Genomic DNA, 72,089 nt, shown 5'->3' with positions numbered 1-72,089 from the left:
GCAAAAAGTGAGCATCCTGGTGGCCCAGCTAATCAGGGCAGCCCAAAGGGAGGTAAAGTCCTGGTCACCTGGGAAGAAGAGGACTGTCAGAGAAATACTAGCCCGGCTGAAAGACACATTTGACACCCGCACCTCAGCCGAAATAAAGCTCAGATTTTACGGGTGCAAACAACGGGCACATGAAAGTATAAGAGACTATGCTCTAAACCTACAAGAGGCCCTGAGAGCCATTAAGCAGGCAGACTCTGACAGCGTGGGAAATGAAGACAAGCTGTTGACCGAACAATTTATTGAGGGTCTACTGTGCAATGCCCACCGAACCCAGTTGCGGGCAATGGCCTTACAGGACCCTGACCTGGACTTTGCACAGTTCAAGGACAGAGCCATCCGGGTGCTCCGAGTACCAGCACCAGGTGGCGCTGTGACCCACAGGCGCCCTGCTATCACTTATCACCAGGACGCGGCGCCCTTGTCTGCAGGGCCTGTGGGAGCTGATGCGCAGAATTTGAACAATAACTCGGCTACAGACCTGCACCATCAGGTCCAAGAGCTGACTAAGAGCGTTGCCGCGCTAACCAGAACTGTGCAGTCTTTACAGGTCTCTTCTCCAGGAAAGATCCAGCTGGCATCCGGACCGGAGGACGTCCCGTGGCGCCGACTGAGGAGGACCCCACCGGCCAGAGGAAGACCCAGCGACAGATACAACGAGGACGGACGACCCATCTGCCGCCGCTGCAATCAACCCGGACATATGGCAAGGTACTGTCATTTAAACGGGCACAACCTGGGGTAGAGGGCCAACCCCCAGGCTTAAGATCATCAGGCCCATCAAACTGGCCTGACAAATACATAGGGGAACGTCTGGTTTTGCCTGTGGTACTGGAGGCATTCCTATGAGTGCCCTACTAGACACCGGGTCACAGGTCACCACCATCCCATACGTGCTCTTCAAGCGGTACTGAAATGACTCGGACATAACCCGCTACCCAGATGACGACCTGAGCATTATAGCCAGCAATGGTCAGCCCGTGCCCCAGATAGGATTTAAAGAGGTGACCATCAAGGTCGGTAAAGTTGAACTGCCGGCACAAGGACTGATCATTGTGGACTTTGACCGTCGCGAGAGTCACCCAAAAATAACCCTAGGTACTAACGTAATTGAAAACTGTCTTGCAGAGGTGATTCTTATTTTGCAACAGGTTGCCAAGAACGCCAGTTCCAGCCAGCATTGTGTCCTCCTAAAAGAGATCCGGGCACTGATGAAACGGCAACAGGTGGAACTATCTGGTGGTGAGATAGGTAGCGTGAGAATATGTGACCCGTTCCCTATTGCCATGCCCCCAAAAAGTGAGATGATGATTTGGTGCCGGACAGCTATTGGTCTAAGAGGTAGAGACTACCAAGCAATGGTAGAACCCGTCTACTCAGACAGTAGGCCCACCATTTTGACAGCACGGGGGGTGGTCGATGTACGCCATGGGAGGGTGCCCGTCCGCATCATAAATATCGGGGAGAGAGAAGTATACCTGCCCCGGTATGCCACACTAGCCAAATTGTTCACCATCAACCAGAACTCTGTACAGGCCGTGGAACCCTTGCCTCCATCTCAACCAGAGGAAGGTAACGGCTCTAAGAAACCAATGGAGGACTGGTGTCAGCAACTGCATTTGGGTACTGACTCCACTCCCTCACACCAAAAACAGGGAGTCTATCAGGTGGTTCAAGAGTATGAGAGAGTGTTTAGTAAACACCCGCTGGACTTCGGGCGAGTAAAGGGGGTAGAACATCACATCTCCACGGGAGACCATCCTCCCATAAAGGAGAGATACCGACCCGTACCCCCTGCACACTATCAACACGCCAAGGGGAAGCTAAAAGACATGAAGGAGGCTGGGGTAATTAGGGACAGCTGTAGCCCCTGGGCAGCTCCACTAGTCTTAGTGAAAAAGAAAGACAACACCATGAGAATGTGTGTAGACTACAGGAAGGTCAACCGTATCACACACAAAGATGCGTACCCGTTACCAAGGATAGAAGAGTCTTTAGCTGCATTAAAATCTGCTAACTTCTTCTCTACTTTGGATCTCACTAGCGGGTACTGGCGGGTTCCTGTAGCAGAGGCGGACCGGGAGAAAACCGCATTCACCACCCCAATGGGACTCAGCGAAATTAACTGTATGCCGTTCGGGCTCTGCAACGCACCAGGAACCTTCCAACGGTTGATGGAATGCTATCTGGGACACCGGAACTTCGAGACTGTCCTATTATACCTGGACGACGTCATCGTCTATTCCAAGACCTATGAGGACCATCTGGAACACCTGGCAGAAGTGTTTGAAGCCCTGGCAAACTATGGCCTAAAGGTAAAACCCTCAAAGTGTCATCTACTGAAGCCAAAGGTACAGTACCTGGGACACGTGGTGAGTGCTGACGGAGTAGCCCCCGACCCTGACAAGATCACCGTGATTAAGGACTGGCCAAGACCATCCAGCATAAAGGAAGTGCGGCAGTTCCTCGGGTTGGTAGGCTACTACCGAAGATTCATTCCCGGTTTTACCAAGAAGGCAGCTCCTATGCAGGACCTCCTGATAGGCCAGTCCAGGAAGGCCAAAAACCATAAGCCACCCTTCAAATGGGAAAAGCTGGAAGAGGAGTCCTTCCGCCAGCTGAAGATGGCCCTCACGGGGGATGAAATCCTGGCGTACCCTGATTACAGCCAGCCCTTTATCCTCCACACGGACGCAAGCAACATCGGGCTAGGAGCCGTACTGTCCCAGATCCAGCAGGGGAGAGAATGGGTAATTGCTTACGCCAGCCGAAAACTGCCACCCACGGAAAGAAACCCTGAGAATTACAGCTCGTTCAAGCTAGAGTTCCTGGCAGTGGTGTGGGCAGTAACCGAACATTTCAAGCATTACCTTGCCTCTTCCAGGTTCACCGTGTACACGGACAACAACCCGTTGACACACCTGGACACTGCAAGACTGGGTGCCCTGGAGCAGAGATGGATGACCGCCTGTCCAATTATGAGTTCACAATCAAATACCGGGCAGGACGCTCCAATACCAACGTGGACGCCCTGTCCAGGATGCCAAACCTACCGGACGAAGGGGAGGATCCAGAAGAATTGGAAGAGATCGAACTCCCTGCGTTTCACCGTCATGGGATTACCAAGTATTCCCACCGTGTGAGGGGCCAGCGATCCGCTACATTCAACCCCTTACCCCACTACAACTGGGCGGAGACGCAAGACAGTGACCCCGCATTCCGTCTGGTGAAGGAGATGCTGACCCAGGCTGACGTCCGCCTGGACCCGGATGCTCAGGAAGAGACCAAGCATGTGTGGACGGAGAAGAGCAGACTGTTTCTCTACAAGGAGAAGTGCCGCAGAATGGTCAATTCCCGGACACATGAACTGATCTGGCAGGTTGTGGTACCGAGACGGGATGCAGCTATGGTGCTGGAGGCCTACCACAATGGGGCAGGGCACTTCGGATGGAAGAAGCTGGAGTTCCTGCTGCGTGAACGGTTCTACTGGATAGGCATGAGAGGAGCCATTGAGAGGTGGTGTAGAGACTGTGGCCCGTGCAATCTAAGAAGAAGGGATCATGCCAGCCAGAGGACTCCCCTGCAGCCCATCATCACCAGGCAGCCGCTGGAACTGGACCATGTTAAACTGGCTCCAAGCAGAAGCGGGTATGTCTACGCCCTAACCATCGTAGATCACTACTCCCGGTTCCTGGTGGTGGTCCCTGTCAAAGACTTAACGGCTCAGACGGCAGCCAGAGCCTTCCAGCTGCACTTCTGCCGCCCCCACGGGTACCCGGACCAAGTGCTGATGGACCAAGGACCAGCCTTCGAAGCGGAGGTCTTCCAGGAGTTCTGCAACCTGTATGGCTGCAAGAAGATAAGAACAACTCCCTATCACCCCCAAACCAATGGACTCTACGAGAAGATGAACCAGGTGGTGATAGATCTGCTAAAAACATTGCCCCTGGAAGAACGCAGCCTGTGGCCTGAGAAACTGCCCGATCTGGTGGACCTGTATAACCACATCCCGGTAGGTTCCACCAACTGTACCCCGGCTTACCTAATGCGAGCAAGACCTGGTAAGCTGCCTGTTGACCTGGATATGGGAGTTAAAGAACTAAAGCTTCTTGTAAATATGTTATTGTATTATTGATTATACCCTTGTATTTATGTTTCTTTAAAAAAATGTGTTTAGTCCCGGAGTACTAAAATTTACTAGGGGGGAATGTGGCACCCCAGGGGTCTGGTTACCACAGTAATAGAAACATTATGTCTGAGAGCAAGTGGGAGGTTTCTCTGGTCAGGAGCCCTAAGCATGCAACACGGCCCACCCAGACCTGGGAGGGGAGGAATCTGCCCTTATAAACTGGGTCTGGGGCGGGATTAGTGAGTGAAGTCCCAGACAGAGACGCAGTCAGGTTTGGAGGACAGCAGACAGAGGGAAAGCAAGAACTAGGAGCTCTGTAGGAGCAGGAGCGTGTGCCAGAGGCTGGAAGCTAGAAAGCTCGCCTTGGCTGAAGACACTAAACCCGGACACGGAGTCCGAGACTGTGGGGACATCCAGGTCCAGCAGCAGAATCCAACCGGCAGGGGATTCCATGTCCTCTGGCTTTAGAAGCCCGGAGGCACGGTCACAAGCAAGGGACCAGCACCGCCATCGTGAAGCAGAGGCTAACGGAAGGCCCCAAGTCACCGGCCATACGGGTGAGCACCACACGGTATACTCAGGGATGTGGGCTACTTCTACCCGCATAGAGCAAGGTAGCCAGGAAAGAGTGCAGATAGTCGGGGAGGCCTACAACTCCACCTGGCCAGGGGAGATCCTACTTGCTTACAGACTGACCAGGCCCCTACTGCTAACCAGTACTCCCAGGAGGGTCTGCGTTATACCATCAGTAAAGACCGTGAACTGCACCACACGTCTCTGTGTTTCATCGCCGCACCAGCACCATTAGTACTGGGATGCTCACACCATCACTCCCATCATCCACACTAGCTGCCCTGAGGCAATACTTCTCCCGTGGGGAGTTATTCCATACTCGGCTGCGCAAATTACATCAGCCTCAGCGGTCTGCAGCGCAGCGGCGGTCTCCACTGACCGCAATCCACGGGTGGCGTAGTCGGACATTGTTATTACCTAAGACTGCCACTGGTTTGACCGCCCTGGGCACGGACCGGGTCACCGCCACACTGAGACTACAACCCCCAGCGATCCAGCTCCGGGTATCCCCTGCACCGCACAGGCCCAGGGGGCGCGTCATATATCCATCATGCAATAACATCATGGAGGTGTCTGATTGTCTCTAAATGTATTCTGCAGCAGGACAACTACAGTAAACCCAGAGCCAATGTCATTAACAACTATATTCAACATAAAGAAGAATACGGAGCCCAGTAGGCGATGATATGACTCCCACAGAGCCCAGCTCTAAACATCATCAAGTCAGTTTGGGATACCATAAAGAGACAGAAGAATTTGCAGAAGCCTACATCCACAGATGATCAGTGGTTAGTTCTTCAAGTGTTTGTAACAGCCTCCCTGTCAAGTTATTTAAAAACTGTATGCAAGTCTACCTAAAAGATTTGATGCTGTCCTTGCTTCATGAGTGCTCTAGGTTTGCGGGGAGCTATATTTAATTTATTGGTATCATGAATTCACAGCTGTACTGCTCTATACTGAAATAGAAGATGCTACGATCACTCTGTGCCCTCGGTAGACATGCACTTTTCCAACATGACAATGATTACAAAAAAAAAAAACATCTGTTGCATTTCCGAAGAAGAACAGGGTGAAAGTCATTCAGTGGCCAAGTATGTCTCCTGATCTGAACCCAAAGGGAATACCTATGGGGAATTTTGAAGAGACAAGTTTTCATCACTCTGGTTCCAGCATCCAGGCTCTAAAAGTGGTCGTTCTTGAAGAATTGAAAAAGATAGATGTCACAATATGTCACCAATTTGTTGATTCCATGCCTAGAAGAATTAGTGCTATCCTCAAAAAATGTAGGTTATGCAAAATATTAGATGTAGTTGTTTTTGACGTGGTGTGTATCCATTTTTTCATCAATTAATTTGAGTAAAACTGAAGACTATTTAATGAAAGTTATATTATTAACCTTACCTTCATCTTAACAATTAAAAAGATGTTTTATGATACTCAGTCTTGTCAAAATGTTAGAAATTTTTCTTGTTTTCTGTGACTATATTGATTAAAATATTGCATCTCAAAGGGAGTGTATTCATTCATGTTGAGCAGTGTGTGTGCAGGGCAGGCGTCAGCACCCGCCGTACCCGGGCATGTGCCGAGGCCCTGAACCACCAGAGGGGCCCACTTGCTGTCGGGGCTCGGGCCGCTTCCCCGACATCTGTGCAGCCAAGACCGCCGGCGTTGTTTGATTACTGGCACTTCATCAGACATGGCCGCGCGCAGTGCGCTGTATGGCTGTGTCTGGTAGTAATGACACGGCAGGTGCGACACTGCACCTTTAATTTTGCTTGTGTGTCGCCCCTGTCGTGTCATTGCTAGCAGACACAGCTGAACAGCACACTGCACACTGCGCGCCGCCATGTTTGAAGTGCCGGCAATCAAACACCGCTGGAGGTCCTGCACAGATTCAGGGGAGCGGCCCGGGCTCCGACGGCGAGTGGGCCCCTCTGATGGTCCAGGGCCCCATATCTGTGACACGCCGGCGTCCCTGCACAGATGAGGGGGAGCAGCCCGGTCCCTGACAGCGAGTGGGCCCCCTTGATGGTCCAGGGCCTCATGTCTGTGACACGCCGGCGGCCCTGAACAGCCACATGGCAGAGGAGCTCGACTGGAGACCGGACCGGGGGCAGGTGAGTGAGGCTTGTTGCCAGCTTCCCCAATCCCCATATTAAAAATATTTCTCATGTGTGTGTGTGCATGTATGATGTAAATGTCTGTGTATGTCAGTGTGTATGACTGTGTATATATATTTATGTCCGTTTTATATGTGTTCAAATATGTATGTATGTCTGTATGTGTACCTATTTGTGTATGTGCGTGTCTGCGTATTGTATGTGCGCATATCTGTGTACTATGTGCATGTGTGTATGTGTGTGCATGTCTGTGTACCGTGTGAATGTTTGCATACTGTGTGTGCATGCGTGTCTGCGTACTGTGTGCATGTCTGCGTACTGTGTGTGTGTGTGTGCATGTCTGCATATGTGAAGGATGAGGGGACAGCCTGGGCCCTGTGTTGTATACCTATATTTCACCGCCGTATCTGTGCATCATGAATCATGTATGTGTTAAAGGGGCCCACTGAGACTCTTGCGCCCGGGGCCCACGAAAACCTGGAGCTGGCCCTGTGTGTAATATTATTCGGCCCCTTTACTTTCAGTGCTGCAAACTCACTCCAGAAGTTCAGTGAGGATCTCTGAATGATCCAATGTTGTCCTAAATGACTGGTAATGATAAATAAAATCCACCTGTGTGTAATCAAGTCTCCGTATAAATGCACCTGCTCTGTGATAGTCTCAGGGTTCTGTTTCAAGTGCAGAGAGCATCATGAAGACCAAGGAACACACCAGGCAGGTCCAAGATACTGTTGTGGCAAAGTTTAAAGCTGGATTTGAATACAAAAAGATTTCCTAAGTTTTAAATATCTCAAGGAGCACTGTGCAAGCAATCATATTGAAATGGAAGGAGTATCAGACCACAGCAAATCTACCAAGACTTGGCCATCCCTCTAAACTTTCATCTCGAACAAGGATAAGACTGATCAGAGGTGCAGCCAAAAGGCCCATGATCACTCTGGGTGAACTGCATAAATCTACAGCTGAGGTGGGAGAGTCTGTCCATAGGACAACAATCAGTCGTACACTGCACAAATCTGGCCATTATGGAAGAGTGGCAAGAAGAAAGCCATTTCTCAAAGATATCCATAAAAAGTCTCGTTTGAAGTTTGCCACAAGCCACCTGGGAGACACACCAAACTTGTGGAATAAGGTGCTCTGGTCAGATGAAACCAAAATCGAACTTTTTGGCCACAATGCAAAACGATATGTTTGGCGTAAAAGCTGCACAGCTCATCACCCTCAAAACACCATCCCCAATGTCAAACATAGTGGTGGCAGCATCATGGTTTGGGCCTGCTTTTCTTCAGCAGGGACAGGGAAGATGGTTAAAATTGATGGGAAGATGGACGGAGCCAAATACAGGACCATTCTGGAAGAAAACCTGTTGGAGTCTGCAAAAGACCTGAGACTGGGACGGAGATTTATCTTCCAACAAGACAATGATCCCAAACTTAAAACAAAATCTACAATGGAATGATTCAAAAACAAATGTATCCAGGTGTTAGAATGGCCAAGTCAAAGTCCAGACCTGAATCCAATCGAGAATCTGTGGAAAGAGCTGAAAACTGCTGTTCACAAACGCCCTCCATCCAACCTCAATGAGCTCGAGCTGTTTTGCAAGGAAGAATGGGCAAGAATTTCAGCCTCACGATGTGCAAAACTGATAGAGACATACCCCAAGCGACTTGCAGCTGTAATCGCAGCAAAAGGTGGCGCTACAAAGTATTAACTCAAGGGGGCCGAATAATATTGCACGCCCCACTTTTCAGTTTTTAATTTGTTAAAAAAGTTTAAACTATCCAATAAATTTCGTTCCACTTCATGATTGTGTCCCACTTGTTGTTGATTCTTCCCAAAAAGCTTAGAATTTTTTATCTTTATGTTTGAAGCCAGAAATGTGGCAAAAGATAGAAAAGTTCAAAGGGGCCAAATACTTTCACAATGCACTGTACAAGGGCATGCTTTACAGGTGGATGACTAAGTGCTGGGAGAGAGTCATCCACCCTATTTCCTCTCCAGGGCGTGGTTTGGGGGCTATAAAGAGCCAGCCTGTGGACTCAGGAGGTGTTCAGTACCTGGAGGCCAGCTCCAGGGAGAGGAGCTTGTGTTATTGTGCAGAGCTGAACTGTGTGGTTTGTTTTTGCTAAACCAGAGTGGCCGGACCCCGGCCAGAGCAAGGACTTTGCTGGACAATTTCAAATTTTGTTTTGCCGTTCTGCCAGATGAACTATGTTTATTTTTATGAACTTTGCATTGGTTTATGCCGCTGAATAAACCAACTGAAATTTAAAGAGACAGTGTTCCGCGCTTACCTCCATGTGCAGCCAAGTGAATGGATCTACCACAATAATAATAATAATAATAATACCACTATATATATATATAAATATACACACAGTCATCTCTCTGGATATAAGAATGTTGAAAATCTAACCCAGTTGCGTATTCTTGCTATAAATGATTTCTAAAAATCCTATGTTATAGAGGTGTTGAACTGCAGTACTTGTCAGACAAGCTTAACTCCTATTCAATTTCACTTGGTATTGCTTGAGCATTTTCCATGAGGGAAACTTGCCAATTTTCACACCTTGGAGCTCAGTACCTCTTTTTCAGTTCTCTTAGTTAAATTCCAGTGCAACTTCCAACTATATACCTTTCTCTGGAGATTGTTCCATATAACTGAATGTAAACCCTGCATGTGATTGTTTCACAAGTCCTTCGGAAAGGGTATGAGATCTTTTCATCTCTTCCACAAATCCTGCTACTGAATCATGTAGGAAGAATAACACCAACTCTTTTTTTTCCTCAGAATGCATGATTTAGATGTTTAGGAAAAACAGTTTTGATTTTCATCATGGAGATGTTTAAGTCTGCTGCTCTATACTGATACAGAGAAAGGAATTGCGTAAAAGAAATTTAAAAAACATGTGAAACTAAATAAAAGATGTGTATTAAAGCAGCCATTAAAAGTCTAAATAATGTAGTGTACTTCTAGGTGAAATTGTTGAATTGTTATGCAAAAGAATACCGGAACACTGCAGATGTGGATTCCCAACTTCTAGCTTGTGAGCTATATGTGAAATTAAGATCGTGTTCTACAAAACTTTTTTTGGCTTATAGCGATGGCGCCTCTTGATTGGCCAACAATGGGAAGAATACTGTCCAGACAGTTCAGTCTGTATGTTATATTCAAGTGTCACTTGCAGCTCTTTACTCCCTATAGATTTGATAAGTGTAACACATCATATTTGTAGAGAAAAAGGGTAACTTTGATTCCACACAGTGTCTGAACAGTCTTATAGTCTAATATTATTAAAAATCATTCTTAGTCATAGATCAAAGATACCACCTGTCTTATAGTCCAAAGCTGTATTCACAATTTTGCTGGCATGAAATTAATACTTAAATCTTCCAAGTTTCCTTTGTAGTTTAATATCTGCCTTGTAGATTTGCTTTGCGGAAAATGTCATTTTTATACCAGGCATTGTACAGAAATGTACTACTTCTTTTCTCTTGTGGTAGTGTGAGGGGGTGTTTGAAGATTTCCACTTCACTCCCCTCTAAAGCTGTTTTAGTAGATAAGTATTACATGTATAAACACAAAAGATGTTATTGGTGTTTTGGCCATTAGATGGCAGCAGTTGGCACATTCATACTACTGTCACCTGTATGTCAGTTGGAATGCCGGTCGTTAACCATTTTGGGCCAGCCCCAGTGACAGAGACTGAAGGATTACTGGGAGTTTGGGCAGCCATCTTAGAGTCAGTTAGTAAGAGAGTCTCAGGGAAGAGAGACATGTGAGAAGTAGTGGAGAGAAGAAGAGGATGGGTGTTTGGTGTATATTTAGGACCAGGAGCAACGGGGACAGTTCAGGACAGTCTGTACTCAACAGGTCAATCTGCGGATTCTAACCTTTTTCAGCTGACAGGCAGAATTGGACGTGCTGGGACTAGGAGAGTCTTATCAGCAAGGTGGATCCTGAAAGAGTCAGGCAATGGGAACAGCAGGGTGAAGCAGGAGCTCCCCTACTTCGAAATTCCAGAGGTAGTTTCCTTTAGGGCCGAGGCATACTGTAAAAGCTCATTGTGTGGGGACTGTATCTGTGACCAGAACACCATAAAGTGCCGTTGCCTTCGATATCAATTGTACCTGCAATCCTCTGTATCCCAAGGTGTATCAAGTAAACTGGACTCTGTTGTTTTTAGGAGCTGTGTCATCTCTCATTCAAAGGACCGGAAAACTGAATCTGCCTAAGTAAAGAGTGACAGTGAGTAAATACATCCACAGAGTACAGCACCCCACACACCCTCAGGGACCCAAAGGTCCCCATACTTCTGTAGCGGACCCGGGTGTTGAAGAACTAGCTCCCCTCACCACTGACTACCACCCAGCCCCCCGTTACAGTAGCAAATGTAGGAGAATACAATTTTGTTTTTACCCTTTAAATCTATTTTTCTTGAAGGCATTTTACTTTCAGTCAAGGCTAAAGCATCTCGCAAAGCCAGAAAGAATGGATCACAAACATATGAAATCAAACTAATATTCAGCAATATGAAGGAAGTGGGGAAGAAAAGAAAAAGAAGGACAAACTTGTACATTAGGGAAACAATTTAGATAAATAATCCAGTATCTTAGATTTAGTGCAAAAATTTTGCTTGATGTTTTTATGCAAATTTTCCTCTTCATGGTTAAAAAATGGTTCTACTCAAACTATAGTAGAACCTTAGTTTGTCCTAATATTGGCAGCTTTCACTTATTTTGAGCAAAGTTCTGTAGTGATAACACTCTGTAGTCTTTTGGAAGAAATACATTGAAAAATAAAATTAAATAAGGTTCTGAACCACTAACATGTCACTATTATAAAAAGTGAAAATAACGCGAGGTCCCTCCGTGGCACTGAAAAGTGACTATACAACTGTCATGGACAGTGATCCTGGTACTGATGCCCTCGAATTGAATTTAACCGTTTGCCCCCTTTACTAAAACAAGTGTTCTGGTCATCCTGCATCCAAATCGACTGCCACAGTAACATTGAGACCATAGTGGTAAGTCTGAATTATGGCTCACCTACCTTTTCGGTGCTCTAGAGACATGTTACAGACTTACTACTGCTCCCTGTGCTACTGCAGTGGTCATCTTGAATTCTGGAGGATTGAACACCGAATGAGGTTGCAAGAAAAAATAAAGGACACCAGGTAGGTTGACTATACGTAACCAATGTAATATCATATATGACTGTTCAGTTCAAGAATGGAGGTTTGCTATAACAGATATTGATTATATAGTGAGGTCCACTCTAAATTTTGCTATGAAGCCAAATAATTTTTGCATGCTGCACATACGTGTTTTTCCATTTGTTTCACAGATGTACCCATTATAATATATGCTGCTGTTCACATGTCCGTGTTTTTCACTAACCGTGTGTCTGTGCAAAACACACAGAGACATGTCTGTTTTTTAGCACGGATGAAACGGGCCAATACAAGTTAATCGGTCTGTGAAAAACACATACAGCACACAGAGGGCATCTGTCATGTTTAACATTGAAAGTATAGGAGAAGCTTTGTAATTTATTTATTTGTTCATGTGTGAAAAAGACGCATCACACACTGATGGTAAAAACAGACACACTGATGGAAAATGCTAATGACACTGGTAACAATTTTTTACATATGTTTTTAAACACAGACGTGTGAATGAGGCCTTAAAGAAAGGAGACCTTGCTTAGGTAATATCAGTCTTCTATATGGGTCCCATAGCATTTGCTCAAATAGTCAAGCCTTTGGTTTCACTCCAGTCTCCCATGCTTGGCCATGTGATGAACTCCCCTTTTCGCATTCTAAATAAGCTTAACCCTTGAACGCATACCTGTGGCCTAGCAGGCCTGCTAGGTTACTTGTTTTCTATTTTCTGCAAGATTACTTTAGTTAGAATTTTGAAACTCTAGGTATTCCTCAGGTATATAGTTGTTAGTAATTTCCAGTTGTTCATATATTTTTATGTTATAGGCATTTCGGTAAATCAACTCTTTTTTGGGACTACCCCATATTCACATACCTGGGGCCTTTTAGGCCTGTACTTGGTTTACATGTGATCCTCAGTCTTTTTGTCTGTACTGTTACTTAGAAGGAAAACATATCGCTTCAGGAAGAAAAAAAACATGGAAAAATATAGCAAAAGAGGAACTATATGGTCATATTGCCCTTACTCTTCTGGCAGGGTGTACAAAATCGTATGATGTTCCAATCAGAGAATTATTTCTGAACCCTTTTTCAGATCCACACTACAAAGCTACAATGTCAGTCAATAGATTTGAGAATATTCGGAGAAGCCTTTGTATTGATGATAAGAGAACTCGTCCTGTGAGGTTGGAAACAGATAAATTAGCCCCTATTAGCTACATCTGGAATCTATTCATCAATAACTGTACAAAGCTTTACCATTCTAATGACAATGTGACAGTGGATGAGTAATTTCTTGCCTTTAGGGGACGTTGCAAATTTATTCAGTATATGCCCAGTAAACCTGCCAAGTATGGCATAAAAATTTTCTGGATGTGTGATTCTACAAGCTATTATGGCATGAATGGTCTGATTTACTGTGGCAAAGAAGATGATGCTCCAGTCCAGAAAGACCTATGTTCTGACATAGTAAAAAAACTTGCAGTACCAATTTTCAATTCTGGAAAAAATATAACAATGGACAACTACTTTACCAATCTGGAACTGGGCAAATTCTTGCTTCAGAAAAAACTCACACTTGTTGATACTATGAGGCCAAACCGCTGCAAAATTCCTCCAATCATGAAGCACAATCCCAAGCAACCACTTTATGAGAGTGTCTTTGGTTTCTGCAATCAAGCGACAATGGTATCTTATAAAGCAAAGAAAGAAAGAAAAATCTGTGATATTACTGAGTAAAATGCATCATGATGGAAGTATTGACACCGATGACAGGAAACAGAAACCTGAAATCATACTGCATAATAATAAAACAAAAGGAGGTGTGGACAAGATGGATGAAATGATTGGAGAGTATTCGTGCAAGAGGCAGACAAAACATTGGCCTGTAGTCATTTTTTATAATATCCTTGATGTGTCAGCCCTCAATAGCTATATTGTTTATAGTGAAACTCATCCAGAATTCCATGCCAACAGGAAGGACAAGAGACATCTATTCTTGGCGGAACTTTGCTATGAACTTTTGATGCCTACCATGATGGAGCGAAGCAACACGAAATGCTTGCCAAGGCAAATTACGGAAGCTATGATCCGATGTGGTATACATTTTCAGGAATATCCAGAGCCAAGAGAAAAAAAAAGAAAGCGCTGTTATATTTGTCCAGCAAAGAAGGAAAGGAAATCTGAGCATTTCTGTACTTGTGGACAAAATGTCCTCAAGGAACATTCTTCCGAAAAAATAATATATGAAAATTGTTGTGGTAATCAGTAAAGCTGAAAAGGAAAGTTTTTGAAAAGAAATATTCCTGCACCATGTTTACTACAACTTTTATATAAAAAACTTTTAGACAAAAAAATCGTTATTTATATATATATATATATATATATATATATATATATATATATACATACATACATATATATATAATTATATAGAATGCATATATTGGGCATTTTAAGCCGGTGTAATTACTTTTTTTTTGTTTTATGCACATAATTATAATGTTTTGAAATATTCACATCTCAAATAAACTTTGAAAAGTATTTCTATTTGAGTTACTCCATGTTATTTGCACACAGGCCTAAAAGGCCCCAGGTATGTGAAAGTGTAGACTTCTATGGTTGCGCGTTCTAGGGTTAAAGAGGTGTTCTCATCTCCAAGATCCTATCCCAATATGTAGAAGGTGTAATAATAATAATAATATTAGCAAATACCTACAATTAGAAATGTAGTATAGTATTTTTGATTTGCTATCCCACTTACCTTATGTGCAAGCAATACAAAACCTTAGGTATCCACGGTTACGACTACTAGCAGCTAGCTAACAAACTGTCACTTTATCAGTGGACGTAACCATAGATACCTAAGGTCCTGCAATGCCTGCACATGAGGAAAGAGAGATAGCAAATCCAAAATACTATACTACATTACTAATTGTAGGTATTTGCTAATATTATTATTACTACATCTACTACATATTGGAATAGGATCTTTTAATGTACATTCTTTTGAAATAGCACAAAAGTACTGAAATAAGCACATTGCATTCCAATATATGACTAAATTGCATAAACACTTCTTCCATACAGATGTCTGTCTTTATTTCTGGCAAGAATAAACAAAAATGTGTTATCAGATGGCCCCTCTAGTTCATGTACCTGTCAGATGTAAATAAATATATGTATATATATTCTTGAGAAAAACCAAGTATATATTGTTTTTAACTCTATGGTTTTACGATGGTATTTCATTACATAATATAATAAATACATCTAGTCCTTAAAAAGGTCTTAAAATTAGGTTAAAACAACCGCAGGTAAACAACACATTGAAAATTCCAGTGACTCATTTATTCAACTAAAACTAAGCCAAAATACAGAAGCTGAGTGTAAAATATTAAGTACACCCCTACTATAAGTATAATGAGCCCCACATAGTCCTCCACACAGAATAATGGGCCACCCATAGTCCTCCTTACAGAATAATAGATCCCACATAGTTCTCCATACAGTATAATGGACCTCACTTAGTCCTCCATACAGAATAATGGCCTCACATAGTCCTCCATACAGAATAACGGGCCCCCCATAGTCCTTACAGAATTAAAGGTCCCACATAGTTCTCCATACAGTATAATGGGCCTCACATAGTCCTCCATACAGAATAATGGGCCCCATATAGTCCTCCATACAGAATAATGAGCCCCACATTGTCCTCCATACAGAATAATGAGCCCCAAATAGTCCTCCATACAGAATAATGGCCCCACATAGGGGTGGCGGTTCTTGTGTCAAGGTCCAAATATAATCACCCTGCGGGCCAGATTTGGCCCACGGGCCGGAGTTTGACATGTGTACCCTGAGGGGACTAATAAATACAGTTAAGAGTTAAATAGTTTTTAAAAATATGAATTCCTAAAAAACAACAATTGCATTCTGTCACAATTTCACCGCACTTGGAATTTTTTTTCCCATTTTCCAGTACACTATGTAGTAAAATGAATGGTGTCATTGTATGTGAACATACAGTCATATGAAAAAGTTTGGGCACCCCTATTAATCTTAAGCTTAATGTTTTATAAAAATTGGTGATTTTGCAACAGCTATTTCAGTTTGATATATGTAATAACTGTTGGACACAGTAATGTTTCTGCCTTGAAATGAGGGTTATTGTACTAACAGAAAATGTGCAATCTGCATTCAAACAAAATTTGACAGGTGCATAAGTATGGGCACCCCACCAGAAAAGTCACATTAATATTTAGTAGATCCTCCTTTTGCAAAAATAACAGCCTCTAGTCGCTTCCTGTAGCTTTTAATGAGTTCCTGGATCCTGGATGAAGGTATTTTTGACCATTCCTCTTTACAAAACAATTCCAGTTCAGTTAAGTTTGATGGTCGCCGAGCATGGACAGCCCTCTTCAAATGATCCCACAGATGTTCAATGATATTCAGGTCTGAGGACTGGGATGGCTATTCCAGAACATTGTAATTGTTCCTCTGCATGAATGCCTGAGTAGATTTAGAGCTGTGTTTTGGATCATTGTCTTGCTGAAAGATCCATCCCCTGCGTAACTTCAACTTTATCACTGATTCTTGAACATTATTGTCAAGAATCTGATGATACTGAGTGGATTCCCAGTGCCGGCATTGGCCACACAGCCCCAAAGCATGATGGAACCTCCACCAAATTTTGCTGTGGGTAGCAAGTGTTTTTCTTGGAATGCTGTGTTTTTTTGCCGCCATGCATAACGGCTTTTTGTATGACCAAACAACTCAATCTTGGTTTCATCAGTCCACAGGACCTTCTTCCATAAAGAAATTGGCTTCTCCAAATGTGCTTTTGCATACCTCAGCCAACTCTGTTTGTGGCGTGCTTGCAGAAACGGCTTCTTTCGCATCACTCTCCCATACAGCTTCTCCTTGTGCAAAGTGCGTTGTATAGTTGACCGATGCCCAGTGACACCATCTGCAGCAAGTTGATGCTGCAGCTCTCTGGAGGTGGTCTGAGGATTGTCCTTGACTGATCTCACCATTCTTCTTCTCTGCCTTTCTGATGTTTTTCTTGGCCTGCCACTTCTGGCCTTAACAAGAACTGTCCCTGTGTTCTTCCATTTCCTTACTATGTTCCTCACAGTGGAAACTGACAGGTTAAATCTCTGAGACAGCTTTTTGTATCCTTCCCCTGAACAACTATGTTGAATAATCTTTGTTTTCAGATCATTTGACAGTTGTTTTGAGGAGCCCATGATGCCACTCTTCAGAAGAGATTCAAACAGGAGAACAACTTGCAAGTGGCCACTTTAAGTAGCTTTTCTGATGATTGCATACACCTGGCTATGAAGTTCAAAGCTCAATGAGGTTACAAAACCCAAAAAAGTGCTTTAGTAAGTCAGTAAAAAGTAGGTAGGAGTATTTAAAACAAGAAAATGATAAGGGTGCCCATACTTATGCACCTGTCAAATTTTGTTTGAATGCAGATTGCACATTTTCTGTTAGTACAATAAACCTCATTTCAAGGCAGAAACATTACTGTGTCCAACAGTTATTACATATATCAAACTGAAATAGCTGTTGCAAAAACACCAATTTTTATAAAACATTAAGCTTAAGATTAATAGGGGTGCCCAAACTTTTTCATATGACTGTATGTATGTGAAAAATCTAAAAGTTATGGCTTTTGGCAAAAGCGGAGGAAAAAAACAAAAGCGCAAAAATGGAAATTGGCGTGAAGGGGTCAAGAGAGCTGTTCTGAAGTGAACGAATGATGTGAAGTACTGATAAGTCATAAAGAAAAATTACTTCTAGGTATTGCTGCTTAAGGTGGTCCACAAGCTACCGATTCATGTGGTGTACTAAATTTTTCAAACACTGCTGCATTTTGCCACGCTTATTAAATAATCAGTGACGTGGTGTAATTTTTGTCAAATGTTGTTATTCATCTGTCAGGTTATATTTACCTACTTGTAAGACCTTGTAAGGACCAGAAGTTATTATTATTATTATTATTATTATTTCCTGATACATAATACCATAGAATTCAAAGAGGGTGTACTTAGTTTATTTTATGACTCCTTAAAAGGAGATTTGCTTTTTTTCTGGCATTCCCTCTTCTGTTGGCAAATCTCTTGCACTGAAATGATTTATTGTAGGTGCTCGGGGAACCTCTGAAATATTGTGCAAATCAATATATTACCGGAAAGAATCTGCATCCCAGTGGTCAGAGACAGGAATATAAGTCATCACTTTTTATCTCTGTCCACATTTAATAAGTTGTTGAGAGGTTTATTATCACTGTTTTCTGCCCAAATAGATGTTTGCAAAAAAAATGTCTCCTCTCCAGGTCCTGCAAGAAAGTGTTCCTTGTGTACAGATGTCTCCTTCATTTCATACCTCCTTCTTCTCTATACTTCAGACAGCAATGGAAGAGATAAAGTAAGAGGCAGATAAAAGACTATAATGTAACAACTGATCGGTAAAGAAAGTCATGTTTAGAAAAGCTATTATATTTTCAAGCAGATAAAAAAACACATTATGCAGCAAGTTTTAATGAAAGTGGGACAGAAAAGTAGACTTATCGAGAGATTGAAATGCATTTTAAGGTTCCCAGTCGTTATAATGGAGTCATTAATAATTGTATTGTGCATAGGTGCAACTACCATGGTAGCAGACATTGCAGCAGATATGAGGCCCACTAAGGGTAGGTTCATACGCCTATAAAAAATCATTCAGAATTTAATCCAGAAAAATGGGTGATTTTTCTTTCACTTGTCATTCATATGCAATCCATTTTTTTTCCAGCAGCAGCTATTAATCATGTGCAAGACCATTTACAGTTTCCTAGTTACAGAATTGCAATGTATTAATAAAAATCAGATACTATATTGTGGCACCATATGGCATCCATTTTTTCTTTTTGCACACCCATAGACTTGAAACGGCGAGTCTTCGATTTACGGATGAAAATTGAGTATGGTGGGAGTTTTTTTCACACGCCGATTCGGTCAGCGAATGCAATGCACTGTCCCATTGAATAACATTGGTCCGAGTGTGATCTGTTTTTAATGGATAGCACTCGGACCGAAAATACGGTTGTGTGCAAGAGCCCTAAGGATGACGGATAACTGAATGCAGCCTCATATAAACTTTCACTATGGAGCCAGTTGGTTATTCATGTCTAATGTCCATTGTTCTTTGTGGCATTTTGGCGCTATTGCTTTTTTGAGACGTCATGTGTTCATTATACTTTTATCTTCATGTTTTTTTGTTCTTTTTATTATTCTATTACGTGTGTATATTACACTTATGGCTGGAATCATTGTTTACTAGAAGTGAATATATTTACGTACATGTTTGGTCACTGATTAAAGACAAATATATCCACCATATGGGAGCAAATGTAACATTAGTGGTTTATTCCAAAAAGAGCTACCAGTTCAAAGTCCATCCATTTAGACTACTCTCACATGAGCTCATTCTTTTCAGTATGTTTTATTAGTATGTGTAAGCCACAACCATTAGTGGAACCTACACAGAAACAGACAAATAGAAATAGTATCAGCTCTTCTATGTTTTGATCCCAGTTGTAGTTTTTGCTTACAATATTTATTACTGATTAGTATACACCAAGAAGTGGCTTAATAGATAAAATTAATGTTTTGTTTTTTTTTACAATTAGTGCAAAATAACTGCCCATCTATTAGACTTCACCTTAGGAGGTGGAGCCATGGAGCCGCAGGTAAGGGAGAACATATTATCTCAGGGTGTTGGCATAGTAGGCTGGAATGCAGGAGAAATAGTAAGGACTCAGCAAAAGGGCTATGCGGGATGGCAGATAAACGAGTGAAGCAGGACACAGTGAAAGACACAGAACCAAGAAGCCAGATAAAGAGAAAAATAGCAGGTCCGAAGTAGAACTTAGATGTAGGTTGTAGAAACAATAAGAGTCTGCAGTGGTGTTCAGACTCTAATATAGTTCTCAATGTTTATAACAAATGATGGGTTAACCAAGAGGTTTTGAGAAGCAGTAGATGCAAGTTGTAGAATCCACAGCAAATTGAAGCGTAATGTAAACAGTCTCTAATAATAGTTTGCAATGCTTACAGCAAACAGTTGGTTAACCAGCAGGTCTTGTTGAGTGGTCCGGAAAAATTTTAGAAATCACAAGATTCTGAGGAGATGATTGCAACAAAAGAAACTGGAAGGTTGCAAAAGCAAACACACAGCAACTGAACACATTACAGTCTCAATACCCAAATACAGAGAGAGGGCAAAGTGGGCCTTTAAAACCCTTTGTAGATGATGTCACTGAAGTACGTCGAGCCATTTGTAAGACATGATATGGAGCTCAACAAAGGGCAATGGCCAGAGGGAAATGTAGCACAACAAAGAGCAACAGCCATAGGGAAAGAGAACAAAGCCCAACCCTGAAGACAAGACACTATCATTCCAGCACGTTTTAACATAATGGAACAATTTCCCAGTGAAATTTATTCTGAACCCCACTCTATAGGTGCAACATGTAAATGTAGAAAACGAGCACGGGTCAACTTGCTGTATTATCATTTGGCTCTCATTGCAGGCATTTTAGTTGTGTAAAAGGAACTTTCATTTTTGATCACTGAATCCCATTGATTGCAGCATCCATAAATCTCATACAACCTGCTGCACCCTCCCTATAATGATGTGTGTTCACACTATGGCAACTCCCAAGAACAATGCTAGCTGCAGAATGAGAGAATTACATTATTTGTCATCTGCATACATATAATCACTAAACTAACAATAATACAATGTAATCTTTAGTCCTATTTGTTAACAAATGAAAACAGATACAGTACATGCTAGTCAGTGGCTTTAAATGAGAGTGTTGTACATTTATTTGGGATCATGCAGGCAGACAGCATTACGATAGTACCTATCATCTGAGTAGATGCAGGCTTACTCCATCTGGTCTACTTAGATGACAGCGCTAAGCAGTGGTTCATAGTTTGATCTCATGTCATAGGTGTACAGTATTGAGCATTAGCTATGACATTACATGTACATGCATGAATATCAACACTTTTGTATAAACCAGTCAACATTTTTTTTAATTCAAAGAGTGAAATTGAAAAAATTTCCATTAGTATTACAGAATACTGAATACACATAGGAGCTTGTCCATCGACTTACTCAGAATTAGAGATGAGCGTTGTTCTACTCGAACTGTTCGCCAATCTCAAATTCGAGCTGTTTTGGGCGGTGTTCGAGCCGTTCGGCGAACACGAACAATTTGAGAAAAATTCGGCTGTTCGAGGTTATGTTCGATAACTGTTCGTGCACCAAAATCATAACTGGATTTTTTCTCAGTAATGATGAAAATTAATGTTAATACGCAGTTTGAGTGTACAGCGGGGTGGGGGGAGGGGCAGGGGATGGATCTCTGCAGGAACAATGAAGATCTCCATTTTTTTTTTCTCTTTCCCGCATTTGCAGTGGGGAGGTGCAATCTGTCAGCCTATCAGCAGCGCACACACGGAGCGAAGTGCTTTTTTTCACACAAGCAAGGGCATGTGTCATTGGCAGTGTATGTCACATGTCCTTGCCCTATAAGACCAAGTCATTTTCCCCGTCGCCACCATTTTCTCACTGCTGCAGCTGCGTGTTAGACGGCACCGCTGTGGCTGTGTGCGCTATACCTTGTTAATTTCAAGCCAATTTTCGCACAAATCTACAGATAGCTTGGGAGTAGGGAATAGTTGTGATTGCAGTCCTTTTAAGGACTAGGTTACAGCATTTCCTACGACTTTTATCAGGCAGGTCTGTGTTCTTAAATAGATAGATTGTGGGAGTAAAGACTAATTGTAATTGGAGTCCTTTTCAGGACTAGGTTACATCAGTTCCTATCAGTTTTTGCCAGGCAGGTCTGTGCCAGTGCTGTGCAAGTTTTTTTCACAACATTTGGCTGAATCTAGCAAAGCTAATCCTTTTTGGCCTATTGCAGAGTGTGTTAGTCAGTGGAGTAGCCTATCTGTGTTGCAAGATATACCACCTGTGTATAGAATACCAATTTTTTTACTGCACCTAGTGAAGTAAAATCTTTTGGGCATAGCATCATTCTATTAGTCCATCTATACTGACCTCCATCAGGTTGCAAATTGAATATAATTTTTTTCTGCATCTAGCTCTGAAAAAATATTGGGCTTCTAGCTGTGTGTGGGACTTGTTGTATTAGTCCATCTATACTGACCTCCATCAGGTTGCAAACTGAACATATTTTTTTCTGCATCTACCTCTGAAAAAATATTGGGCTTCTAGCTGTGTGTGGGACTTGTTCTATTAATCCATCTATACAGACCTCCATCAGGTTGCAAACTGAATATATTTTTTTCTGCATCTACCTCTGAAAAAATATTGGGCTTCTAGCTGTGTGTGGGACTTGTTGTATTAGTCCATCTATACTGACCTCCATCAGGTTGCAAACTGAATATAGTTTTTTCTGCATCTACCTCTGAAAAAATATTGGGCTTCTAGCTGTGTGTGGGACTTGTTCTATTAATCCATCTATACAGACCTCCATCAGGTTGCAAACTGAATATATTTTTTTCTGCATCTACCTCTGAAAAAATATTGGGCTTCTAGCTGTGTGTGGGACTTGTTGTATTAGTCCATCTATACTGACCTCCATCAGGTTGCAAACTGAATATATTTTTTTCTGCATCTACCTCTGAAAAAATATTGGGCTTCTAGCTGTGTGTGGGACTTGTTCTATTAATCCATCTATACAGACCTCCATCAGGTTGCAAACTGAATATATTTTTTTCTGCATCTACCTCTGAAAAAATATGTGGCCTTCTAGCAGTGTGTGGGACTTTCTCTATTAGTCCAACTATACTGACCTCCATCAGGTTGCAAACTGAATATAATTTTTTTCTGCATCTAGCTCTGAAAAAATATTTGGCCTTCTAGCAGTGTGTGGGACTTTCTCTATTAGTCCATCTATACTGACCTCCATCAGGTTGCAAATTAAAAATAATTTTTACCTGCATCTACAGTACCTCTGAAAAAATATTTGGGCTTTTAGCTGTGTGTGGGACTTGTTCTATTAGTCCATCTATACTGATCTCCATCAGGTTGCAAATTGAATATAATTTTTATCTGCATCTAGCTCTGAAAAAATATTTGGCCTTCTAGCAGTGTGTGGGACTTTCTCTATTAGTCCATCTATACTGACCTCCATCAGGTTGCAAATTGAATATAATTTTTATCTGCATCTAGCTCTGAAAAAATATTTGGCCTTCTAGCAGTGTGTGGGACTTTCTCTATTAGTCCATCTATACTGACCTCCATCAGGTTGCAAATTAAAAAGAATTTTTATCTGCATCTACCTCTGAAAAAATATTTGGGCTTCTAGCTGTGTGTGGGACTTGTTCTATTACTCCATCTATACTGACCTCCATCAGGTTGCAAACTGAATATATTTTTTTCTGCATCTACCTGTGAAAAAATATTGGGCTTCTAGCTGTGTGTGGGACTTGTTGTATTAGTCCATCTATACTGACCTCCATCAGGTTGCAAATTAAAAATAATTTTTATCTGCATCTACCTCTGAAAAAATATTTGGGCTTCTAGCTGTGTGTGGGACTTGTTCTATTACTCCATCTATACTGACCTCCATCAGGTTGCAAACTGAATATATTTTTTTCTGCATCTACCTGTGAAAAAATATTGGGCTTCTAGCTGTGTGTGTAACTTGTTGTATTAGTCCATCTATACTGACCTCCATCAGGTTGCAAATTAAAAATAATTTTTATCTGCATCTACAGTACCTCTGAAAAAATATTTGGGCATCTAGCTGTGTGTGGGACTTGTTCTATTAGTCCATCTATACTGACCTCCATCAGGTTGCAAATTGAATATAATTTTTATCTGCATCTAGCTCTGAAAAAATATTTGGCCTTCTAGCAGTGTGTGGGACTTTCTCTATTAGTCCATCTATACTGACCTCCATCAGGTTGCAAATTAAAAATATTTTTTATCTGCATCTAGCTCTGAAAAAATATTTGGCCTTCTAGTAGTGTGTGGGACTTTCTCTATTAGTCCATCTATACTGACCTCCATCAGGTTGCAAATTAAAAATAATTTTTATCTGCATCTACCTCTGAAAAAATATTTGGGCTTCTAGCTGTGTGTGGGACTTGTTCTATTAATCCATCTTTACAGACCTCCATCAGGTTGCAAACTGAATATAATTTTTTTCTGCATCTAGCTCTGAAAAAATATTTGGCCTTCTAGCAGTGTGTGGGACTTGTTCTATTATTCCACCTATACTGACCTCCATCAGGTTGCAAATTCAAAATAATTTTTTATCTGCATCTAGCTCTGAAAAAATATTTGGCCTTCTAGCAGTGTGGGACTTTCTCTATTAGTCCATCTATACAGACCTCCATCAGGTTGCAAACTGAATAAAAAAATTTTCTGCATCTACCTCTGAAAAAATATTTGGGCTTCTAGCTGTGTGTGGGACTTGTTCTATTAGTCCATCTATACTGACCTCCATTAGGTTGCAAATTGAATATAATTTTTTTCTTCATCTAACCCAGCCAATAGTTTTGGCCTAATACCACAGTTTGGCCACTCAGCTCTGCTCGGTTCCCATCTATTGTTTTTTTGTGCAAACAACTCCAGAGTTGTGAATTAGTTAACCACCCAAATGAGTGGAAAAAGGCCTGCTGCTGGTGGAAAGGGGAATAGGCGTGTTGGGAAGGGGAAAAAAGGTTGTGTCCGTGGGGTAGGTGTTAAAGCAACAGTAACATCTGCAGAAGAAAGACCATCTTCCAGCCAAACTAAAATGTCTACTTCTTTTAGCGGACAATGTGATAAGATCCCTTTCTTACGGCCACGCCAATCGCTACAAATTCCAGATGAGGCACAAAAAGAGCAGGTGCTTCAACGGATATCAAGTGCTCCTTTAAGTGGGCTCTCCTCCACATCAACTTCAACATCACAAATACTCCAGTCCTCAAAGGTGTCACCCCAATCGCACTTGCTTCCTCACAGCTCCCAAATCTCCAGCTGCCCGTCTGAGTATGAGGTAGAACAAATGGTTGAGTCTGCAGAGCTGTTTACTCATACTATAGCCTGGGAATCAGAGGTCGACTCCAGCGCTTCTGTGAATCCAGACGAGGAAATGATCTGCACTGATGCCCAGAATCTTTATGAGTCGGATCCAGGACCAGACGCAGAAGGTTCTGACCATAATGTAGACCCTCATTCCCAAACTGTAACTCCTGTTGGTGGAGACAATGAGGAAGACGATGATAAGACTCAAATACCTGATTGAAGCGACAACTTTAGTTTTTTGTCAGGGCAGGAACAGGTTGGCTCTGAGGACGACGGGTGTGATAACGCACAGGGTGATGATGATGAGGTTGGAGATCCCACTTACTGTCAACCCACAGTCAGCCAAGAGATGAGGTCAGCAGAGGAGGTGGAGGAAGATGCTAGTGACGACGAGGTCAGGTTGCGCCTTCCTGGACAGAGACGTAGTACTGGAAGCACGTCAACAACTGCATCCTCAAACACAACTCTGCCTCTCACCACAAGTCGTGGTGGCTCTTCAGGTCGCATGGGTGCTAAGCCTTGCATAGCCTGGGCATTTTTTCAGATCGATAAAGATGACCCAACTCGTGTTATCTGTAACATTTGTCAGCAAAAGCTAAGTAGAGGCCAAAAAAAACATAGTTTGAGTACTTCATGCATGAACCGGCATATGGACATGAAGCATAAGTTGCAGTGGGAAGCTCAGTGTGCTACAATGCGGCCCAGCCGGCCGGGCCAACCACCGTCTGCCATATCTTGTGCATCCGCGGCCTCTTCATCCTCTGTGACTGGGGGGACAGCAGTCACAACTGTTTTGGGGCGCAGACCTGCCACCTCTTTACCCGCAACAGCCAGCGTGATTGGCAGGTCATCATTTTCTTTGGAGGTGGTAACACCAGCTGGTGTTGAGCGCTGTCCGACATCGATAGCACCACCTTTGGATCAAGGCAACCTAACATGTCCACCTGCATCTTCCTCACAGACCGGCAGTTTGCCGGGGACACCCTTATCAACCCCGTCTAAGCACAATAGCCAGCCCTCGGTCCCTCAGATGTGGACAAGTAAAAGACCATTTCCTCCTAGCCATGAGAAAGCTAAGAAGTTGAATTTCACCATCTGCAAGCTCTTGGCTACAGAAATGCTGCCTTTCCGCCTGGTGGACACAGAGGATTTTCGAGACCTTATGTCCGTCGCAGTGCCCCAGTACCAGATGCCCAGTCGGCAATACTTCTCAAAGAAAGGTGTGCCTGCGCTCCACCAGCATGTCGCACACAACATCACCGCTTCTTTGAGAAACTCTGTGTGTGACAGGGTGCATTTCACCACAGACACTTGGACGAGTAGGCATGGACAGGGGCGTTACATGTCGCTGACTGGGCACTGGGTAACTATGGTGACAGCAGGACAAGGGGCTGCTGTCCAAGTCTTGCCGTCCCCACGAGTTGTGCGTCAATCCTCTTTATGTCAAAGTTCCTCCACTGCTTCTGCCTCCTCAACCTTCTCTCGGTCTTCCACCTGCACAAAAAGCCTGTCTGGTCATGCCACAAGCTTTCTAACTGCGCAGAAGGGATCCTGCACACCTCCTTACTATGCTGGCAGTAGGGCTCAACGTCATCAGGCGGTTTTTACATTGAAATGTCTGGGAAATGTGAGTCACACAGCTGAGGAGTTGTGGTCAGCTCTGGAGAACCAATTTCATGAATGGTTGTCTCCACTGGACCTGAAACCAGGGAAGGCCGTGTGCGACAATGCTGCAAACCTGGGTGCGGCCCTTCGCCGGGTCAATGTCACACACGTGCCTTGTATGGCTCACGTGTTGAACCTGGTTGTCCAGCAATTTTTAGCCCACTATCCCAGACTAGATGGCCTTCTGCAGCGGGCACGGTCGCTGTGTGCTCACTTCCGCCATTCGCATCCCGCAGCTCAGCGACTTACATCTCTACAGAAGTCGTTGTGCCTGCCACTTCACCGGCTAAAATGCAATGTGCCTACCCGGTGGAATTCAACTCTGCACATGTTGCAGCGACTGTGGCAGCACCGACAAGCCCTGGTGCAATACGTTCTGACGTATAGCCTGGGCCAACGAGAACCAGAGGTGGGGCAAATCACGCTGGAGGAGTGGTCTCAGATCAGGGACCTATGCACCCTTCTGCACAGTTTTGAAATGGCGACGAAGATGTTTAGTGCTGATGATGCCATTATTAGCATGACTATTCCGGTGATTTACATGCTGGAGCACATGTTAAACAGAATTCGGAGTCAGGTGGTGGCACAAGAGGAGGTGGAGGAAGTAGAGGAGGAGGAGTTGTATGCGGAAGGGCTAACATCTGCAAGGTCCAGACGGTCGGCAGCACCAAGGCGGCAGGCATGTGAGGGTGGGGGAGATGGTTTTACCAGGGCGCATGGTAGCAGCCAAACTAGTGAGGAAGGTGCAGGAGCCCAAGAAGAAGTGGAGGACGAACTGATGGAAGACTCATCAGATGAGGGAGACCTTGATCACATTTCTGTTGTGCGAGGTTGGGGGGAGAGGACAGAGGAAGGAAGCATGATTGTTACCTCGCCTCCAACAGAACAGGGACTTGGTGCTCCTGGATGCGAAACACACATGAGTGCCTTCTTGCTGCACTACCTGCAACATGACCCTCGAATTGTGAGAATTAGAAATAATCCTGACTACTGGGTTGCCACACTGTTAGATCCCCGGTACAAAAGTAAATTTGCAGAAATTATTCCTGCCATAGAAAGGGATGCACGCATGCAGGAGTATCAGCAGAGACTGTTGCAGAATCTTACATGTGCTTTTCCACAAAATACCAGTGGTGCACGTAGTGAATCTCACAGTTCCAACTTGCCAACCGTGGGACCGTCAAGTGTTCAGCACTCAAACCGTAACAGAACCACAGTATCTGCTGGTAACATCAATTTTGCGGAATCATTTCACCACTTTTTTAGCCCATCCTTTGCAAGGCCACAGGAGACAAGAAGTCTGACACATAGTCAACGCCTAGAGACGATGGTACAGGAGTATCTCCAAGTAAACATTGAAGCCATGACTGTGTCACTGGACCCTTGCTCTTTTTGGGCTTCCAATCTGGATAAATGGCCGGAGCTAGTCACTTAAGCCTTGGAGATCTTGTCATGCCCCGCAGCCAGCGTTCTGTCTGAACGTGTGTTCAGCGCTGCTGGTGGTGTGCTGACAGATAAGCGCACGCGGCTCTCCACTGATAATGTAGACAGACTCACGTTCATAAAGACGAACAAATCATGGATCCGAAACGACTTTTCTACCCCTGTGTCATCCTGGGGAGAGTAAAAGCTTGATGATTGGTTAAAATCACCCTACCAACCGTTTTAAGCTTTCAAATTACTAATCATGTTTATCTGTATCTTGGCTGGAAAATAATTTGGGCTTTGTAGCAGTGTGCAGCACTGATTCTATTAGGCCATCTATAATAAGCTCCACCAGATTTAAAATTACTAATCATGTTTATCTGTATCTTGACTGGAAAATAATTTGGGCTTTGTAGCAGTGTGCAGCACTGATCCTATTAGGCCATCTATACTAAAGCTTCACCAGATTTAAAATTAATAATAATTTTTAGCTGCATCTAGCCCGGAAAATAATTTTGGGGCTCTGAGATGCGCAAGACACATAAGTGCCTTCTTGCTGCACTACCTGCAGCATGACCCTCATATTGTCAGAATTCGAAGTAATCATGACTACTGGGTTGCCACACTCTTAGATCCCCCAAACTTTTCGATCAACCTTTTCATTTTAATAAAGACCAAAAAAATGGTCATTTTTGAAATTATAAGCATTAGCAGGTTGTTAGAAACTGAAATCAAACAGTTTTCAACTCAAAACTTTATTCTAGGTGATGTTACATTTTCACATAGGACCCCTTGTTCAAAAGGAGCTTCTGAACTCTCTCGTCCATTGAATTTGTCAGGTTTTGGATGGTTTCTGCTTCAATTGTTTTGCATGAGGACAGAATACCCTCCCAGAGCTGTTGCTTAGATGTGAACTGCCTCCCGCCATCATAGACACTCCTTTTAATGATGCTCCAAAGGTTCTGAATGGGGTAGAGGTCAGGGGAGCATGGGGATCACACCATAAGTTTGTCCCCTTTTATGCCCATATCAGCCAGAGATGCAGATGTTTTATGTGCAGCATGAGATGGTTCATTATCATGCAAAAAAATGATCTTGCTGTGAAATACACGGTTCTTCTTCTTGAACCATGGCAGGAAGTGCTGTTTGAGAAAATCCACATACATTATGGAGTTCATCTTTAGCGCCTTCAGGGATCCTAAAGGGGCCGACAATCTCTCTCCCCATGATTCCAGCCCAAAACATTACTCCACCTCCTCCTTGTTGGCGCTGTAGCCGTGTTTGCGCGGGGTGTCCATCAACCAGCCATCCTCCATTCCATCCATCTGGACCATCGAGCGCTGCACGGCACTCATCCGTGAACAAAACAGTTTTGAAATCAGTCTTCATGTTATGTTTGGCCCACTGGAGCCGTTTCTGCTTGTGTGAAATGGATAGAGGAGGTCGACAGGATGGCGTATGCACAGCTGCAAACCTCTGAAGGACCCTGCATCTTGTTGTTCGGGGGACGTTGGAGGCACCAGCAGCTTCAAAAACTTGTCTGCTGCATTGACAAGGCTTTTTTGCCGCTGCTCTTTCAACCTGACGTAATTGCCTGTAGGAAAGAGTCCTCAATTTGCCCTTATCAGCACGCACACGTGTGTACTGTGAATCAGCTACATACTTCTTGATTGCCAAGACACTTCATCCTGATCATCGCACAATGTTGATTGTAGTCATGCCTTGACCTAAACACTCCACAATTTGTTGCTTCTCAGCAGCCGACACATCCTTTTTCTTTCCCATTTTGGCAGAAAATGTAGGCTGCTTAATAATGTGAGACAGCCTTCTTAAGTAGTCTTGCCTTTCATTGGACACACCTGCCAAACTAATTAGCACAGGTGTCTGCAATTGCTTACAGTGATATAAAGAGCCCTGACACACATCACCATCAATGAGTTTAACTGACAAACAAACAAATTCTTCCCTTATCACTCCTAAACACTTTTTGCATAATAATTGGGAACACAGTGTACATGTGCTTTTCCACAAAACACCAGTAGTTCACGTAGTGAATCTTACAGTTCTAACTTGCCAACCGTGGTCTGTATGGAGTTGTTCAATAAAGGGCCCAAAATTAAGATAACATAGATGGGAGAGGTCTCTATGAATAGGAATTCCTAAGTATTTGATACCCTGTGAGGGCCAGGCAAAGGGAAAGTTGGACTGGATGGAATCCTATATGGATTTGGGGAGGGAGACATCGAGGGCCTCAGACTTCGCTGCATTGATTTTAAAATTTGACCATGTAACAAAGTGATCTTTTTCAGCCATAACAGCATGGATGGATATATGTGATTGAGTGATATATACTAGGACATCATCAGCAAATAGAGAGCACTTGTACTCGGTGCCTCCCACCTCAATCCACCTAATATTGGGGTTATGGCGAATTGATGAGAGCAGGTGCTCCGTCACTAGGATGTATAAGAGAGGGGACAGAGAACATCCCTGCCTTGTCCCATTGGTGATTGTGAAAGGTGATGAAAATGTTCTGACGCGCCCCCTGGGCCTTGGGACACCCGGAGCCGGACCCTTTTTGGTGGATGCTGGTGGTTGTAGTGTCCGTGGCGGCGACCCGGTTCCGTGGCTCAGGGCGGTCAAACCAGTGGCGGAATTATTTATGTGGTTTTGATGTTTAAATGTCCGACTACGCCACCCGTGGATTGCGGTCAGAGTGAACCGCCGCTCCAGGGCAGACCGCTGAGGCTGGTGTTGTGGGTGCAGCAGAGCGTAGCATAACTCCCCACGGGAGGAGTATAGCCTCAGGGCAGTGTATGCGGAGGATGGGGTTGATGGTGCAGGGCAGCAGCAGTAACGACACGGAGTCAGTGATGCAGTCCAGGGCCTTTACTCACAGTTCTTATTATCCAGACCACGTCTGCAGGTAACGGCTGCCCACGTCGTACTGTGCTCAACAGGTGAGGGGCTCAGACAACGCCCAGATAACTTTGGAGCGCTTCACAGGACCCCCTTTGTGTGTCCTTTGTCTGGCCTTTCTTACCAACCCTTCTGTCCGGCTGCCTCGGGCCTCCTCTTGGTAAACTTGGCGCCAGTTTCCCTGACCCTATGTGGTGCCTTCCTAGCGGGTGTAGCAAGGGGCTGCGCCACATAAAATGTCACAGCCTCCTGTTTCTAGCTGAGGGTCATTTCCTGCCTCCACTAGTTTCGGGGACCGGTCTCCCCCTTTGGCCTGACCCCTCCACGCAGGTGGATTCGGGCGTGCGGTGGCGACTCGCCCGTCCGCACCCCTGGGATCCCTTCGTTCCTCGTTCCTGGAGCCTTCTCCGCTCCTCTTCCTTCCTTCTCCCTCTTCCAGGCCTGGGCCTCTGTTACTAGGCCCGCCTCTGGAGCAGAGCTCATGCAGAGCCCCTGCTCCCTGTCACTTCTGCTCAGACTTCTCTGCACTGAACTAAGATGGTGCCCACCTTTTATACTCCCTTCTCAATGCACCCAGGAACTGCTTCCTCCCTGCTCCTGCACTACAGGGTTCCCCTTCCTCAGTGTTCCCTCCCCCCACTCCAGCCAGGGACAGGGACTGTCGTGCCCATCTCAGGGGCATATTGGTCGCCCTGCCCCACGGCAATGTGGTGTAATGCATGCAGGTGTCGGGTCCTGATCCACACTACATCCTTACCTGAGAGTGAGATATCACACCTCTGGGTGAGGTGCAATACCTCTGTAGCAACCGAGCCCTCAGGGTGCTACAGTTCCATTTATCTTCAGCCTAGGTGACGTATTGCGATACAGGGCCGTGATTTTGGCTATAAAAGGGTCCCCTAGACCCCTACCCAAAGCTTTTTAAGAGAATCATATATGGCGTGCCAGGAGACTCTATGGAATGCTTTCTCAGCATCCAGCGAGAGTATCTAATTACAAATTTTTAACTGCATCTAGCCCAGGAAATACTTTGTGCCTAGTAGCAGTGTCTGCTAGTCAGCGGATTATCCCGGCTGTTAAGCAAGCTACACCACCTGTGGTTTGGACACTTAATTTTTTTAAAGGAAATGCTTCGGGACCACGGGATACTCAGTGAAGAGCATCAGGAGGCACCCCAAGGCATAGGGGCTGGGACTGGCAGTAGGATGCCTTGCGGTGGACAGCCGAGCTCGATCCTTATAAAAGCTTTTTAACTGCAGCAGCTTTAGTGGACGCTACTGGAGCTGGAATTACGCGGCTGCTGGCATGAGACTTGCCCTCCAATAGATCCTTGTAAATGGATTTAAAGTGTATTCATTCAAATTAGAGAGACAATTTAAATTATAAAGCTTAGAGCTGCCTCCACCACAGGGGGGCTCGCTCGACCCACCAGCGGACAGGCACCAGTATTGGGAGAGGGGGGCTGGCCGTCAGGGTTCACCGCGGCTCTGGCACAAACCCAGCGACGCGGAGGTGGCACGGGCAGGAGCGGACTGAACGTGTCGGCTTCTCACTTTTTGGATTTTAGAAGGGCATGACATGCCTATATCTGTGTCTCCCCCTCCTTTTACTCCTCCACCTCTTTTCTTTTCGCATGACTATATGTACTTGTCACTTTTCCATGTGTTAGTTGTGTCTTCTGAGCAGTTTGTCAGCTTTTGGACACCTTTGAAGGTGTTTTCTATGTGTTTCTATGTGTTTTTGTTTGCCTGCCATTGGTTTTAACGGTGTTCGAAGGTGTTCGACGAACAGTTCGACGAACAGTTCGGCGAACACACGGGTGTTCGACGAACCGAACCGAACTCGAACACTACGGGGGTGGCTCAACACTACTCAGAATGTTAAATCACTTTGCAAAAGTCCTGACCACTAAACATAGCGGAATGGATGTTAGCAGCGGGCTGTCTGTATTTTTTGGCTTCTAAAAGATTATTTTTCTCCTGGACATTTTGCTGAAAGCTCAGGAATCCTTTGTTTAACTGTATCTCATTTCACATGTTCTTACTGCCGGAGTTCCAGCAGTGAATACATTTCTTCGGAGCTCTGTAATAGTAAAAGTCAGAAAGATTGTTTGCTTTGTGATGTTGGATGGTTATTACACATGACTTAGGTGCTATAAACTGTTTGTACGTCTGATCAAGTAACACATAATAAACTTGCACACATCAATTCCATATACATGGTCTGCCTTCAAGTTTACTGTGTCTGTATTTCTCATATTAAACCTAAAGAATTGTTGATTAAAATGTACTGTTGTACAAGAAACAAGAAACCCCAATCACTGAGACGTATAGATTAGTGACACCTGCAAGCTAAAAATAAAAATCAACCTATAGCAATCAGTCATATAAAGAAAATGAGACACCAATACACCTGTCTCTATTCATAAAGAGGTGCGAGAGGGGTCATAGCCCTTTATAGCTGTGACATGTTATATCGATAGGACTTGGTACCACCTGGGAGATCAAAACAATCTAATTCTAAAGTCAGCAATTTTTTACTTCTATAACTATTGCACAATTGAGCCAAAGCTGTTCTGCATTTAGTTTTAAAGGCTAACTTTAAAAATGAATACATTTAATGTCTGGAGCCATCTGAAGGTTATTTCTTAACCCCTTTACCCCTGAGGGTGGTTTGCACGTTAATGACCGGGCCAATTTTTACAAATCTGACGACTATCATTTTATGCGGTAATACCTCTGGAACGCTTCAACGGATCCAGCTGATTCTGAGATTGTTTTTTCATGACATATTGTACTTCATGATAATGATAAAATGTCTTCGATATCACTTGCGTTTATTTGTTAAAAAATCGGAAATTTGGTGAAAATTTTGAAAATTTTGCAATTTTCAAAATTTTAATTTTTATGCCCTTAAATCAGAGAGATGTGTCACACAAAATAGTTAATAAATAACATTTCCCACATGTCTACTTTACATCAGCACAATTTTGGAATCAAAATTTGTTTTTATCAGCGAGCTATAAGGGTTAAAATTGACCAGCAATTTCTCGTTTTTACAACGAAATTTACAAAACCATTTTTTTAGGGACCACATCACATTTAAAGTGACTTTGAGGGGCCTTTATGACAGAAAATACCCAAAAGTGACACCATTCTAAAAACTGCACTCCTCAAGATGATCAAAACCACATTCAAAAAGTTTATTAACCCTTTAGGTGCTTCACAGGAATTTTTGGAATGGGGAACAAAAAAATGAACATTTAACTTTTTTCACAAAAATGTTCATTTAGACACAATTTTTTTTATTTTTGCAGGGGTAAAAGGAAAAAATGGACCCCAAAATTTGTTGTGCCATTTCCCCTGAGCACAAAGATACCCCATATGTGGGGAAAAACTACTGTTTAGGTGCACGGCAGGGCTCAGAAGGGAAGGAGTGCCATTTGACTTTTTGAATGTAAAATATGCTTGAATAATTAGCGGACGTCTTGTTGCGTTTGGAGAGCCCCTGATGTGCCTAAACAGTGGAAAAGCCCCACAAGTGACACCATTTTGGAAACTAGACCCCTAATGGAACATATCTAGATGTGTGGTGAGCACCTTGAACTCCCAATTGCTTCACAGAAGTTTATAACATGGAGCCGAGAAGATAAAATTTTCTAATTTTTCGCACAAAAATGTTTTTCAGCCGCCAGTTTTGCATTTTCATAAGGGTAACAGGAGAAAATGAACCATGCAACTTGTTGTGCAATCTCTCCTGAGTAAGCCGATACCCCATATGTGGGGGAAAACCACTGCTTGGGCGCACAGCAGGGTTCGGAAGGGAAGGAGCGCCATTTGACCTTTTGAATGTAAATTTTGCTTGAATAATTAGCGGACGCCATGTTGCGTTTGGAGAGATCCTGATGTGCCTAAACAGTGGAAACCCCCCACAAGTGACACCATTTTGGAAATTAGACACCTCAGGGAACTTATCTAGATGTGTGGTGAGCACCTTGAACCCCCAGGTGCTTCACAGAAGTTTATATCATTGAGCCGTGAAAATAACATTTTCACATTTTTCCCACAAAAATGTTTTTCAGCCTCGAATTTTGCATTTCCATAAGAGTAACAAGAGAAATTGCACCATGCAACTTGTTGTGCATTTTCTCCCAAGTAAGTCGATACCCCATATGTGGGGGAAAACTACTGCTTGGGCACATGGCAGGGTTGGGAAGGGAAGGGGCGCCATTTGACTTTTTGAATGTAAAATTTGCTTGAATAATTAGCGGACACCATGTTGTGTTTGGAGAGCCCCTGATGTGTCTAAACAATGGAAACCTCCCACAAGTGACACCATTTTGAAAACTAGACCTCTCAGGGAACTTATCTATATGTGTGATGAGCACCTTGAACCCCCAAGGTGCTTCACAGAAGTTCATAACATGGTGCCGTGAAAATAAAAAAATCAAACTTGTTCCACAAAAATTATCTTTTAGCCCCAACTTTTTTATTTTCACAAGGGTAAGAGGAGAAAATGGAACCTAAAAACTGTTGTGCAATTTCTCCAGAGTACGACAATACCTCATATATGGAGAATATACACTGCTTGGGCGATCGTCAGGTTCAGAAGGGAAGGAGCACTGTGTGACTTTTTGAATGCAAAATAGTCTGGAATCAAATGCGGACGCCATGTTACATTTTTGGAGCCCCTGATGTGCCTAAATAGTGGAAATCCCCCACACTTGACTCCACTTTGGAAACTAGACCCCTCAAGGATTTTATCAAGAGGTATAGTGTACATTTTGAACCCAGAGGTATGACAGAATTTGATAACATTAGGTCATCATATTGAATAAGTTGTCATTAGTCTTGAGCGCAAGTGCTCGCTACTTGAGTTTGCATGGGGTAATTGGGTATGCACCATGTATCACGGTTAGGTTAGCCCTAACCCTAACCCTAGCACAACACCAACCATAACCCTAGCCCAACCCTAAGCCTAGCCTAACCCTAGCCCAACCTTAACCTTAGCCCCATCCTAACCCTAGCACAACCCTAACCCTATTGCAACCCTAACCTTAGCACTACCCTAACCCTAACCCTAGAGTTTATTTTTTACTTCGTTCCTCGTGTGGTATAAGAGATTTGATGCCTTTATTCTTCGTGTCGGTGCGATTACAGCGATACCAGATTCATATCAGGTTTTTATTATTGACAGCTGTCACACACTAAAAGACGCTTTTTTTTGCAAAGACTAGTTTTTGCATCTCCATATTTTGGCTGACAGAGTCATGTAAGGGCTTGTTTTTTGCGGGACAACTTGATGTTTTTATTGGTTCCACTTTCGGGCATGTGATATTTTTTGATCGCTTTCTATTCCTATTTTTGGGAGGCAGAATAACCAAAAACCAGCAATTCATGAATTGTTTTTTTTGTTTTTTTTTTAAGCCGTTCCGTGTGTGGTAAAATTGATAAGGTAGCTTTATTCTTCGGGTCCGTACGTTTACAGTGGTACCGCATTTATATTTTTTTTATGTTTTGGTGCTTTTACACAATAAAAACAATTTTCTAGAAAAAATAATTTTTTGTATCGCTTTATTCTGAGAGCTATAACCTTTTTATTTTTCGGATGATGGAGCTGTATGGTGGCTTGTTTGTTGCTGGACAAGATGACATTTTCAGCGGTACCATTTTTATTTATATTCGTCTTTTTGATCGCGTGTTATTCCATTTTTTGTTTGGCGGTATGATGACAAAGCATTGTTTTTTGCTTTGCTTTTTTTTTACCTTGATCACAAAAGGGGTTAACTAGTGGGACAGCTTTATAGGTCAGGTCGTTCAGGGCGCGGCAATACCAAATATGTGTACTTTTATTGGTTTATTTTTTTCATAATAAATAAATATTATGGGTAAAATATAATTTTTTCTCTTTTTTTTTTTATATTTTTACCATTTTTTTTTAGTTTTTTTTTTACTTTCCTACACTTTTTTTTTACTTTTTTACATTGTCCCACTATGGGACTTTCACTTTTTGCAGCCTGATCGGCTGTATAGCATATAGAGCAGCAGCACCTTATGCCATGCAGCCTGTCAGCGCTACACACAGGAAGACATTACTTTGGTCATGCACTGCGCATAACTAAAGTAACTTCCTGCCTCCTGGTGACCCGGATGTTGCCATGATGACATCGGGTTGGCATGACAACATCCGGGAGCCTCTGCAGACATCGCTGAACTCCGGAGAGGAGGTGAGTACCGGCACTTACCTCCCCCCTTGCCCCCGCAATGCTGCGATCGACTTCGATCACAAATTTCAGGGGTTAATGTGCCGGGAGCAGTGCGGGACTGCTCCCGGCACATAGCACCGGGTGTCAGCTGTGACAATCAGCTGACACCCGGCGGTGATCGCCCAGCACCGCTTATGTGCAGGTGCGATCGCAGCACGTGTAATAGTACGTAGCTGGTCCATAAGTCCTAGGGCGCAGCTACGTACTATTACTGACTTGGTCGGAAAGGGGTTAAATGCCCGAGTCTTGCAAGTAAAGCAAGGAAACCATATACTCACCTCCTGCCCCGTTGGTCTCGTGACATTGACTGCAGCATTCACATAACACAATTGACCATTGCTAGCTGTTGTCTTTACTATTTAGTCAGAGCAGATGACTGACCTGACAGAATATTGATGAGCAGCAGCTGATTAGAGACCACTTATTGGTTGCTGACATAACGTAACCCGGTGCCAACAATACTAGAACAGTGCCAGTGCAGGTAATGAACATAAGATTTTCTCATTTTACTCAGGGTCTCAAGTCTTTAAGAATGGGTTGTCCAAGTTACTTACTTCACATAGGAGAATTCAGTAGCACTCATTAAGTAGGAGTATATAAATCTTCTTTATTTGAAGCACATAGGTTGGACAGGCAATACAAAAGAACAGTACATGGCCTATGGCCGTTTCACATCTTCCATGACACTTGCTTGGGCCTCGGATGACATGAAATGGCTATAGGCCATGCACTGTTCATTTGTATTTCCCGTGATGCTATCTTTATGAAAAATGAAGGACAAGAGCATTATACATGTAACTTAGAGAAAGGAAAACAGGGAAAGCCTTCGAATAATTAAAAAAAAATCAGAGTACTGTGTTATTCAATGTCTTTTCATATCAATATCAAGTCATAATCATTAAGGAAAATTAGTCACTTCTGTATATGTGCAAGGCTACACTTATTATACGCTTTCATTGATTGGAGATCAGGATTGTTAATCTTACTGTCAGATATATTGCTCTTCTCACTGTTTGCTTGATCAATGACTAATCAGATGATAGGAACACACTGAAAACATTGATTCACATTTTCATGAGGAACAAATGGGATTTTCCAATGTAACTAATAAAGAAAAAGATATTTAAGTACAGAGATAAGGCTGTTCATACTATTTAAAGAATATTTTTGTGAATAAAGAAATAAAGAGTCCATAATGCTTTAGTCAATAAGATCCTCTCCTGTTTTGTCTAAAAAAATTTACAAAATGTTATGAGTCCAGAATGCAAACTCACATGTACCGTACATCTTCATTCATATTAATAAAAGTCTGATAATTGAGCTATCCATCTTGTTTTGTATTATGCAGCTCGCAGATTAACAACATCTTTAAACATGGCCATAGATGTTAGGTATGATCCCCTATATATACATATGCTAGACTTGTACAAACCTACAAGCCTTCTTCATGGGAGAGGGGAGCAAGCCATTGCAATACATCTCTGGCGGCAGATGTGGGTGCAGAGAAAAAAAAAGAACTTTTTAGAATTTATCAAATGGCTGCAATGAAACAAAGAGTGAAACATTTATAGGGGTCTGAAGAATTTAAAGGGGTCTGTATGTCACCATTATATAATTATTGTGGCTAATATAAGATTGGCACTTTTTATGAGCTTTGTTATGAACACCAAAATAACTTATCAGTGTAATTTTTATACTGATTGGATTTATATACAATATATACATGCTCACTCCTCTATAAGATAAATGAGCTAAGAGGCACGGATACAGAAGTCATATATCTGCTCTGTAATAGTTATTTGGCTTATTTTAGGTGAATATAGTAAAAGAAATGCAATCTCTCTGAAATGTATGGTGTGAGTCTGTGAAACAATTTGGTTTTAATTAATTTTTCAGAACTAACTATAGGATCTGCAATGTTTCATTTGCAGGTAATCTTCTCTGACTGCTAAGAGCATTTTAACTGTAGAATAAGCTATCTAAGTCTTAGCACCTACTGTTTTAGGAGCTTTCATTTATTTTCCTGTTCGCTAGTCAAACAAAAATTACATTTACCTTATTTCTGAAAAAAATTATATTCACTGAAAACTCATTATAGTAAACATTAGGGATATACATGCGCACGCTGTAGATAAAAGTATTGAATTGCTACAAATTCAAAATATATTTTATTGACTATAAGAAGTTCTCAATTAGATATAATGTTACAAACTTTTTTTATGGAACCTAAAAAAAGTCATAACTTAAAGGGTCTGTCCAGTGAAGGAAATGCTGTATATTTTACAACTCAGAATGGACAAAATAAAAAAAGGAAGCTAAACTCACCGCTCTTCTACCACTACTATTCTGATTCTGCACTAGCTAGAGCAAAATGTAGTGAGAAACTTTTGGTTCATCATGAGGTAAAGGGGTAAGGGGGTAATATGAATAGTAGTAAAGATACTGAAATAGAAGTGAGCAAATATTTTAAAATTCAAATTCACCAGATTTGTCAAATTTTCCCAAAGATTTGATTAACAGTAAATTGACTTACTGGAAATTGTCATCCTGCAAAGCCTGGAAAAGACAAGTGTAACACTCAGAGGTCTCCTTGGACTGTATTGAACCCCTTTTGAGCTCTTTATCACAAACACAGCCTTGGTAATGTCAAAGTGACCTCACCAACGAATGGAACCTGTATAAAGGGGTGGTCCTGTTAAAAGTGATAAGTCTGCAGTCACTCTGTGTCACTGCAGACTTATGAATAACCCTAGAGCAGACACTGTGCGCTGTGGGCATTCACCGAAACGAGACCCGGGCCCGGCTATGTAAACGTTATAAATACCCCCGGCCATTCAGCACCGCCTCTCTCCATTCACTTGTATGGAGCAAGGCCATGCCCCGTCTAGTGACGTGGATGGCCAGTCCGACTAGAAAGCGCGGCCTCGCTCAATGCTAGTGTATGGAGAGCGAGGCCACACCCACTGGCCAGGGGTATGTATAACACATGTGACTCGCCCCCTGGGCCGTGGGGCACTCGGATCCGGGCAGTAGGGGAACGATGGGAGTAGTAGTGGCAACCCGATTCTGTGGCTCAGGGTGGTCAGGCCAGTGGTAGTCCGTAATGCGCTGATGATTATGTCCGACTACGCCACCCTTGGATTGCGGTTATTAGGAACCGCCGCTGCATGCAGACCACTGGGGCTGATGAGGTGTGCAGCTAGGGTAGTGTGACTCCCCACGGGAAGAGTGCGGCCCCAGGGCAGTATAATGGATGGTGGGAGTGATGGTGGTGAGAGTCCCAGTACCGGTAGTGCTGGAGGCACGAAGGAGCACACAGACAACAGGTTGCAGTCCAGGGCCTTTACTAAAACAGGTAAACTGACCCATAAACAGTCCCGGCTAGGAGGGGACCTGGATGTCTGAGAGCAATGGGGAAATTAGCCCTGGTCAGGGTGAGGGTGTAGGTCTACCGTGCTTTCTGTGCTCCTTCTGGCTATCTCCTCCTTATAGGGTAACAGCCCACATTTCCGAGCTTTCCGTGTACTCTCGCCTATATGGCCTGCGACGTGGGTTCCTTTCTGCTCCCGGCCTGGTACGGCTTTACTGGTCCCTTCTGTTGTGGCAGAGCCTCCAGGTTTCTTAGGCCAAGGAACATACAGTCCCCTGCGGACTGGTTATCTGCTGTGGGATGTGGAATCCTCCCAGCCTCAGACACCAAAGTCTGGTAAATTAAGTCCTTTATCTGCCAAGACAGGCTCACTTTGCCTCTTGTCTCTGGCTTGTGGCTCTCCTCCTGCCACACTTCCTCTTAGGTGCAATACAACTTTCTGTCCCTGCTCTGCTCCGGGACAAGTCTCAGTACTGAGACAGGTCATCCAGTTCTCTCTAACCCTGCCCCCAGCACCAGCTTTTATAGGGGCAGCCTGCTCCCCCTACTGGCCTGAGACAGGAGGTACTGCATGCTAATGTTCCCCTGACTAGAGAACCTCCCCCCTGCTCTAAGACACAGCTTTATTACATTTTGTGGCATCCAGGCCAGGGTGACACATTCCCCCCTAGTAAAATTTAGTACTCCGGGACTAAACAGTAAACAAAGATAATATACACGACTATAAAACATTAATAGACAAACGACACACAGGTTGAGTTCTTAAGGTCACAGTGTGATCTGTGACCGGGTGTCCATATCACCAATACAACGGGGAGCCTTAACCAGGTGGGGGTCTGTCCTACCCCAAGTTCTTTACAGTCTTAGTTCATTCCTTGGTTAGGCTCCGAACGCAGTCCATACAAGGTCCCGGTTATAAAAAGTCCATAACCTGTGAGTCCTTATGGTAGCTGCAAGAAACTGAAACACAGAATTACCAAACATGCATGTAACTTGGCAAACATTTCAACATTTGGCAACAGGGCTATTTACAATTTTAGTGCACTCTATATTCTCCAGCGAGCAGGTATCTGTCCCTTTGTGCTCCTGGTTGACCTCCTTAACCCACTGTCTGGTGGTGGACTGACCTGGCTTTCCCCACTAGCATTAGGGGTACAGCTACCAGCTGGGTGTACAGATAGGGCAGGCAGCTGTCTGCGGGTTCTTTGGCTTATCGCAGGCATGGCAGGCTTACTGTCAGCAGAGGGTTGACTCTCCTGGGCTGCTGATACAGGCTCTTCTGCCTCTGGAACCGCTTGCTCCTCTTCACCTTCCAGCTCTGGTGTTGGTTGTTGCTGTGTCGGTTGCAGGAAATGCAGGACGTGTACCACTATGGCATCATTTATTCGAGTCCAGGACTGAGGGAACTCTCCGAGAACGGTGCTGATCATTTCTTCCTTGTCCTCTGCGTGTTCAAGGTCACTCTGATCCTCTTCTGCACTACGGAGTTGCTCGGGGCACCTTTTGAGGTGGTCTCTGGAGACGGTACTAGTGGTTTCTCCTCCGTCCTTGGTGATCACGCACACCTTTGGGTTGTCGTGGTCAGACTGCAGTACGACCCACTGGTCGTCCAACTTATGTAGCCTTCTCTTTCGCTTCAGGACCTGCTCACCAGGTTCCAGGGGACCAGCAGGGGCGTGTTGGTTGAAGAGTTTTTCTTGCCTCTCTCTCACCTGGGCCAGGCTCTTCTCCACACTCTCCTGTACCTTCTTGTACTGCAGTTGCCTTTCCGTATCCCAGTCCGCATCCAGGAAGGTGTCCTCAGGCGTTAGGACTCCCATCTCCAGGTCTACGGGCAGCTTACCTGGTCTGGCTCGCATCAGGTAAGCATGGGTGCAGTTTGTAGCATTGACCGGGATATGGTTGTATAGGTCTATCAGGTCCGGCAGTTTCTCTGGCCACAGGCTGCGTTCCTCCAGGGGCAACGTCTTCAGGAGGTCAATGACTATATTGTTCATTTTCTCACACATCCCGTTGGTTTGTGGGTGGTAAGGCGTTGTCCGAATCTTCTTACAGCCATAGAGGTTGCAGAACTCTTGGAAGATTTCAGCCTCGAACGCTGGACCCTGGTCTGTCAGGACCTGTTCTGGATACCCGTGTGAACGGCAGAAGCATTGTTGGAAGGCTCTGGCCGCTGTTTGGGCTGTCAAGTCTTTTACCGTGACCACCACGAGAAAACGGGAATAGTGGTCAATGATTGTCAGGGCGTAGATGTACCCTGACCGGCTTGAAGCCAACTTGACGTGGTCTAGAGCTACCAGCTCAAGAGGCTGCGTGGTGACGATGGGCCTCAAGGGTGTCTTCTGGCTGGCACGGTCCTTCGTCCTTAGGTGACAAGGGCCACATGTCTCTGCACCACTTCTCTACAGCCCCTCTCATGCCAACCCAAAAGAACCGTCCTCTTAGCAGGAACTCCAGTTTCTTCCAACCGAAGTGCCCCGCTCTGTCATGGTAAGCCCCCAGGACCATAGCTGCATCCAGCCTTGGGACCACGACTTGCCAGGTCAGCTCGTGCGTCCGGTGGTTGACAATCCTTCTGCACAGCTTGCCTTCGTAGAGGAACAGCTTGCTCTTCTCCTTCCACAGCTGCTTGGCTTCCTCTGGAGCATCCGGATCCATGCGGGCGTCCTCCTGGGTCAGCAGATCTTTCATCAGGCGGATGGCAGGGTCACTATCTTGGGTCTCGGCCCAGCTGTGGTGAGGTAGGGGATTGATCATCACGGTTGTTAGATCCTCCTCCTTCACGCGGTGGGAGTATTGAGCGGCTCCATACCGGTGAAACGCGGGGAGTTCTACCTCCTCCAGCTCTTCTGGGTCTTCGTCACCTTCAGGTAAGTGAGGCATCCTCGATAGGGCGTCAGCGTTGGTATTGGTTTTGCCTGCCCGGTACTTGATCACGAAGTCATAATTGGAGAGACGGGCCATCCACCGCTGTTCCAGGGCACCAAGTCTTGCATTGTCTAGGTGTGTTAACGGGTTGTTGTCCGTGTACACCGTGAACTTTGCGGAGGCCAGGTAATGCTTGAAGCGTTCCGTCACGGCCCACACCACCGCCAAGAATTCTAGCTTGAAGGAGCTGTAATTCTCCGGGTTCCTCTCGGTGAGCCTCAGCTTCCGGCTGGCGTACGCGATCACCCTTTCTCTGCCCTGTTGGTTTTGGGACAGTACTGCTCCCAGTCCCACATTACTGGCGTCCGTGTGGAGAATAAAAGGCTGACCATAATCAGGGTAGGCCAGGATCTCATCCCCCGTGAGGGCCATCTTCAACTGGCGGAAGGACTCCTCTTCCGGTTTATCCCACTTGAAGGGCGGCTTTTGGCTCCTGGACTTAGACTGTCCGATTAGGAGGTCCTGTATAGGAGCTGCCATCCTAGTGAACCCAGGGATGAACCTTCGGTAGTAGCCTACCAATCCGAGAAACTGTCTCACCTCTTTGATGTTCGAGGGGCTTGGCCAGCTCTTGATTGCCGTGACCTTGTCAGGGTCGGGGGCCACTCCTTCCGTGCTTACCACGTGCCCTAGGTACTGGACCTTTGGTTTCAGCAGATGACACTTCGATGGTTTCACCTTCAGGCCATGGCCTGCCAGGGCTTCGAACACCTCGGCCAGGTGCTTTAGATGGTCCTCGTAGGTTTTCGAATAGACGATCACGTCGTCCAGGTAAAGGAGGACCGTCTCGAAGTTTCGGTGCCCTAGACAGCATTCCATCAGCCGCTGGAAGGTCCCTGGTGCGTTGCAGAGCCCGAAAGGTTGAACTCGCTCAGTCCCATCAGGGTGATGAAGGCGGTCTTCTCCTTGTCAGCCTCTGCCACAGGAACCTGCCAGTACCCGCTAGTAAGGTCCAAAGTAGAAAAGAAGTTAGCTGATTTTAGTGCGGCTAAAGACTCCTCTATTCTAGGCAGCGGGTATGCGTCTTTATGGGTGATACGGTCGATTTGTCTATAGCCTACGCACATTCTCATGGTGCCGTCCTTCTTTTTCACCAGAACCAAGGGGGCTGCCCAGGGGCTACAGCTATCTCTAATGACCCCAGCTTCTATCATTTCTTTTAGCATGCCCTTTGCGTTCTGATAATGTGCAGGGGGTACAGGTCTGTGTCTTTCTTTTATCGGTGGGTGGCTCCCTGTGGGGATGTGGTTTTCTATCCCCTTTACTCTGCCGAAGTCTAGCGGGTGCTTACCAAAGACTCTCTCGTACTCCTGTACCACCCGGTAGACTCCTTGTTTTTGGTGCAGGGGAGTGGAGTCAGCACCCACATGGAGTTTCTGGCACCAGTCCTCCTTTTGTTTCTGGGAGCCATTACCCTCCGCCTGTGGAGATGGAGGCAAGGGTTCCACGGCCCTGATAGCTTTGTGTTCGACAACAAACAGTTTGGCGAGTGTAGCGTACCTGGGTAAGTGTACTTCCCTCTCCCCAATGTTGAGGATGCGGACGGGCACCCTCCCATGACAGACATCAACCACCCCCCGGGCTGTCAAAATGGTGGGCCTGCTGTCTGAGTACACGGGTTCTACCATGGCTTGGTAGTCTCTACCTCTCAACCCGATTGCAGTCCAACACCAGATCATCATTTCACTTTTGGGAGGCATGGAAATGGGGAATGGGTCACTCAGTCTTACGCTACCGATCTCACCACCAGACAGTTCTACCTGCTGCCGTCTCATCAGGGCTTTTATCTCCTTGTTGAGGACTCTCTGTTGGCTGGAACTAGCATTCACCGCCACCTGTTGTAGAATTACAATTACCTCTGAAAGACAATTTTCAATCACGTTAGTACCCACAGTTATTTTAGGGTGACTTTCACGATGGTCAATGTCCACAATAATAACTCCCTGTGCCGGCAGTTCAACTTTACCAATCTTTAAAGTCATCTCCTTGAACCCCATCTGCGGCACGGGTAAGCCATTACTGGCGATGATGCTCAAGTTACTGTCTGGACCCCGTGTGATATCAGCATCAGTCCAATACTGCTTAAAAAGTACATAAGGGATAGTGGTTACTTGCGACCCAGTATCCAGCAAGGCGCTCATGGGGATACCGTCCAGCACCACGGGTAAAACCGGGCGCCCCCCAACGTACTTATTACGCCAATTGTAAGGGCCTGGTGATCTTATGCCTGGGGGTTGGCCCTCTGCCCCAGGTTGGACCCATTTAAATTACAGTACCTGGAAATGTGTCCGGGCTGGTTGAATTGGCGGCAAATGGGCTGTCCATCCTCTGCGTAGCGGTCTGTGGGCCTCCCTCGGAATGACGGCATCCTCCTCTGTTGACGCCATGGGACATCCTCCGGACTTGAAGCCAGCTCGATGGGTCTTGACGGGTCCACTTGTAACGCCTGGACGGTTCTGGTCAACGTCGCGACACTCCTGGTCAGCTCCTGGACTTGGTGGAGCAGATCTTTCGACGGGGCTTGGTTCAGGGCCTGTGCATCAGCCCCCACGGAGTCCATAGAGCAGGGAGCCGCCTCCTGGTGGTAGGTGAGAGCAGGGCGCCGGAGGTTTATAGCGCCACTTGTTGCGGATTCACGGAGCACCCTTATGGTCCTGTCCTTGAATTGGGCAAAGGTCATATCAGGGTTCTGAAAGAACATGAGGCGCAGCTGGGTCCTGCTCTGTTAGTAGCTTATCCGTTTCCAGCACACTGCCAGGGTCAGCTTGTTGGATGGCCCTCAAGGCTTCCTGCAAATTTAGGGCATAGTCTCTGATGCTGTCCTGTGCCCGCTGCTTACATCCATAGAACCTCATTTTAATTTCAGCGGAGGTACGTGTGTCAAAGATACCCCGCAGCCGGGCCAGAATACCCTTCACGGTCCTTTTCTCCTCAGTGGGCCATGATTTTACCTCCCTTTGGGCTGCACCAGTTAACTGCCCTGTTAATATCCTGACCATCTGTTCCTCTGTCAGGGGGTAGACTTGGAACAAACTGTACAGCCTTTCCTTAAAGTCAGTTAGGGCATGGGGCTCCCCTGAGTACTTCGGCAGCCAGGCCGCTCCAAGGATGTAGGGCAGGGAAAATGGCATCACTGCTGCTGCAGCTGCGTTGGTGGTAGTGGGCGCCTCTGTTTCCGACATCTTCCTCCCCCCTAGTTAAGCATGGCCTATCTTCCGATGATCCTCTTCTGTAGGCCGCGGCTCCGCTGCTACTGCTCTGGACGAGGACCTTGTGTCGCGTCCTGGTGACGTCAGCGTCGCTCTCTCTCCCTTTCATGACCTTGCGCAGCGTCGGTGCGTGGGGCGGAGCTTCGGGTCTCGCGCGGTTTGGACGTCCACGCCCCTCTTCTTCCCGCGCGGCATCCTGAAGATGGCGTCCGATGGCGGGAAAACGGCTGAAGATGGCGGGAACTGATGGAAGATGGCGGGAGACGGCTGGGAATGGCGGGAAATGGCTCCGGACGGCGGGAAACCTCTTTTCAGGTAAGTGCAAAGTCTTTTTCAGGCACGCAATACCCGTTTGTTGGTTGCGGGTTGGTTGCAATCCTGCCGACTACGCCAACGCTGACTCGCCCCCTGGGCCGTGGGGCACTCGGATCCGGGCAGTAGGGGAACGATGGGAGTAGTAGTGGCAACCCGGTTCCGTGGCTCAGGGTGGTCAGGCCAGTGGTAGTCCGTTATGCGCTGATGATTATGTCCGACTACGCCACCCGTGGATTGCGGTTATTAGGAACCGCCGCTGCATGCAGACCGCTGGGGCTGATGAGGTGTGCAGCTAGGGTAGTGTGACTCCCCACGGGAAGAGTGCGGCCCCAGGGCAGTATAATGGATGGTGGGAGTGATGGTGGTGAGATTCCCAGTACCGGGTGTGCTGGAAGCGCGAAGGAGCACACAGACAACAGGTTGCAGTCCAGGGCCTTTACTCAAACAGGTAAACTGACCCATAAACAGTCCCGGCTAGGAGGGGACCTGGATGTCTGAGAGCAATGGGGAAATTGGCCCTGGTCAGGGTGAGGGTGTAGGCCTACCGTGCTTTCTGTGCTCCTTCTGGCTATCTCCTCCTTATAGGGTAACAGCCCACGTTTCCGAGCTTTCCGTGTACTCTCGCCTGTATGGCCTACGACGTGGGTTCCTTTCTGCTCCCGGCCTGGTACGGCTTTACTGGTCCCTTCTGTTGTGGCAGAGCCTCCAGGTTTCTTAGGCCAAGGAACATACAGTCCCCTGCGGACTGGTTATCTGCTGTGGGATGTGGAATCCTCCCAGCCTCAGACACCAAAGTCTGGTAAATTAAGTCCTTTATCTGCCAAGACAGGCTCACTTTGCCTCTTGTCTCTGGCTTGTGGCTCTCCTCCTGCCACACTTCCTCTTAGGTGCAATACAACTTTCTGTCCCTGCTCTGCTCCGGGACAAGTCTCAGTACTGAGACAGGTCATCCAGTTCTCTCTAACCCTGCCCCCAGCACCAGCTTTTATAGGGGCAGCCTGCTCCCCCTACTGGCCTGAGACAGGAGGTACTGCATGCTAATGTTCCCCTGACTAGAGAACCCCCCCCCCTGCTCTCAGACACAGCTTTATTACATTTTGTGGCATCCAGGCCAGGGTGACACACATGCATACCCGCCGTTACCAGGTCTCATACCGGTGAATCCCTGAAGCGCAGAGTGCCTGCGCTGGGAGATTCATAAGTCTGCAGTCACACAGAGTGACTGCAGTTTTATCACTTTTGACCGGACAACCCCTTTAGTAACACACTACGCTAACAGATTTTTCTTGCTTTTTAAAAATAAAAAAATGGTACAAAAAATATCCTTCTTAAGGCCTCATTCACATGTCAGTGATGCTAAAATCGCTTGGAAAAGCGCTTGACAACCCGTATGCGAAATTGCATGCTCAAAATGCTTCACTTACTCTTCTACCTGGCACAAAAAACGCATGTACAATCCGCATGCGTTTTTTCTGCCAGGGAGATCTAGAAACGCTCAGGAAAAATCTGCAGCATTTCTACATCGTGGACACTTAGCCTAATTGTGACCACCGTTTGATATTAGTAGTACCCGGACGACTAAAGTCATTAGTAGTGCTTGTGGTTCTGATGGTGCTACTGCTGCTGTTAATAGATCCCACATTGTTTGCTGTGCTATGGAGGTTTTTTTTTACACTACTCTGTCCATTGCCATTGCCACCTTTTCTTTTGCCATACATTCTGTACAACACTATAATTAACCTTAAACAATGTATTCATGATCAGTTATTCATCCCTTGCCAAGAAGTATGTAACAAGAAATGCTAAGTAGGTATAAAGGTGGCCACAGGGCCGGTGTTGTGGGCCAATACTGACTTCTCAGATACTGACGGCCTAGAGGTAAAACCTCCAAAAAAAAGAGACACAAACATCAGGATAAAATGCAGATTTATATAAAACACATAACAATAAAACATTACTATGCATTAATATAAAATTCAACTCCCTCTTGACACGGCATCTTCTTCTCACCGCCTTGCATGCCCCCATGGCAAATAATTGTCATACCCGACCATATAGTACTGTAAAACACAATTAAAATCACACGCTAAAGTTCAAAACAGTCCAAACCCCTCTATTCGTCTCTAGTGTACGACGTCTCCCTCTAATGGTGTCTGTGTGTCATTTGGACTGACTGACCCCGGTCCCACTGGGTTGGGACCCTGGAGAAGATTGTTCATGTCTATTTTAGGTGAGGCAACAGACGCAATGCAGCAACCGCTGCCGAACTGGTACAGACTGGGAGGAAAATCCTGTAGCAGATGGAGCCCCCCTGGGTCTGACTGACCCTGATCAACATAAGGTCCTCGAAACTCAGCCTATTTAGGAAAGAACAATAAGAGAACGCCCTGGGACAGGGAAAACGTCCTCTTTATGCCCTTTTCTATTTCCAGGCTGCCCAGGAGTCAGAGAATAAAGGTCGGTCCAACCTCCACGGCTGATCTGGATACTGCCGCCTTCCTTGGACGTCCTGCAGAAGTCCTGTTCCTGACACAAATACCTAATCAGACGCATTTCCTGTCAGACACAGATACTTGTCCCAGAACCGGCCACTTGGGGAGTTTTGGCGCCAAAGCTTTCTTTCTTCTTCTCCTCGGCCCGAATGGGGGTCTGGGTACCAGCATCCTCCTTTTGATGCTGTTGTGGCCTGGTTGGCTTCTGTTCCCTGAACATGGGATGGGATGGCGGGTTGTGGTTCTGATGGCATTGCTGCTTCTCAAACTCCGCTCCCTCTTCCCACTTCTCCACTTTCTCTCTGGAGGCAGGGCGAGTGACCCCCACTTCATACCAGCCCTTCCGGCACCAGACTTTACAAAACAAGACATTTTCTCCTACATACAGGCTGTGTAAACAGTATTGGAATGTTTTACATTTCACCGTGCCCAATTCACTTATACTTTTTCGCTGGTCCCCTGTTCCTTAATGAACACATAGCCTTTGATGAAGTTAAAGTCCACCACCCGGCTCTCGATGCATTGCTCCTCAAATAGAGCTCTCTTCTGGCCTGCAAGCCACTCCTGGGTCAGAGCATTGGCTCACATTCTCTCCTCCACTACATCGGGCATCTCCAGTGTCCATAGGATCCCTTTAGAGGACAGCCTCAGAGGAGTTGGGGGGCCCCACTATTCCTGGTTCCAGTTATATTTTCTGGGCTGAATCTGTTATGGGGGCACAGGGGCAGGTTGTGGGGTTTCCTTTTCTTCCTCAGCTTCTTCTCCCTGGGCTCTCTCACTTTCTCACAGGGGCAGGTCGCATGACCTATCAGGAATGGGCTGACCTGAGTTGGGAGCGTCCTCCAAAGCCGGCATCTGATCCTCAGCAGGCATCCGGCTCCAGTATAGCAGACGGACCTCGTGCTGATACAGGCCCACTCGTGGCTGCGGGGTCATCTGCCACTGTATTGCCATGGACAGTGATGTCGCTTACTCCTCAGTTCCATCACCTGGCTGTTCTCCTGCTGCGGCCCCAGGGGTAGTGAGGTAGATTACCTCCTCATCAGATGAGGTATCCATTGCTTTGTCTCTGATAATAAATTTGCTGAAGACATAGCTCATCGCTGCGGCTCTGTCTCGTGCGTCTGCTCTGATCCTGTTCTGTAAGCAAGATGAAGCCTGTCAGTCACTTCCGGTGTGCTTCCTGTCTGACTGGCTCCACCCTTCCCGTGGTCGCACTAATGACGAGACTGCCACCTCCGCTGTCACCCCCCGTGACTCTGCCTCTGGACACGCCCCTTTTTCACATCGTCTGTTACCCGTTGTATCGTCTCTTTTCCTGGATCGCGCCTCCTTCTCTGTCGTTTCACCTTTTGTGGGTTCCACCTTGGATCCCACACACCTCCTTGTTGAGGTTATTGCTTCGGTAAGCTAGGCACTTAGTCTTCATGCCTTCACACGCTGACCACTCCCACGATGGGCAGGATCTCCCCGCTTCAGACCACCGGTAGTTGCCATCTTGGGACTCACGCTGCTGTCTGCCATCTTGGGAATCATGCCGCCATCTTGTTCGCCTTTAAGGTATTAGTTCTCTGTTTTCTTGGTTTCTTCAGGTTCTTCATTTGCAAGGGCCTGACCCTGCTCCCCTGCTTGGAACGCTACTTGAAGGGGGCCACAGGTCCCCTCTGGACTGGTACTGACTTCTCTTCACCCTGAAACCACTCTTCTAAACAGGAACCTGAAATATGTGTGTTGTGTTGTGGTATACGTTCTGTACTCACTTGTCATTTGGGAGTCCTTGTTACCTCCCCTTCCATGGGACCGGATGCAGTTTCACCCATATCAGGAGACATTTGGTCCAGTTCATCAGGTTCAGCTTTACTGTGCAATTCGGATACATGGGGCTGCAGCATACAGAATGAGACAGAGTCCCTTATATATAATGTTTCCTTTGCCCAGGCCACAATCAGTTCCTGCTTCCATTTAGCCCAAACTGTCCCCACCTCAACGGCTTCTGTTGGTACAAGGGGTTATCTATCCGGCATTACAGCTTCCCTAAGGCCCACCACCTTTCCCTCTCGCTGTGACCAGAATGGCCTCTTTCTCTCAGGGAAAACAGAGCCATGGAATCTGATGCCTGTTCTGAGCCCTATGCCCAGGACTACCCTGGGGCCTGCGCAAAATTTTGAATGTGTCCTCATACTCTTTTGGAGACTTTAAATTTGACAAGAACCTTTGCCGCCTATGCATATGACGCGCCCCCTGGGCCTGTGCTGTGCAGGGGGATACCCGGAGCCGGATCGCTGGGGGTTGTAGTCCTCCATGGCGGTGACCCGGTCCGTGCCCAGGGCGGTCAAACCAGTGGCAGCCTTAGATAATAACAATGTCCGACTACGCCACCTGTGGATTGCGGTCAGTGGGGACCGCCGCTGCGCTGCTGACCGCTGAGGCTGATGTTGTTTGCGCAGCCGAGTATGGGGTAACTCCCCACGGGAGAAGTATTGCCTCAGGGCAGCTAGAGTGAATGATGGGAGTGATGGTGTGAGCATCCCAGAAGTAATGGTGCTGGTGCGGCGATGAAACACAGAGACGTGTGGTGCAGTTCAGGGTCTTTACTGATGGTATAAAGCAGACCCTCCCGGGAGTACTGGTTAGCAGTAGGGGCCTGGTCAGTCTGTGAGCAAGCAGGATCTCCCCTGGCCAGGTGGAGTTGTAGGCCTCCCCGACTACCTTGCTCTATGCGGGTAGAAGTAGCCCACGTCCCTGAGTATACCATGTGGTGCTCACCCGTATGGCCGGTGACTTGGGGCCTTCCGTTAGCCTCCGCTTCACGATGGCGGTGCTGGTCCCTTGCTTGTGACCGTGCCTTCGGGTTTCTAAGGCCAGAGGACATGGAATCCCCTTCCAGTTGGATTCTGCTGCTGAACCTGGATGTCCCCACAGCCTCGGACTCCGTGTCCGGGTTTAGTGTCTTCAGCCAAGGCGAGCTATCTAGCTTCCAGCCTCTGGCACTCACTCCTGCTCCTACAGAGCTCCTAGGTCTCCCTTTCCCTGTGTCTGCTGTCCTCCAGACCAGACTGCGTCTCTGTCTGGGACTTCACTCCAGGCTCTGACTGACTTAATCCCGCCCCAGACCCAGTTTATAAGGGCAGATTCCTCCCCTCCCAGGTTTGGGTGGGCCGTGTTGCATGCTTAGGGCTCCTGACCAGAGAAACCTCCCACTTGCTCTCAGACATAATATTTCTATTACTGTGGTAACCAGACCCCTGGAGTGCCACATTCCCCCCTAGTAAATTTTAGTACTCCGGGACTAAACACATTTTTTTTAAAGAAACATAAATGCAGGGTATAACAATAACACAATAACATATTTACAAGAAGCTTTAGTTCTTTAAAGGTCACGGCGTGTCCGCAACCGGGTGTCCATATCACCCAAGGTGAAGTTTGTGAAACAAGAGGGTGTCCATGTTACCCAAGGTGAAGCTTTAAGCGAAGTAGGGGACCTGTCCAAAGCAAACCCCTTGCGTTGGCCCTGGGCGTGGCTGCAAGGCTGGAGCTAGCTACTTTGGGCCGCAAGTAGGCCACGCCAGACAGGTTTTCTCTTCCGCGTCCGTCTTCGCAAGAGGCACCAAGGTGCAACTATCTACAAGCATTGTTCCGGTTATGCAGTGTCCATAACCTGTTAGTCCTTAGAAATCTGCAGGGTAACTGAGAAACATAATTAATAACAGGCAACCAACATAAACCATAAACAGTTAAACAGATAAATTCACAGTGCATTAGTTTAGATTTTCCAGCGAGCGGGCATCTGACCTCTAGTGACTCTAGTGGACCTACGGAGCTCACTAACTGGTCCTGCACTACAGGGTGTAGGAGGTGTTATGGGTAAGCTGGGCAGCTGTCTGCACACTCTTTGGCTCACTAGGGGCACGGCAGGCTCACTACTAGCAGAGGGTTGATTCTCCTGGGCTGCTGGTGTGGACTCTTCTGCCTCCTGGGCCGGCTGCTCTTCCAGCTCTACCTGGTCTTCTGTAGGCACTTGAGGGGCTGGCTGGAGAAAGGTGAGGACGGGCACCATGATAGCGTTGTTTACTTGTGTCCAGGACCGGGGAAAGTCTCCGAGTACGGTGCTGATCATTTCCTCCTTTGCCTCTACGGGTTGAGGGTCTTCTGATCTTCATCCGTGCTTTGCAACTTCTCGGGGCACTTTTTCAGGTGGTCTCTGGAGACAGTGGCTGTGGTCTCTCCTCCATCCTTGCTGATGACGTACACCTTTGGATTATTGTGGCTTGAGGGCAGTACGGTGTACGGGTCCTTTTCCCACTGGTCGTCCAACTTATGGAGCCGCCTTTTTCTTTTCAACACCTGCTCTCCAGGTACCAGGGGAACAGCGGGAGCATGTTGGTTATAAGTCCTCTCCTGCCTTTCTCTTGATTGACAGAGACTTCGCTCGACGCTCTCCTGTACTTTCCGGTACTGTTGCTGCAGTTCTGTATCCCAGTCTGCTTCTGGCGAGGAGTCCTCGGGTGTCAGGACTCCCATATCCAGGTCAACAAGCAGCTTACCAGGTCTTGCTCGCATTAGGTAAGCCAGGGTGCAGTTGGTGGAACCTACCGGGATGTGGTTATACAGGTCCACCAGATCGGGCAGTTTCTCAGGCCACAGACTGCGTTCTTCCAGGGGCAATGATTTTTAGTCGATCTATCACCACCTGGTTCATCTTCACGCAGAGTCCATTGGTTTGGGGGTGATAGGACGTTGTTCTTATCTTCTTGCAGCCATACAGGTTGCAGAACTCCTGGAAGACCTCCACTTCGAAGGCTGGTCCTTGGTCCGTCAGCACTTGGTCCGGGTACCCGTGTGGGCGGCAGAAGTGTAGCTGGAAGGCTCTGGCTGCTGACTGAGCCATCAGGTCTTTGACAGGGACCACCACCAGGAACCGGGAGTAGTGATCCACGATGGTTAGGGCGTAGACATACCCGCTTCTGCTTGGAGCCAGTTTAACATGGTCCAGAGAGACCAGTTCCAGCGGCTGCCTGGTGATGATGGGCTGCAGGGGATTCCTCTGGCTGGCATGGTCCCTTCTTCTTAGATTGCACGGGCCACAGTCTCTACACCACCTCTTAATGGCTCCTCTCATGCCTATCCAGTAGAACCGTTCACGCAGCAGGAACTCCAGCTTCTTCCATCCGAAGTGCCCTGCCCCATTGTGGTAGACCTCCAGCACCATAGCTGCATCCCATCTCGGTACCACCACCTGCCAGATCAGCTCATGTGTCCGGAAATTGACCATTCTGCGGCACAACTTCTCCTTGTAGAGGAACAGTCTGCTCTTCTCCGTCCACAGTTGCTTGGTCTCTTCCGGAGCGTCTGGGTACAGGCGGGCGTCAGCCTGGGTCAGCATCTCCTTCACCAGACGGACTGCGGGGTCACTGTCTTGCGTCTCCGCCCAGTTGTAGTGGGGCAAGGGGTTTAACGTAGCGGATCGCTGGCCCCTCACACGGTGGGAATACTGGGTAATCCCACGACGGTGAAATGCAGTGAGTTCGATCTCTTCCAATTCTTCTGGATCCTCCCCTTCGTCCGGTAGGTTTGGCATCCTGTACAGGGCGTCCGCATTGGTATTGGAGCGTCCTGCCCGGTACTTGATCGTGAACTCAAAATTGGACAGGCGGCCATCCATCTCTGCTCCAGGGCACCCAGTCTTGCAGTGTCCAGGTGTGTCAATGGGTTGTTGTCCGTGTACACGATGAACCTGGAAGAGGCAAGGTAATGCTTGAAACGTTCGGTTACTGCCCACACCACTGCCAGGAACTCCAGCTTGAACGAGCTGTAATTCTCAGGGTTTCTTTCCGTGGGTACCAGTTTTCGGCTGACGTAAGCAATTACCCGTTCTCTCCCCTGCTGGATCTGGGACAGTACGGCTCCTAGCCCGATGTTGCTTGCGTCCGTGTGGAGGATAAAGGGCTGGCTGTAATCAGGGTACGCCAGGATTTCATCCCCCGTGAGGGCCATCTTCAGCTGGCGGAAGGACTCCTCTTCCAGCTTTTCCCATTTGAAGGGTGGCTTCTGGTTTTTGGCCTTCCTGGACTGGCCTATCAGGAGGTCCTGCATAGGAGCTGCCTTCTTGGTAAAACCGGGAATGAATCTTCGGTAGTAGCCTACCAACCCGAGGAACTGCCGCACTTCCTTTATGCTGGATGGGCTTGGCCAGTCCTTAAGCACGGTGATCTTGTCAGGGTCGGGGGCCACTCCGTCAGCACTCACCACGTGTCCCAGGTATTGTACCTTTGGCTTCAGTAGATGACACTTTGGGGGTTTTACCTTTAGGCCATAGTTTGCCAGGGCTTCAAACACTTCTGCCAGGTGTTCCAGATGGTCCTCATAGGTCTTGGAATAGACGATGATATCGTCCAGGTATAATAGGACCGTCTCGAAGTTCCGGTGTCCCAGACAGCATTCCATCAACCGTTGGAAGGTTCCTGGTGCGTTGCAGAGCCCGAACGGCATACAGTTAAATTCGCTGAGTCCCATCGGGGTGGTGAATGCGGTCTTCTCCCGGTCTGCCTCTGCTACAGGAACCTGCCAGTACCCGCTAGTGAGATCCAAAGTAGAGAAGAAGTTAGCAGATTTTAATGCAGCTAAGGACTCTTCTATCCTTAGTAACGGATACGCATCTTTGTGTGTGATACGTTTGACCTTCCTGTAGTCTACACACATTCTCATGGTGTTGTCTTTCTTTTTCACTAAGACTAGTGGAGCTGCCCAGGGGCTACAGCTGTCCCTAATTACCCCAGCCTCCTTCATGTCTTTTAGCATCCCCTTGGCGTGTTGATAGTGTGCAGGTGGTACGGGTCGGTATCTCTCCTTTATAGGAGGGTGGTCTCCCGTGAGGATGTGATGTTCTACCCCCTTTACTCGCCCAAAGTCTAGCGGGTGTTTACTAAACACTCTCTCGTACTCTTGAACCACCCGATAGACTCCCTGTTTTTGGTGTGAGGGAGTGGAATCAGTACCCAAATGCAGTTGCTGACACCAGTCCTCCATTGTTTTCTTAGAGCCGTTACCTTCCTCTGGTTGAGATGGAGGCAAGGGTTCCACGGCCTGTACAGAGTTCTGGTTGATGGTGAACAATTTGGCTAGCGTGGCATACCGGGGCAGGTATACTTCTCTTTCCCCGATATTGATGATGCGGACGGGCACCCTCCCATGGCGTACATCGACCACCCCCCGTGCTGTCAAAATGGTGGGCCTACTGTCTGAGTAGACGGGTTCTACCATTGCTTGGTAGTCTCTACCTCTTAGACCAATAGCTGCCCGGCACCAAATCATCATCTCACTTTTCGGGGGCATGGCAATAGGGAACGGGTCACACATCCTCACGCTACCTATCTCACCACCAGATAGTTCCACTTGTTGTCGCTTCATCAGTGCCCGGATCTCTTTTTGGAGCACACGCTGCTGGCTAGAACTGGTGTTCTTGGCAACCTGCTGCAAAATAAGAATCACCTCTGCAAGACGGTTTTCAATTACGTTAGTACCTAGAGTTATTTTTGGGTGACTCTCGCGACGGTCAATGTCCACAATGATCAGTCCTTGTGCCGGCAGTTCAACTTTACCGACCTTGATGGTCACTTCCTTAAATCCTATCTGTGGAAAGGGCTGACCATTGCTGGCTATAATGCTCAGGTCGTCATCTGGGTAGCGGGTTATGTCCGAGTCATTCCAGTACCGCTTGAAGAGCACGTATGGGATGGTGGTGACCTGTGACCCGGTGTCTAGTAGGGCAGTCATAGGAATGCCATCCAGTACCACAGGCAAGACCGGATGTCCCCCTACATATTTATCACGCCAGTTTGATGGGCCTGATGATCTTATGACTGGGGATTGGCCCTCTACCCCAGGTTGTGCCCGTTTAAATGACAGTACCTTGCCATATGTCCGGGTTGATTGCAGCAGCGGCAGATGGGTCGTCCGTCCTCGTTGTATCTGTCGCTGGGTCTTCCTCTGGCCGGTGGGGTCCTCCTCAGTCGGCGCCATGGGACGTCCTCCGGTCCGGATGCCAGCTGGATCTTTCCTGGATAAGAGACCTGTAAAGACTGCACAGTTCTGGTTAGCGCGACAATGCTCTTAGTCAGCTCTTGGACCTGGTGGTGCAGGTCTGTTGCCGGGTCATTGTTCAAAGCCTGCGCATCAGTTCCCACAGGCCCTGCAGACAAGGGCGCCGCGTCCTGATGATAAGTGATAGCAGGGCGCCTGTGGGTCACAGCGCCACCTTGTGCCGGTTCTCGGAGCACCCGGATGGCTCTGTCCTTGAACTGTGCAAAGTCCAGGTCAGGGTCCTGTAAGGCCATTGCCCACAACTGGGTTCGGTGGGCAATGCACAGTAGACCCTCAATAAATTGTTCGGTCAACAGCTTGTCTTCATTTCCCACGCTGTCAGGGTCTGCCTGCTTAATGGCTCTCAGGCCCTCTTGTAAGTTTAGAGCATAGTCTCTTATACTTTCATGTGCCCGTTGTTTGCACCCGTAAAATCTGAGCTTTATTTCGGCTGAGGTGCGGGTGTCAAATGTGTCTTTCAGCCGGGCTAGTATTTCTCTGACAGTCCTCTTCTTCCCAGGTGACCAGGACTTTACCTCCCTTTGGGCTGCCCCGATTAACTGGGCCACCAGGATGCTCACTTTTTGCTCTTCCGTGAGGGGGTATACCTGGAAGAGGCTATCCAGTTTTTCCCTAAAGTCACTTAGGGTATGTGACTCCCCTGAGTACTGGGGTAGCCAGGTTGCCCCCGGGATATAGGGCATGGTGAATGGCATGACCGCTGCAGTGGTTGCGCTGGCGGCCGGTGTGGCGGTGGAGCTCCCCTCGGTGTCCGACATCCTTCTTCCCCCCTAGTGGACCGTGGCCTACCTTGCGATGCTCTTCTTCCGTAGGCCGCGGCTCCGCAGTCGATTGTCGGGGTTGAGGACCTGGCGTCGCGCTCCGATGATGTCAGCGTCGCTCTTTCTCCCTTCCAGATCCTTGCGCAGCGTCGGTGCGTGGGGCGGAGCATGGGGCGGAGCTTCGGATCTCGCGCGCTTTCGGCGTCCACGCCCCTCTTCTTCCCGCGCGGCGTCCTGAAGATGGCGTCCGAAGGCGGGAAGCAGCTGCGGATGGCGGGAAGAAGGCAGAAGACAGCGGGAAACGGTCCAAGATGGCGTCTGATGGCGGGAATCGGCTCCGGACGGCGGGAAACTTCACCACAGTTCAAAAGTCTTTTTCAGGCACGCAGTACCCGGTGGTTGCGGGCACGAAATCCTGCCGACTACGCCAAAGTTGACGCGCCCCCTGGGCCTGTGCTGTGCAGGGGGATACCCGGAGCCGGATCGCTGGGGGTTGTAGTCCTCCGTGGCGGTGACCCGGTCCGTGCCCAGGGCGGTCAAACCAGTGGCAGTCTTAGATAATAACAATGTCCGACTACGCCACCCGTGGATTGCGGTCAGTGGGGACCGCCGCTGCGCTGCTGACCGCTGAGGCTGATGTTGTTTGCGCAGCCGAGTATGGGATAACTCCCCACGGGAGAAGTATTGCCTCAGGGCAGCTAAAGTGAATGATGGGAGTGATGGTGTGAGCGTCCCAGAAGTAATGGTGCTGGTGCGGCGATGAAACACAGAGACGTGTGGTGCAGTTCAGGGTCTTTACTGATGGTATAAAGCAGACCCTCCCGGAAGTACTGGTTAGCAGTAGGGGCCTGGTCAGTCTGTGAGCAAGCAGGATCTCCCCTGGCCAGGTGGAGTTGTAGGCCTCCCCGACTATCTGCACTCTTTCCTGGCTACCTTGCTCTATGCGGGTAGTAGTAGCCCACGTACCTGCATATACCGTGTGGTGCTCACCCGTATGGCCGGTGACTTGGGGCCTTCCGTTAGCCTCCGCTTCACGATGGCGGTGCTGGTCCCTTGCTTGTGACCGTGCCTTCGGGTTTCTAAGGCCAGAGGACATGGAATCCCCTGCCGGTTGGATTCTGCTGCTGGACCTGGATGTCCCCACAGCCTCGGACTCCGTGTCCGGGTTTAGTGTCTTCAGCCAAGGCGAGCTATCTAGCTTCCAGCCTCTGGCACTCACTCCTGCTCCTACAGAGCTCCTAGGTCTCCCTTTCCCTGTGTCTGCTGTCCTCCAGACCAGACTGCGTCTCTGTCTGGGACTTCACTCCAGGCTCTGATTGACTTAATCCCGCCCCAGACCCAGTTTATAAGGGCAGATTCCTCCCCTCCCATGTCTGGGTGGGCCGTGTTGCATGCTTAGGGCTCCTGACCAGAGAAACCTCCCAGTTGCTCTCAGACATAATATTTCTATTACTGTGGTAACCAGACCCCTGGGGTGCCACACATACATTGAACTTGAACCTCTCATGACTCACAATGTCTGAGACTTTCTCTACTATGACTCCCAACTAGGAAGTGCTTCCCCTTTTTATCTGATCTAACTTCTCCCGCATGTGGACTATTCCTAAGCTTTTGACTACAGTGAGAAAAATAAGTATTTGATACACTGCCGATTTTGCAAGTATTCCCACCTACAAATAATGAACAGGTCTGTAATTTTTTTACATACAGTAGGTACACTTCAACTGTGAGAGACAGAATCTTTAAAAAAAATCCAGAAAATCACATTGTATGATTTTTACATAATTAATTTGCTTTTTATTGCATGAAATAAGTATTTGAAATAATAGAAAAGCAGAACTTAATATTTGGTACAGAAACCTTTGTTTGCAATTACAGAGGTCAAACATTTCTTGTAGTTCTTGACCACGTTTGCACAAACTGCAGCAGATCTTCCAGGTTTCGGGGCAATTGCTGGAGGTTGTTGGCCAAAATCTCGCGATACATGACCCCATCCATCCTCCATTCAATACGGTGCAGTTGTCCTGTCTCCTTTGCAGAAAAACACCCAAGGTACTGTATGATGTTTCCCCCACGATGCCTCATGGCTGGGACGGTGTTCTTGGGGTTGTAGTCATCTTTCTTCTTTCTCCAAACACAGCGAGTGGAGTTGATGCCAAAAAGTTCTTGTTTAGTCTCATTGGACCACATGACCTTCTCTCATGCCTCCTTTTGATCATCCAGATGGTCATTGGTGAATTTTAAACGGGCTTGGACATGTGCTGGCTTGAGCAGGGAGATCTCGTGTGTCCTGCAGGATTTTAATCTAAGATGGCGTAGAGTGTTACTAATGGTAATATTTGAGATTGTTGTCTTATCTCTCTTCAGGTCATTGACCAGCTCCTCCTGTACTTCTGGGCTGATTCTTTACCTTTGTCACAGTCATCCTTACCCCACAAGGCGATATCTTGCATGGAGTCCCAGACCGAGGAAGATTTACAGTCATCTTATGTTTCTTCCATTTTCTAATAATTGTGCCAATAGTTGTTTCAATATCACCAAGATGGTGTCCTTAGACAGCTCTTTGGTCTTGGTTATGTTGGAGAGGTTGGAGTGTGATTGATTAAGTGGAGAGGTGTCTCTTAATCAGATAATGAGTTCAAACAGGTGCAATTAAAACAGGTAATGAGTGCAGAGTAGGAGGGCTTCTTAACCCCTTAAGGACCCTGGGATTTTCCGTTTTTGCATTTTCATTTTTTGCTCCCCTTGTTCCCAGAGCCATAGCGTTTTTATTTTTTGGTCAATATGGCCGTGTGAGGGCTTATTTTTTGCGGGACGAGTTGTACTTTTGAACGCCATTACTGGTTTTACCATATCGTGTACGAGAAAACGGGAAAAAATTCCAAGTGCGGTGAAATTGCAAAAAAAAAGTGCAATACCACAGATCTTTTTTTATTACTTTTTTTCACACGTTCACTGAATTCTAAAACTGACCTGCCATTCTTATTCTCCAGCTCATTACGAGTTTGTACATACCAAACATGTATAGGTTCTTTTTAATTTAAGTGGTGATAAAAAATCCAAAGTTTGCTAAAAAAAAAAATTGCGCCATATTCCAAGACCCGTAGCGTCTCCATTTTTTGGGATCTGGGGCCAGGTGAGGGCTTATTTTTTGTGTGCCGAGCTGAAGTTTTTATTGATACCATTTAGTGGTAGATCTGATGTTTTGATCGCCCCTTATTGCATTTTATTGCAATGTTGCGGCGACCAAAAAACGTAATTCTGGGGTTTCAAATTTTTTTCTCGTTATGCCATTTAATGATCAGATTAATTCATTTTTTATATTGATAGATCAGGCTATTCTGAACACGGCAATACCAAATATGTATATGTTGTTTTTTTTTTTATTATTTTATTTTGAATGGGGCAAAAGGGGGGTGATTTAAACTTTTATATTTTTAAAATTTTTAAAATATTTTTAAAAACATTTTTTTTACACTTTTTGCTTGCTTCTATAGTTTCCATAGGAGACAAGAAGCAGCAACTGTCCGATCGCCTCTGCTACATAGAGGTGATGAGCAGATCACCTCTATGTAGCAGAAATGCTCCTGTGCTATGAGCGCTGACCACTAGCATAGCTCTGCTGCAGATCCAGGGTTGTCATGCCCACCCATCAGTGACCCGCGATCACGTAACTGGGTCACCGATGGGCAGGGTAAGTGACGCAATTCCGGCACAGCGCTGTTAAATGCCACTGTCAGAAATTGACAGCGGCATTTAACGTGTTAACAGCCGCGGGTGGATCGCGATTCCACCCGCGGCTGTTGCGGTCACATGTCAGCTGTATAAATCAGCTGACATGTGCACGGTTCAGTGTGGGCTCAGCGCCAGAGCCCGCGCTGAACAGGGGGTGACAGCCTGGTGCGTACTATTACGCCCCAGGCTGTAAAGGGGTTAAAGAAAAACTAACAGGTCTGTGAGAGATAGAATTCATGTTGGTGGGTAGGTGATCAAATACTTATTTCATGCAATAAAATGCAATTTAATTATTTAAAAATCATACAATGTGATTTTCTGTTTTTTATTTTTTGATTTTGTCTCTCACAGTTGAAGTGTACCTATGATAAAAATTACAGACCTCTCCATTCTTTGTATGTGGGAAAACTTGCAAAATCGACAGTGTATCAACTACTTATTTTCCCCACTGTATATCTTGCCCTGTCTGCTAACTGTATCTCTATGAATTCCACTAGTTCCCCTATGAACAGCCCTCCCCCACTCCCTGGTGAAAGCTTTGAAGTAAAATCTCCAGGCAAACCGAGACACAAACCGGCCATAAGGATAAAATGCAAAGTTATATAAAAACACATAACAATAAAACATGACTATACATTACTATAAAATTATCCTTCTTCTTGAAATGGCATCTTCTGCTCACCCCCTTAGGCTATGTTCACACATCATGTTTTTTTCAGCGTTTTTTGCTGCAGATTTTTATGCAAATTTTCAGCTGTCTTTTGCAGTATCAGCAAAGTCTATGAGATTCCAGAATTCTTAGTTCACACATCATGGGTTTTTTTTGTTCTGGATTTTGTGCCTTGCATGTTCTTTTGGAAAATAGAGCATGTCAATTCTTTCAGCGTTTTTTCACCCATAGGAAGTAATGGGTGGTGAAAAAAACTCTGAAAAAATGCACCAAAAACACAGGTAACTTTTTTTCAGCGTTTTTTGTGCATTAACCAGAATGAGATTCTTTTTCTCACGAAACTTTATGTACATGCATAGCAGAGACAAAGGGACAGTGAAAAAAATGCTGAAGAAATGCATCAAAAACGCACCAACAAAAAAGCAAGAAAACTGCAACAAAAATCCTGAACAACCTCCTGGCAAGAGATCAGGTTTTGCTGCAGAAAATGAGCGCAAAAAAAACCATGATGTGTTAACATAGCCTTACAGGTACACAACCTAAAAGTCTAATGTGACTTGAGGCCTTTGTACCAGTGTGGTGTGTATAGGTGTCAAATTGGACTAGTAAAACAGGTTCAAAAGCAGAATTGCATGGTTGAATGTCTAAATGTTTATTTTCTATATTTTTAGCAAAATTCTATAAATTTTTTCCCTAGAGGGAAATCCCTTCAGGAATCCTATGACTCAATACTTGCAGGTCACCCATGGTTTAACAGTGCTATCTGATTAATAACCACAAGTATTTAGTGGCCACTGGCCATCCATTATTTGGTAATGTATGAAATCTGTGCTTGACCAAAAACATCCAAAACCCATCCTGCCGTAATACTCCAGTCGTTATCTATTCCTAAAAGTCCTTGGACCTTCTTTCTATAGATTTCATTACTGACCTGTCATCCTCCCAAGGGAAGACTGTTGGCTGAGGGGTGACAGATTTAGCAAACAATATCACATTGTCTTTCTAAGTTACCTGTTCTACAAACCTTAAAGGGGTAATCCCATCTCCAAGATATATAATAATAGAAATATCTCCAATTAGAAATTTAGTATAGTATTTTTAATTCGCTATCTCTCTTACCTCATGTGAAGGCATCGCAGGACCTTAGGTATCCTTGGTTAAGACCATAGCAACTAGCTAACTAACTGTGATTTTATCAGTGGTCATAACCATAGATACCCAACGTCCTGCGATGCCTGCACATGAGGAAAGAGGTGGCAAATCAGAAAAAATATACTACATTTCCAATTGGAGGTATTTGCTAATATTATTATTATTACACCTACTAGATATTGGGATAGGATCTTGGAGATGGGAATACCCCTTTAAGTAAGTTATTCATTAAACATATTGTTTTTCTATATGAAATTTCATAAAATATTCTTTCCGAGGAACTCAATTTAATTCTAAATTCTGGACGACATCCTATAGTAATATCAATATTGGATTGTCCTTTTCATCTGACTAACACCCAGAGACCAATGGTCAGACAGAAAGTACTAATCAGATATTCAAGCAATATCTTTTATGTCATGTCTGATCATCGATCTGACTTGGTGAAACATCTTCCTTTGCCTGATTGTGCTATTAATAATCAGTATCAAGAGTCCATTAAGACTTTGCCATTCTCCTGTACTCATGGTTATCATTCTCACTTTGGTACTTTTCAGCCTCTGAAATGGATACTCCAAAAGCTGATAAATCTGTGCATAGGTTAAAGATTGTTTGGTCTGAGGTCTGAAAGAACTGAAAGAAGACACAGTGTATATAGACCTCCTCAGCTGATAACAGGTGTTCTTTTGGGACCAGTTTTGGTACTGAGGACAAGGTATAGTTATCTACTAAAGCCATTAAAGATCATTGATCCAGTTGGAATTGAAACTTTGCCCTTCTTCTTGGATACCCAATGTATACCACAAATCCATTCTTCAAGTATATCACCTTGTTAGAAATCCTCCTCCTACTGTGTTGGTTAGAGGCAGCTTAGGATATGAAATACAAAAGATCCTTAATTGCTGGGTAGTGAGAGGGTTCCTACGGTATTTTGTACATTAAAAGTGTTATGGGCCAGATGGAAAATTTGGCTTTTGGCTAGTAACATCAATGCTGACAGCCTGATCAGGAGGTTCCATCAATCATTTTTTGATAAGACTGGTCCTATGGTTTCGGAGGCATCTCTTAAAAGGGAAGTACTATAAAATCCATATCTGAACTCGCTACTTATATTTTTGCATCTGTTGCTAGGTGATGCTGCACCTTCATTGCAGACTATGCAGGGGTACACTGGAGAAATTTTGTTTGATATTCTGGGACACGTGGTGCTATCCAGGCAAATGAGTTGTTTCCTCAACAATGTTATCCCATTAGCTTCCTGTTAACACTTCCTGTAATTAACCTTTTTCATCGTTACTTAATATTTAAACCGCTAACTGTCTGTTTCCAGTTGTGAGTTATAGGTGATACATACTCTGGTTCAGTCTCGTTGCACTTCTCTGACTTAGTCTGTATATTTCTGTCCTTGACTTGACTTGTCTTTACACTACCCTACTGGCTTAAGATTTTGATCCTGATCCTGACCTCTTGGTACTGATTTAGCATTATGAATATCTGTAAGGCTGCTCCCCCGGCCAGCAGCCAATCTGTGGATGGGAACCTACTGTTAGAACCCTCCTGTTTGTTTTTTCCATCTTGTGTTTTGCGATCACGTGACCATCTTCCTTTATATTCCAGCTCCGCCTTTTTGGCTGTGCTGGACTTCAGTGTTGTTTGACTGTTTTGCTAGCCAGGTGCTTCGGTGCCTATCTCTCAGTTCGCTTGGTCCTTTGGGACCTCTAGTACCTTGTTGTCAGTTTATCTTTCGCTTTCTGCAACAACCTTCTCTGTTCAGGAGGTGTCCCTTTTTTGTTCCAGTCCTTAGTTTTTTTAGGGACCCCTTCCCTTTATTCTATAGGTCTTCGTTCAGACTAGCCTAGGACTAAGGCGGGTCTGTTCGCTAGGAACAGGCTGCCCGCTACATCAGCTTAGTGTTACTGTAGGGAAAGCTTTCCCCTTGTTTCCTTAGTTCTTGTTGCAGATCATAACACCTACATAAATCTGGTTCTCTTTACTGGGCATAAAGAGTGAAGACCTGCGAGATGGATTAACTTTTGCCAAGCCTGTTCGTGAAAGTGCTGACAGTCTTTCACTGACAGTGCTCTATTACAGCATGTATGGATGTAAAATGTGACTACCATAACAAAAGTGCTAAAATAAAATTGTTTTTGCCTTGCATATTTCGTGAGGTACACAGTTGCAGTTAAATATCTGTATTTTGTGGAATTTACTTTCATATTTTTGCAAAAGAATCATTCTCTCCTTCACAAAAAAGACTTAGCAAGAACTATACATTTGCATGTGACAAGTAAGCACAATTTTTTGGACATGTTTTTTTCTGTAAAAAATATTATATTGACTTTCTGCTGCTTTCTAATGCATTAAGAAGAAGAAAAAAATGTGTAATTGTAATTCAAATGCAGCAGGACAAATACTAGCTATACTACACCACTGTTTCTGGTAGTACTGATGTTGCTAGCATACTCAGAAAATCTGTATTGTTTGCAAACTACTATACTCATCTTCTTTAGTGTGGCAATTGTACAACACATTACTGTCTGAAGTATTTGTCCAATGTTTTAGAGATTTTTCTCCCTATATCTATTGCTAAGCTGTGAGCTGTGCTATTCTCAGTATCCTGAGTCACACTAAAAGTGCCTCTGCATTTCATGCCTAGGCTTTTGTAGAGGCAATTATGGTCAATCCTGATTGGCTGCACTATAACATGTGATGTGATAGATGCAAGGCATTATGAGAGAACCTGCACATGATCATGTAAGCTTTCTGGGGCTGATGAAATCTTATGCAATCTTCAAAATGTCAGTAGGAATTTTTTTGTTGAAATCAAATTACACTAAACAATATTGTATTCTTGCTACCTACATTATACTTGTAAGTCTGTGAATGCAGTAAGTCTCCCTCTGTACCAGATTTTCACTGTTAGTTCAAGTTTATTGTTCTTGCTTGTATTTTTTGTATCTAAAACAGTTTCCAAAGTACAGCACCCCGAAATTAACTTCATCACGTCCAATTTTATAAATTTACAGCTCTTTTTTTCACATTAACCTCTTAAGATGAGATTTCTTTTTTGCTCTTCCCTAATTCTTCACATTCTTCTAAAAGTAATAACTTTTTTTTATTTTTCATTTACATAGCCTTATGAGGGCTTTTTTTGCAGGACAAGTTGCAGTTTTGCATGACACCATTTATTTTACCATTTAATGTATTGAAAAACATAGAAAAAAAATCAAAGTAGGAGGAAATGGTGAAGAAAATGTAATTCCACGATTGTTTTTTGAGTTTTGTTTTTGCTCTGTTCATAGTATGGTAAAATGACCACAAATGAAATCGAAGATTTTTCAGCACTGACATACAGTAACTTTATTTTACACTAAGGGTTTGAATACTTTTTATTACATTCAGTATTTAAAACAGAAAAAAAAATATGTATCCACACGTATATATACAGTACAGACCAAAAGTTTGGACACACCTTCTCATTTAAAGATTTTTCTGTATTTTCATGGCTATGAAAATTGTACATTCACACTGAAGGCATCAAAACTATGAATTAACACATGTGGAATTATATACTTAACAAAAAAGTGTGAAACAACTGAAAATATGTCTTATATTCTAGGTTCTTTAAAGTAGCCACCTTTTGCTTTGATGACTGCTTTGCACACTCTTGGCATTCTCTTGGTGAGCTTCAAGGGGTAGTCACCGGAAATGGTCTTCCAACAATCTTAAAGGAGTTCCCAGAGATGCTTAGCACTTGTTGGCCCTTTTGCTTTCACTCTGCGGTCCAACTCACCCCAAACCATCTCGATTGGGTTCAGGTCTGGTGACTGTGGAGGCCAGGTCATCTGGCGTAGCACCCCATCACTCTCTTTCTTGGTCAAATAGCCCTTACACAGCCTAGAGGTGTGTTTTGGGTCATTGTCCTGTTGAAAAAGAAATGATGGTCCAACTAAACAAAAACCGGATGGAATAGCATGCCGCTGCAAGATGCTGTGGTAGCCATGCTGGTTCAGTATGCCTTCAATTTTGAATAAATCCCCAACAGTGTCACCAGCAAAGCACCCCCACACCATCACACCTCCTCCTCCATGCTTCACGGTGGGAAGCAGGCCTGTAGAGTCCATCCGTTCACCTTTTCTGCGTCGCACAAAGACACGGTGGTTGGAACCAAAGATCTCAAATTTGGACTCATCAGACCAAAGCACAGATTTCCACTGGTCTAATGTCCTCTCCTTGTGTTCTTTAGCCCAAACAAGTCTCTTCTGCTTGTTGCCTGTCCTTAGCAGTGGTTTCCTAGCAGCTATTTTACCATGAAGGCCTGCTGCATAAAGTCTCCTCTTAACAGTTGTTGAAGTGATGTGTCTGCTGCTAAAACTCTGTGTGGCATTGACCTGGTCTCTAATCTGAGCTGCTGTTAACCTGTGATTTCTGAGGCTGGTGACTCGGATAAACTTATCCTCAGAAGCAGAGGTGATTCTTGGTCTTCCTTTCCTGGGGCGGTCCTCATGTCAGCCAGTTTCTTTGTAGCACTCAACGGTTTTTGCAACTGCACTTGGGGACACTTTCAAAGTTTGCCCAATTTTTCGGACTGACTGTCCTTCATTTCTTAAAGTAATGATGGGCACTTGTTTTTCTTTACTTAGCTGCTTTTTTCTTGACATAATACAAATTCTAACAGTCTATTCAGTAGGACTATCATCTGTGTATCCACCAGACTTCTGTACAACACAACTGATGGTCCCAACCCCATTTATAAGGCAAGAAATCCCGCGTATTAAACCTGACAGGGCACACCTGTGAAGTGAAAACCATTTCCGGTGACTACTTCTTGAAGCTCATCTAGTGAATGCCAAGAGTGTGCAAAGCATGCAAAGCAGTCATCAAAGCAAAAGGTGGCTACTTTGAAGAACCTCGAATATAAGACATAATTTCAGTAGTTTCACACTTTTTTGTTAAGTATATAATTCCACATGTGTTAATTCATAGTTTTGATGCCTTCAGTGTGAATATACAATTTTCATAGTCAGGAAAATACAGAAAAATCTTTAAATGAGAAGGTGTGTCCAAACTTTTGATCTGTACTGTATGTGAGCAGTAAAAAACATTATTTTTTTTTCTCATTCCATAACAAGACCTAATTCATCTCGGTCAGCAAAAAGTAAAAATAAAAAAGCTATGACGTTGATGTAATTTGGAGAGGCCTTTCAAGCTTGGTTATCAAATGGTTATTGGTACTTTAAAATTAATAACAATAATTTTACAAACATCTAGTATTAAAAAGGCTTAAATATGTTTGCAAATAAAAATATTCTTTTATTTGTATACTATAAATGTCTCTTGTAAACCTTATCACATGGCCTTCTCTGTACTTCCAGTGTTACACGACTTCCTTTCTGAAGTGTTTACTGACATTGTTTTACACAATGACCTCCAATAGTTGTATTGTTTCAGAAATAACTGAAACTGTACTTTTTAGATCTATTTTTATTTCTTCAAAGCTATTTACACTTGATTTGATCATTCCATGAACTTTGAGAATTTATATTACAATAATTTTGTTTCATTTTCCAAACAGATTTGCAGTATTTTATATACTGTATTTGAATTATTGTTCTCTATACTTATCTGTAACAGAATGGGTGAAATCTGCAGATTTCCAGGCAGATTCAACTTTGTCTGAACTTACAGACCTCGCCATATACACTTCAGATAGCTGTCGGATAGAGATGAGCAAACCCGTAGTTAAAAGTTCAGGGTTCGTACTTGGCAGTTGGTGTCTGGTGCCAGAAGCCAAAGACGGATTTCTCCCGGAAGTCAGTTGCAATGTTTGGAGTTCTGGTGGAAGGTTGTTGCAGAGAGAGAGAATTTTCCGTTCAAAAGTTTGAGTCCCCATTGTTTTCAGTGGGGTTCGGATCCTGGTTAAAGTTCGGGTACAGTTTTGGTGCCGAAACCGAACTTTGGAATAAAGTTTAGGTCAGTACCAGAGTCTGAACTTCAACGAGTCTGCTCATCCCTACTGTCGGACCAATGCTTATTCAGACATTATCTCTCTGTTCTATTCTCCCATACAAATGTATGCTCGGCCTGGCATGCATACATTCTAAAAGGGAAGAGGTGAGTATGTTTTTGCCAGACACTTTTTGTGGTGTTTTATCTTCGCTGAATACAAAAGGATCAGACATGGCGAAATCCAACTGCTTGATTCTTCTATATCCTATATTTCCTCATTTTGTATTTATCTTGGGTTTTATATCCTGATATCTTTCAAACATGAATCTAATATGCATGTCCACTTTAAGAAAGAAACATGAAAATTGCCTCTTCCGAGAAGAAGAGTACTCAACCTCTAGTGCCACCTATTGGTTGTAGCATTCCTAAAAGTCAATATCCACTCTTTAGCAATAGGTGATAGCTTGTTTTCACCAAAGAACCCCTTTAATGCAAACTACCATAATTGTACATCACAGTTACGGTGTGGGCACAGTACATGTGCAGGAGCCACCTTTATTTTACGGTCAACGCTCCACTTTAACAGGGATAAGGTCTAACAGTTATTTGTATATAGCTTTAGTGTGGGCCTCAAGAATTACTTCAACCTGTGGGCCCCAAGCATCCTGGGCCAACATTGGTGGAGAAACATACAAAACAAGTAGCTGAGAAGGTTCACTGACCATTTGTCTGTGCCAATGGTGCACTAAGTGCCTGAGGTTGGTTTAAACATTTTATACTGACAGACTCACTTTAAGTACCTGATAAATTGCTGCTACAAGAAGCTTTTCATCAACCTAACAGAAATAATTCTTGTCCCTGTGCTCCTACTTTACAGCTTTTTGATTCTAGCTATTCTTAAAACTTGTGCAACCAAATGAAATATCTGTAGTAAACAAGATACAGATATAACATATAGGTAACAGGTAACGGCTTGCTCAATAACTTTACTGAAAATAGAATTCCGTTCTGACTTGCATATAAAGTAGAAATAAAGAGATCATTGCATTATTTATAAATCCTGGGTTACACTGTTATTGGGGATGCTTCTCTCATTAATCTGCAGCTCGTGAAAGGCTTGAAAAGGGAAAGAATAAAACAAATTGATTTGCACCCAGCACCTATGCTCATTTTTTATATCAAGTTTGTATTATCTGACATTTTTGTGTTTCTCCCAGATCACTTGCAGGAGAAAGACTGAATTCAAGAAACTAAGATTTTTTTCACATTTTGTTTTATAGCTAAATAAATAAATTTAATGGAACAATCCAGACTAAGAGCTCGATTCCTTAAGGCGTGCTTGCAAAATTCTGGTATAAAACACCTTGAAGTGTAGCAATTTTTTTGAACAATTCAATTTTGTGACAGCTCCTGCTAACTTTTACAATAGTAAGCAGAACTGGGTTGAGATAGGGCATGACCAAGTGTACCCAACTAATACATGATACTTTATGCCATTAAGTTGGTATAAATTATTCCAGAAATGTACTCCAGTCCCTGACTGCCATAACATTTCTGGTGGTGTTGCATGGCAGTTGAAGGGTGCATCAAATTCATTTAGAGGTGGCACGTCTTACTGCAGCGCACAGTTCATCAAGACTGGAAAACAAAATGCTAAGCCTTTATGAATCGGGCCCTAAATCTATAAATTAAGTTGCACCTGTTACAGGGTCGAAAGAGCTGGTGCATGGCACTGGGATGCAAATAATGCTAAATAAAGTTTCTTTTTCATGTTCGTACCCTTCAGGTCCTGCAATAGACATAACACAGTTAATCAGTGGTGTTCACTGTATTTCTTTGGTCTCATACAGTTAATTTGTTGCTTTGTATCTTTAAATAATTTTCAGTGTTCAAAGCAAATTATTTTGTAAAAATAGATAATCAGGTGGCCTGGTGGAGGCAAAACACCAATGTATTTTGGAAAAATCCTCTTTTCCTTCTTGCCCTGAAGCCAGTCCG

The sequence above is a fragment of the Phyllobates terribilis genome, unplaced genomic scaffold (genome assembly GCF_046119375.1).
Source record: "Phyllobates terribilis strain yellow unplaced genomic scaffold, ASM4611937v1 Scaffold_1__5_contigs__length_1240528914, whole genome shotgun sequence".
Classification (NCBI taxonomy): Eukaryota; Metazoa; Chordata; class Amphibia; order Anura; family Dendrobatidae; genus Phyllobates; species Phyllobates terribilis.
This window is presented reverse-complemented; position numbering follows the sequence as displayed.